Consider the following 72,089-nt stretch of genomic DNA (forward strand, 5'->3'; position numbering starts at 1 on the left):
CATATCATATGACATTGCATCATTCCTGCATGTAAAAATAAAAATTTTCATGCATCTGCATTCATGCATTCAAGCTGTCAATATAAGACTCATTTCGTCTGTTTTCATCCTCAAGTGGTCTGTCTACCGTCAAGTTGATTCCTCAACACATTGAACTGGAGGCATGAATCTGAAGACTATGGAAGAACTTCAACGAGGCCAAGATTTGCTAAGAGTAGAAGTTATCCAATTGAAGAGCCAATATATCAGACAAGGCAGCTCATCCTCGTCACTGATTAGTCACTAGGCCATGTTTCCTTACTGTTTGCAATTTCCTTGTTGGTACTGTGTGCTGCATTGAATGTTGTTTGTTTCAAAATGTTAGCTTTAATGAAATAAGCATTGCATATTTGAATCAATCCATTTACATCCATTGTGTGTTTCTTTATACTTTATCTTTCAAAAAAAACAAAAATATATCTCTTTTTCACTTTCTTTATCAAGCTTTTGTTTATGCAAAGATTGGAGGGAGAATGATGACAACGAAATACCAAAATTGTCGAATTGTATGCTTTCAGATAAAACTTTGCTGATGATGTACAGGCATTGTTTCCATTCCCCAAACACTGAAGAAATAAGGAAGTTAATCCCTAGTCTACCCCTTTGAGCCTAGAAGTTGGTGTTTCCTTCTGTATGAAAATAACCCGCAATTTTAACCTGGGGCAGGGTAGTTCTCAGTTAATTTGTTTGTGCATTCAATTCAAGATAATCATTAAGTACACCTTTCAATAAGGGTTTCAATCAAAAGTGACCAAGATGGTTATCATCAATCATTATCAAGGCAGTCACTATCTTTCCCATATCAAAAAAAAATTCAAAAAAGCCCGCTAAGTCAAAACCTACGAAGGAGACTTAGGCAAAAGTGGGGCATCCCGCTGACTGTAATCCTAAAAAAGAAACAGTTCAGGCAAAATTTAGGGATATAAAGCAAAAAAGAGAAGTCAATAAATTCCTTGAACAACAATAAAACATTGTGACTATCAAAAGGAAGAAGTGATTGCCACCTCAAAGATTCCCTTGGCCTTTAAACCATCATCGTTGTCATAGGTGCAAATCCAAAAGCCTTTTGGAACCTGAATGCATAGTTTGAATTAACTGAGCGTAGGATTGGAGATCATCACGAAGAATGGGGTGGGTACAAATATACTTTGAGCCTATATCCTTTGTTTCATAAACCGTGAACCAAGCCGCGTGACAAGAAGTGTACACCTCTTGAATACCTCGATTCTTTTGGATTAACACTTTTTTTTTAAACCTTTCTTTAATTAAATCGAAAGATCTTGTGACAAGGGGTGAACACCTCTTGAATACCCTGATCTTTTGAAGCTAAAACACATTAATAAAATCAAAGTGATCAAGTGACAAGAAGTGCACACCTCTTGAATACCTTCGATCCTTTGAATCAAACAATAAAAAACTTTCTTAAATAAATCGAGAAATCAAGTGACAAGAAGTGCACACCTCTTGAATACCTTGATTTTCTTGAACCAAAACTCTTTAATTAATCAAAGTGATCCTGTGACAAGAAGTGCACACCTCTTGAATACCTTGATCCTTTGAATCAAAATACATCAATCAAACCAAGAGATTGAGTGACAAGGGGTGCACACCTTTTGAATACCTTGATCTTTTGAATCTAAAACACTTAATCAAACCAAAAGATCTTGTGACAAGGGGTGAACACCTCTTGAATACCTTGATCTTTTGAATTAAAATACATTAATCAAACCGAAAGATCTTGTGACAAGAAGTGCACACCTCTTGAATACCTTGATCTTTTGAAACAAATTAATTAACAAGGACAACAAGTGACAATGGGGCTCGCTCCTGTTCAATACCTTGGGTAAAGACGCGCTAGGTGAACACCTATGCTCAATCCTTTGCTAAATGTCCGTTTAAAACACAACTTCAATTTCATTCAACCCTTTTCTGCCTTATGGCTTTTTAAAATTCTTTTCATAAACGAGACACTTAATCAATTTTCAATACGAACATACTTCCACATGTGAAGATCGAACATCTTCCACTCGAATGCGATGATGGCCAAAATCATGTCTTATCTTGATTTAGTCATCCATTCTTGTAGTGATCTCATATCCATGTGCGCGTAGTATTTCCATTTGAAAGCGATCGAGTACCTCTCGCTAAAATCAATCAACAAAACCTTTCGTGGTTCCTAGCCCGAACTACGATTGCTCTGACTTTCCCATTGCACTAGGGAATACGTAGGCACAAGATACAAACGTCTTGGCGAGCATAATAATAAAAAACCTTTTTCTTTTTCTTCACAATAATAGAAAACCCTAAAAAACATTTCTTTTATCTTTTCTCGATCAATAAGCTAAAGAACGCAAACATTACGCTAACACTCAAACACTAAACTAACTAAATGGGTCCCATCGAGTACGATGGAGGTGAGGGGTGCTAACACCTTCCCCTTGCTTAACCGACTCCCGAACCCTAATTTGGTTACGAACGACCATCTTATCCGTTATCTTTTCATTTCATGGGTTTTATCGATATTTTCCCTTTCCTCTTTGGAATAAATAAAGTTCGGTGGCGACTCTGTTGTACTTCGAACGCGCGAAAACGCTCGAGTCACATTTTTGCCGCTACAATTAGGATCATCATTGTTGTCATAATCATCATGCATTTACCTTTATTAACCCAAAAATACAAAAATTTTGTTGTTTGTTGCTTGTGTCCCAAGACAGGAGACTAATCAGGGAGAGGCTGAGCAAATTAGGGTTTTGAGGCCCACAAAGTAATTCATCATTCTTCCATGATTCAAAGGGTTCTCCAATCAATATCAAAGCCCAAATATGGGTCAATGCAATATCAATCACCTTCAAGTTCATCAGAAGCTCCAAATAGGGTTTTTGACCTAATTTCACTGAAGGGTTGACTTTTAATCAGGAGATGGTTCCAAGACTCAAAATATGATTCAAGGGCATCAAAATCAACATTATAGTCCATCCATATCATTCGTTTGAAAATGAGAGCTTGATTCATTGGAAAATCACAAAACTGCAGTTCATCTAGAAAAAGTCAACTGTGCAAGTCAACCTTTGACTTTTGAGAAAAATAGTCAACTAAAGACTTTTAAGGATCCAAATCATCATCATATGGATATTGAAGACATTTGATAAACGAAAATTCAAAGAATTCAATAAGAATAAAAAAGTCAACAAAAAGTCAAATTAGGGTTTTAAAGTGTATTTTTCCCTAATTCATGGATCTCCAAATTTAGCTTACACACTCAAAAATCTCCCAACATGAAAGTTGTAGATCTTGGAAAAACAAACAACTTATCACGTTGGAACTTTTTGAGAAAAATGATTATTTTGAGAGATAGGAATTAAGAAGATAATTTTCATGGATCTCCAAATTTTCAAGTGTTTTACTTGGATTTTTTCATAACTTTATGGCCATTTTCCTCAATGATCCAAAAAGAATTTGAAGAAACTTGTAACTACTCATTTGAAGTATGTAGCAAGGGATTTCCAAATAGCTAAGTAGCATGGAAATCCATGGCTCCATTCATGAGATATGAGTTTGTCAATATGGCACCATGAACACTTGAAAATGAAGAAAAGTATAAAGAAAGTGAAGAAGTTATGAACCAAACTTGTTCAAATTTGAAAGATTCCTTTCTTTCAGCCCATATAACTTGTTCAAAGCACCATAATCAGAAGATTACACTTGCTTTTGAGATATAATCCAAGTGTTTAAGCCATTATCCAATTGATCATTCCATTAATGGCACAAAGTTAACACTTCCATTCTAGTAAAGTTAGATTTATGCACAAAGTCCACTCCTTGAGTCACTACAATGTCTCTTCTGCCACAAAAGCGAGTTAAAACCCACAAGGAAGCCTCTAAGATCAAATCAAAACCTTGCAAGCATGCTTAAAGCTTTGTACCTCACCATTGAAACCATAACTTTCTCATTTCTTCACAAACAAGCAAGATCGTACACAAGTCACATGTGAACTTAAAAATCAAAAATTTTGCCATCCACAAACCCTAATTCTTGTCTATAAATAGAGGACCTTGCCTCTTGGATCGTTTACACCAGAATTCTCCAAGTCACTACCTCACTTGAGATTCTCTTTTCTTACCTCTTGCATTTTTATAGTGATTTTGAGTTCCATAAGTTCCTTAGCCTCTCAAACACTTCCAAATAAAAAAAATCCATTTTCACTCCATTTTCAAAGCTTTTAAGCTCATCACAAGCTAAAACTCAAATCAAACACTTAGCCACTCAAATAACCTTTCACATAGCTTCTATATCATATATAGAAACTATCCATAACATCCAAACACCTACCAAAGGCCTTGAACCAGAAATCACCATTTCAAAACTCCATTTAAGAACCTTTGAACTCAAACTTGCAAAAATCCATTCCACTCATGCGTTTTGAGGCTTTGTGGTTTAGATAGCTTCTAAACATCATATCGAAGCTATCCAAACATCTGCATTTTATCTGTAACACCATTTTCATAGTGTACTCACCATAACTTTTCCAGGTTTAAGGTGAAATCGAATTTTAAGTTGCAGGGACTTTCAAGCAAATCTAAGCATTGCAATAACTTCCTGGTGGTTTGTTGAAGCTAGCTGAATCCTTAATACATTCCCAGATCATCTCAATCGCTCTACTCGACCCCATTTTCAAAGGTATGTGACTCAACTTTGAGCTCCCTCCAAAGGAGCTCAATTCATGTGCTTCTTGTTACCCAAATGATCTATTTTACATGCTGATAAATAGCCCTAAGGTTTTGATCATTGATTGTTCATATTAGGAGTTTAATTTTAAATTTCAATTTTAGGGTTCATAGCTTAATCCCATAAATTCTCAAGTTTGATCATGTTTTAGTTTATGTTAGTTATGTCGTTAAATTCGTGGTGAAAAATGGATCAGAATGCACTTTTACTTTGTTCAATTTGGTCAAGATTTGAAGGATTTTAATTTGGTCCATGGAGGTTATGTTGTTGTTGTGTCACGAGGAAGAAGATGGAGGCCTTGGCGCCATTCATCAGTTTTAAAAAAACACTTTTAAAATAGAATTTTTTTGAGTGATTTACTAAATGACTTCATCGTAATAGCACACTTGGTTAAAAGTGCACACTTAGTTCTCTTGCCCACAAGGTCTGGGGTTTGAATCCCCCTCGCCCCAGACCTTTTTCCTATTTTTTTTAGTTTTTCAAACAGACTTGTTTTCAAATATGAACTGAGTGCATTCTCTAATCACCATATGCGCGCTGGCCCAGTGGTGTATGTTTTGAGTACTGAGCCTAAGGTCATGAGTTCAAACCTTATTGAACACAAAGTCTTATTTTTTATCACTTGTTTTGTTAATTTTTTTATCTAACTTCAAAAATCCATAAAAAATAGTAGAACTATTATTTTTAATCCCTTCTTTTTTGTGTGAATAATTTATATTGCCTACTTTTATGTTATGTTAAAAGGTCACAAAAATATTTATTTTTTATTATATTTAAAAAATTAATTCAAAATCATGTCTTTTATGTTAAAAATCAAGCAAAAAAATCATTTTCTTTTAATGTTTTCTTCAAGTAAGTTTCATATAACTTTGTGAATATTTGTTTAGGGTTAGGTTAGAGTGTCCTTGCTTCTCTATGTACCCTTGGACCAATTCTCTTAAAGAAATTGGTAAAAAACAATTAAAATTAATTAAGTTTAGGTATTTCTTTAGAATCCCAAATTTCTAAAACCCTAATTTGAAAATCCCTAAGGTTTAAAACCCTTACCAAAAAATTTGCAACATGTTGATCTTTGTTTATCCATGTTTATTTGTGCTTGGACATACTTGTTTATTTTCTAATCCATGCTTTGTACTTAAATGTTAAACCTTGTCTTGTACATATACTTGTTGATTTTATATCCATGTGATTGGTACTTGTTATTATTTTATCTAATCCAATGTTTAATCATCACATTAATCATTCATCATTCATACATGATTTGAATCCAAGGGTTTAGATACATTCAACTCTTGCTTGTTAACACTCACTAGTTTGAGCTTGTGCACAATTGAGGTATTTATTGTCTATTTTTTAAGCTTGATGTTATATCCAAAGGATGGGAATGATATTGACTAAATTGTCAAGCTACTTAAATTCTTTTCCAATATATTTTACTTTTGTGTTAAGTATTTTAAAGCTTTTCACTTGTTTTTATTGTTTAGTATTGTTAAAGCTTAGCCAAAACCCTTTTGTTTTGAAACCTTGGTATTAAGAATAGAATTATTCCAGGTGAAACTATTCTTGATCCATTGATCTTGTTTTTAAACCTTGGTGTTAAGAGATGAATTATTCCCGGTGAAACTTCTCATAACCCATTGACCTTGTATTTTAAAGCTTGGTCTTTCTTTGATTTGTTTTAAAATTTGTTAAGTATTTTAAAGCTTAACCCTTTTAAAACTTATTAGGTATTTTAAAACCTAATTCATTTTCCAAAATTGTTAAGTATTTTAAAGCTTAACCATTTAAACTTATTAGGTATTTTAAAGCCTAGTCTTCTTTTTAAACTTGTTAAGTATTTTAAAGTTTAACCATCTTTTAAAAAATTTGTGATTTTTTTAAAGCTTACACCCAAAAAGATTTTGGCCACTTTGGCCCCCTTTTCCTTTTTTAAAAAAAAAAGGAAGAACAAAAGCTCTGACTTCCCTATTGCACCTAAGGAGTATGTAGGCCTAAGAAAACACTGGTATAGGGTACCTAAGATAGCGCTTTTAAAAAGTGCTGGCGTAGCCTGATTAAAATTAAAATTTAATTTTAAAACAAAACTAACAAAATGCAATAATGAGTCTCAGAATGTTTTTACCCCTAAACCTAATCCCCAAATTCATCTTCGTTTCTCTTCGATTTCTTCATGCATTTCCATCACAAAATCTAATTCATTTGATTTTGGTTCGATTGTTCTGCTCGATTGTTCTGTTCGATTGTCTCTGATTCTATTTGATTGTTCTGTTCCATCACAAAACGCATTAAGGTATTTCTATTTTCTCTGATTTTGTTCGATTGTTCAAGCTCGGTTAAAGACTTGTAGAATTTCTTCATTTTTTCTGCAAAATGCTCTCTCCAACGAAGAAGCTCCAATCGCCATCTTTCTATCATTTTCACTGTGTTAAAGCTCAAGAGGAAGAATCATAAGGGTTTCTTGCAATATTCAGAGGCATTGAGTGAGTTTATTTTTCACTCTCAATAGGTAAGTTCAAATCTGAGTTCTTTCATCTCTAGCATTAAAATATGGTTTTAGGGTTCATTGACGGGATTAGGATTTAATTCTGGCTCTTGTTGGTTTAAATCTCTGATTGTTGGGTGTTTTGATGCTTTTATCCTTCTTCCATGTCGAGAAAACAAGAGAGATTGAGAGAGGGACGAAATAGAACAAGAGTCCGTGAGAAATGCGAGAGACGAGTTTGAGAGAGTCCGTGCTAAATGACTATCTGTTGGTGTACACAATAAACTACATGCTGGCAGCCAAACAAAAGGTTCCACTAAATTATGAAAAATACATGTTTAATATCTTAATATTTGAAAGGATGTTAAGAATTTAGAATAAGATACAGCCAATTCTACATAACTTAAAGTGTACATGAGAATTATAGTATGCCTTGCTAAATAGCTAACCACCAAGCTGTAATGTCTAATCCACACTCAGACTTAGGACTCCTGGCCGGTAGACCGGCATTCGTCTTTCTTGGTATCCTCTTCTTCATCCTCGTCTTCATCATCTGCTTCTTCAGCTAGTTTTGCCAGCTCCTCCTGAATCATGAGCTTGATAGCTGCCTTTTTGGGATTGAGATCCACATCGAATTGTTTAGCTGGAAAATGATAAGCAATTTTGTTAGTTTTCTTCTCAAATCTTATTCAATAACACTTTTTTTCACATCTGCGAAAGGTTTGTGGCACAGCCCAACAGTAACACTAATTGATACATCCCTTCCAACTTAGATTCAAACCTGATTCGTCTTATTGTGGGAGACTAGTCTCAAGCTAGACCTAACCTCGTTTATTCACAAAACGTTTTCACATAAAATAAAAATCCCAAATTGTCCCACCTGTTATAACTATTTAACATCACAAATTCATCATAAACTTTTAAATGTTTGGGTGAAAAAATGTCATTTTGAATATTGTAGATCCAATAGAGGAGACCAAATTCAAAAATTCAAGAGTTCAATAAGTACCAAGGACCAAAATTACATACAAAATTGCATATTGCATACTTATGATATCAAAGAAACTAAAAGTGTGATTCAGTCTAAAACTCAATATCCTAGATTGTTAAGGGAAAGAGCTATTGTAAACTATGCCCCTCCAGGTGCAAGGATAAGCAGACACTAGAAAATGCAAAAAACCAAAAACACATATAAAAGAGTTTTGATCTTAAAGGTATAAATGTGGCACTATTTCATAGTTTTAACTGAAAAAGATATAAATATTAATATTGTGGAAAAAGGAAGTTAAAAGAGAATAGAAAACTTACCAAGTAGATTCAGAATGTCTTTGAATGTGACCTACAAAAGGAAGCTAAATGACTCTCTGTTATAGTGAATCAAATATGTGTTGATTAGTTCCAAAAAGTTGGATATACCAAAACTCTCCCTCTCTCATTTGATTCTAGCATCAATTTTTTCAAATGGGATGTAAAATCGGATTGAAAATTCAATTAAAGTTGTAAAAGTTCAAATGAAGGGTAAATGAGGGTCTTGATATAGACTAATAACATAATTTATTAACACAGGAAAAGTAAAGTAAAAAAAATAAATCAGAACGAGTATAGTTGACATAATCATTAACCAAAGTGCAATTTTTCTTACTTTGAAAAATAATATCACCATTTCTCTGTTTTTGGATTGGGGGGCTATTCTTCTTGAATTTTTATTCTCATTCTGCAGCATGGCTTATGCTTATGAATTTTATTGAATTTTCTTCTTGGGTGGTTTAACGCCACATTGTCAACCTTTTCAATACTTTTAACATTATTCCAGAATTTCATCAGATAAGTCATCTTCTTAGTAAATGTGCTTTCCCAGAGTATGTTAAGAATTATAGAAGATGCTAATTTTTTAATTTACATTATGAATTGCACATTAGTTTATGAGTAAATTAAAATTTTGTTGAAGAGACAATGAAAAGTGAAATGTTGGATTGATATTGATAGTATGATTATTTTACAGGTGCAGAGTGAAAGTCTGATTGTTTACACGAATCTTACATTGTGTGGGTCCAGAAGTTGATTATTTCTCTACAGGTAATTAGTTGTTCTTTTGCTATAGTTACGTGAATAATTAACGTTTTTGTTTAGCTTAATTAGTAAAACCATTTGAATGAACTGCTATGATTCTTAATGTCAATGTTGTTAATCGTTAAGTGATGAACTTACTAACTTTGTGAATTTACTATAAGGGTTACTTGTGAAGAGTGAAAGTTTGATCGTTTTCAAGAATCTTACATTGTGTGGGTCTAGAAGTTGCTTAGTTCTATACAGGTAATTAATTGTTCTCTCTTGCCAAAGTAATTAGTTGTGCTTTGAATGAACTTCTATGATGGATCATTTCCACTTTAATTAGTTGTTTTTGTTTAGCTTAATTAAGACATGGATGCATTCAAATTTATTGTCGAAAGAGTACGAGAAAGGGGTAGTGGAATTCGTTAAGTTTGTGGTTGCTCACGCCGAAGACTCGAATCGAATGACGCGTCCTTGCTTCAGTTGCTGTTATGGGGGTCAGGTTGACGCGGTTCAGTTGGAATCACATTTACTACGGTTTGGAATTGATAGAAGTTATACATGTTTGAATTTTCATGGTGAGAAAAGTAACGGGAATGTTGAATTGAGGTATAATACGACGTATGCTTCAAACGACGATTGCACAGACACGTACGATTATGATCGAGTCGAAGAGATTGCAGAAGCGCTTGACGAAGATCTTGAGGATTGTTCCAAAATGTTCGAGAGGTCGGTAAGCGATGCAGAGAAACCGTTGTATGATGGTTGTACAAAATTCACAAGATTGTCTGTGGTGTTAAAGTTGTACAACTTAAAGGCAGGCAATGGATGGTCGGATTAAAGTTTCACAGAGTTATTAGCCCTTATGAAAGATATGCAACCAGAGGATAATGTTCTTCCAAATCGAACGTACGAGGACAAAAAGATGTTGTCCTCTATTGGCATGAGCTATGATAAGATACATGCCTGTCAAAAAGATTGTGTTTTGTTTCGAAACGAGTATGCAGCGTTGAATGAGTGTCCTAAATATGGTGCCCCTCGATATAAGAAAAAGTTGTCTCCGGCAAATTCTTATGGTATTTTCCTATAATTTCAAGATTTAGACGCATGTATCGTAGTGAAACTGATTCAAGACGCTTGACTTGGCATGCAGATGAAAGAATTATTGATGGAAAGTTGCGACATCCGACAGACTCACCACAGTGGATGAAAGTTAATAATGATTATCCTGAATTTGGAAAAGAAGTAAGAAACCTTTGGTTGTCATTGTCTACTGATGGAATGAACCCGCATAGTATTCAAAGTATCTCGCATAGAACCTGGCCCATGATCCTTATGATTTATAACCTACCTCCGTGGCTATGTATGAAGCGTAAGTACATGATGATATCTATGTTAATTTCTGAGCCTAAACAACTAGGGAATGACATAGACGTATACTTGGCACCCTTATTCGAAGATTTAAAGTTTTTGTGGGAGAACGGTGTGGAGGTTTATGATGGGTATAGGAAAGAAAGTTTCAACTTAAGGGCGATGTTGTTTGGAACAATTAATGATTTTCCAACCAACGAAAATCTATCAGGGTACAGCAATAAAGGTCAAAAAGCGTGTCCTATTTGTGAAGATGGAACCGATATGACACGATTGAATCTTTGTCAGAAGAATGTCTTTCTCGGTCTATAGCAACCGGCCCTAAAAATGAAAGTTTTAGAGTCGCCACCTATTCTGAAGGGCGAATAGGAAACCCTACGCAGTTGAGAGATCGGGGTAAGTTATTATAATCAGGTCGAGGGAAGGTGTTAGGCACCCTCAACCCTTTCCTATTGGCTTTGAATCTAATGGGCAGTTTTATGGCTAAAAGTTAAGGTTAATAGCTAAGGAATTGAATAGGGGAAAATTGAGATTTTAGGGAGGGGGACTCGCCTTGGTTATCCAAGTGCCTACGTATCTCCTTATGGAGAATTAGAGTCAACCTAGTTCGGGCAAAGGGTTGTACGCCTTTGAATTAGTTATGATTGAATTAATTATGAAAGTGTTTGAAGGCTTTTTGAATGGCCTGTCGTAGTTTTGGAAGTTGTGATTTGAAAGGCATTTTGAATTGCCTGATTGAAAAGGATGAAAATTCGTAGTTTGATTTGAAGTGTTTTGAATGTTTGATTTGGGCGTACAACCCTGATTTGATATGTCACCGTTAGATGCGATGATCAATAGATTTGATCAGTATAGCTAACGGATTAATGAGGCATTGCTGGTTACTCAGATCGATAGATTCGATCGTCGCGGGCAGCAAATTGAATGTATTTTAAATTTGTAGTTAAATCTTATGTTTTATTCTTTTATCTCTCGTCTAATACGACTAATAGCTTTAGTCGGGTCGAGGAGAGAATTATTCAAGAATTAATCAAATTAGAATTAATATTTCTGCCAAAAAAGGCAATGGGATTGGGCAAACCCTAATGTACGGATAACCTTTCTAGGGTTTTTATGATTTAATATTAATTAAAACTAATTAAATCAATTAAGTCGAATAATCGACATAATCGAATAATCAGGGAAAATGATATACTCCTAACCCTAATTATATGTGCTAATCCTAATTTAAATAAATTAATTAAATTTAAGTATAACTAATTAAATCTAATCAAGATAATTAAGTAAACCAAAAAATAATATAAGGAACCTGGTTTTGCTTCTATATGGTGAGCCCTTGAAGGAGTATGGTACGGCGCCGCTCCGAGGACCATTGGATCTGAGGCCCTGTTCATCGCATGATGCAGTGTTGAGGGTGTACAATGCATTCATGCAGTACACAGGGATAGAACCCAGGTCTTGCTAGTCACGAGCGCTCCTTTACACCATCTATGCTGCACAAACGAATTTGTTAGGATAATCAACGCAATAAAATATGTATTAAAACATGTGGTTAAAAATCAGAAATTCAGATCCAGCCCAAAGGCGGACCCCACGCATTCAGAATTGACGAGTCATGGATGAGAGAAGAAACACATTCTTATCTTCTCCTTTCACGATTCTTTTCCAACTCAGTAATGTAACAACAGTATTAAACCCATTTCTCCTTTCTTTCTATAAAAACACATCTTCGCTCAGTGAAGGAGATCGCCGGATCCGGCGTCGGCGCTGCGGGAAGGAGGTTGCCGGGGGTTGCGATTTGGCGGGTGTTGACCGGTAGCATTTGGCCTTCGCGACGAGGTGATTGCCGGCGGAGGAGAGGTGGTGACTGGGTTCGCGGTTTACTCTGATTCGTGGCGGAAGCTCCGTGTGGTTTGCGGCACCGGCCATCAAAAAAGATATCGCAACGGGGTGGACGTCGAGCTTCGATGGGGTTGTCGTCGTGCTTGGAAGCTGAACGGTTGCGATCGAGAGGGTCCAGTTCCTTTGTTCTGTATGCGTATCATCGGAGGTAGGGATGCGGCGGCCTAATGATGCCGTGCGGGCGGGCATGATCATGTTGTTCATGGAGAATCCAAGAGTTGTCTCCATCGGGTTTCATCGGTGTACGGCGAAAGATCCAGCGACCCTGTTTCTTTTCTCAGTTGTTTCTCCAACCTATTGTTACAGTTATCAACAAAAAGAATTTTGTTGAATTGGGAAGTTAGCATAAATTGAAAATTATTGGGTTAGATAAGTAACAAATCATAGATATCAAAAGATTAACATGGTCAGTAAATCAAAAAAGTTATCACTGTTAGAACCAATTGTTGATTATTGGATGAATAATATTAGTATGGTTAGTGATGGAACTGGTTTATGAGAAGTAACGCGGAATATGCAAAGGTGAGTATGGATCGGTTTGCTTAAAAACAATTAAGGTAGGAGTCAATAGGTGTTTTCCGGCGTGCTAGAATGTGTGTTTTTTGAAGTACTGTGATGATGGTGATGAATGTTTTTTTTAATGGTTGTCAAAGGTTAGCATAAACAGAGGAAGTGTTATCGTGAGGAAACACAGGTTTTCTACATGTAAGTTAGGTTGGAACAAGGTATATGGGTTGAAATTGTTTTCGTACGTAGGCGCAAGTGTCTGGAGAAAACATGGGTTCTATGTACGTGTAAAGAAATTGTCCATCGGTTGAATTGTGTCCTCCCATAATTATTAGAATTGGTCCTATTTATATTAGTTAAATTAGGTTTTTTTATACCTAATGGGCTTATTACCCAATTAACTTAATAATTACTCTTAATAAACTAATAATAAAAAATACTCCTAATATATATATATATATATATATTAATAATCCTAATAGTACTATAATAATAATCCTAGTAATATTAATAATTCTAATAAAAGAAATTGGCAAAATTACAATAATAATAATTCTAATTATAATAATAATAAGGTAAATGGTAAGTTGAATAAAAGTGAGTAAATAAATTATAATAACTAAAAACCCCAAAGATAAATAGGCCAAATGACTGGGCCAAGTACCTTTTAATTTTAACCCCATTTTAATTTGAGATATTTTTATAAGAGAGTGGGTTTAACAATCGAGATGTTAAACCCCATGACTCCTATTTTGGTATTTCTTTAAAGAAATGATCAGGCAAATTTTGGGGTATGACAGCTGCCCCTGTTCAATCTTCTTAAACCTGAAGAATCAGATAGGCACGTCTGCCTATCTTGTTCTAAAGGTAGAAGATGATTGAACACTAAAACGCCCTGAAATTTGCACTTGTTGGGAATGATGTTCTGGAAGAGATGGGCTTACAGATGCCACCCAAGATAAATGTACCTCTTTTTTTAGAGTGTGAAGCATATGCTTTCGAAGGGAACCCATGTGCTTTGATTGTAGCACGGCCTAAAAAGGCAACCTGAATTTTATGCAATGTTATGATGCATGCGATGTATGATGCAGTGAGCTTCTCAAAATAAATGAGAGCAGTGTATGCATATGCGTTATGAATGAGTGAGGTATGTAATTGAACGATGCATGATTGTTAGCTGTGTTAATTGAAGTATGTTAGTAATTCTGAAAATAAAGATAAAACCTTTGTTTGTTGTTGAAGATGTTTTAGAGAATATCACTGCCGAGGGACTCACGTGATAAACCCAATTGAAGAAACTTTTGTAAAACCTTGTGCTCAAGCGTGAGAGAAAAGAACTGTCTTGATAAAGCCTGAGTCTTACATAGCGAGGACTTGTAAGTGGGATCACTTGTTATGATTCTAACAAGCTCACCTGCACCAATAGGATCATTTTCCATGGTTCGGACAAGTTTCACCTGCACCATTTGGACTCCTTGTCCTGGTTCGGACGAGTTCACCTGCACCAAAGGAATTACCTGCCATGGCCCTGTCAAGCGTACCTGTATAAGAAGAGATCGTTTGCTATAGTTCTAGCAAACTTACCTGTATGAAAAAGATTCACCTGTTTGGAAACTCACGACTCGAGGGTCGGAGAAAATAGCATGTCAAATATTCACGACTCGAGGGTCGGAAAGGAAATGACATGTTTAGAAACTCACGACTCGAGGGGTCAGAAAACACCTAACGCGAGGGTTGGAAGCTTCACGAGACGTGGGTCGGAAAACACACCTATCACAACATGAGGGTTGGAAACTCACAACACGTGGGTCGGGCAATACACCTATCACAACACGAGGGTTGGAAAGTCACGACACGTGGGTCGGAAAATACACCTATCACAACACGAGGGTTGGAAACTGGGCTTTTGTAGTATGTAAATGCACTAGACGATATGCGTATGTTAATGCGTATGCATGTATGTTGATGCTAATGTTGATGTCAACCCCAAGATTTTATCTCCTTGATTTTTTTTAATCCATGCTTGCACCTATGTCTGTGACTATGCTTATGCTTATGTATATGTTGATTGATGTAACGAGTGAAACGAAGTAATGTCTTCTATAAGACTAACTAAAAAGTTTTATGGAATGGATGTGAAAATTTTCCTTGAAGAAGGCTACCTGAAAAGGTTCTTAGCAAAGAATGAGGAATGTCTTTAAAGACGACTACTTGAAAAGGTTCTTAGAAAGTACGGTTAATGTCTTATAAAAGACCACCCAGAAAGGTTCGTAGAATGTTTTAAAGAAGACCTCCTGAAGAGGTTCCTGAAAAGGATGACAAATTGTCTTAAAGAGGGCTACCTAAAAAGGTACTTAGAAAAAGAATGTTCTGAAGAAGACTACCTAAAAAGGTTCTTGGAAATGATCGTAGGATTTGTCTTAAAGAGGACCACCTGGAGAGGCTGAAAGATGTCTTTTAAAAAGGACTACCTACAAAGGTTCTTAGAAAGAGAATGTCTTAAAGAAGACTACCTAAAAAGGTTCTTGAAAATGGCGATGATTGTCTTAGAGCAGACTACCTAGAAAGGTTCTTAGAAAAATAATGTCTTACAGAAGACTACCTAAAAAGGTTCCTGAAAAGGGTGACAATTTGTCTTAAAGAAGACCACCTGAGAAGATTCCTAGAAAGGATCGTGCGATTTGTCTTAAAGAAGACTACCTAGAAAGGTTCTTAGAAAAATAATGTCTTAAAGAAGACTACCTGAAGAGGTTTTTGGAAATGACAATTCGTCTTTAATAAGACTGCTTGAGGAGGCTCCTAGAAAGGATCATGAGATTTGTCTTAAAGAAGACTACCTAAAAAGGTACGGTGTAATGTATCAACCCATGTATGTAATGCATAATTTATATGTTTTTGCATGATGCTCCAATGATAAGCGTATATAGCTTGCTAATGTTGCATGAGGTGGGGTGTGATGCTAGCGCGACTTCCCAATCCCTGTATTTTTTTTTGAATTATGAAGATCGTAGTTGGGAGAAAGATTTGTTTGATGTTTGTAGAGTGTGAGAACGTATTTTCCTTATGATGTGCGCCTTGCCCCATTTTGGCTTTGTCGTATGCTTCAACTCTTAGGTTGAAGGGTATGCCCTTGATCTCCATGATATGGAGGACTATCCATAGTGTTCTATCCTTTTGAATTTGAATTTTTCCCATGTTTGACATGCCCCTGTTTTTTTATTGCTTCGAGGTGTTCCTCAAGTCAATTGAACCTTTAGGATGAATGCCCCTAGTTGATAGGATGTTTGATTGCATGCCCCTGTGATCCTTTAAATTTTTCCCCTGTTTAGGAGAACCCCCTAGATGTGGTTCCCCCATTCTAGAGTCTTTATTAGAAATGGTCGCCTTTGATTAACCAATTTCGAGATCTCCTTGAGTGCTAAGTGTATGTTCGTAGATGATGTTGTACCCTTTGAGAAGTAACTCCAATGCGATGCGTATGCAAGTTTTGAAATCGAAGTCCATTATGAATTAGGACTGGATGTTTTTAGAAATGAATGCTTGAAAAGGCGTAGTGGTTAGAAATAGTTTTAACAAACATAGGAGTCAGTATTACAAAATTCTGCTTGATATGCTTTCGTAGTTAACCTTGCCTCAATTAGGACTTTTGAATGTTGTAACTTGACCTGGTTCACGGTTTTAAGAAACAACGGATATAAGACTCGAAATTTATTTAACCCACCCCTTTCTCCTTGATGTTCTCCAAATCCTAGAAATTCGCCTAATCCAATGAATGTGTTTTGTTTGTAAGAAAATCAGTTCTGATGTTGAGCAGAAGCCTTTAGTAAAGACCCAAGCGTTGATGAAAATATTGCAGAGATCCAAGAATTGATGTTAAGCTTTGATGGTTTAGCAGTCACAAGATTATCCTTTGTATTTTGCCTTTGTTTTTATCCCTTATTTTTGCATGAACCAACTCTTTTGAGTCTGATCCATCGGGATGCCCTAAATTTTGCCTAAGTCATTTTTGTTTTCTTTTATGAAAATTTTCATTTTGACTTAGCAGGCGTTTTTCTTTTTTTCTTTTGAATGCTCCTTTTAATCCTTGGATTTGGAATATTATGACTGCCATGTCAATTTGGATTTGCAAGCTTCGTCTTTGATACGTCCTCGATCTTGAATGATCTATTGAGGAAGAAGATGTTGTAAATGTTACCTCCATTGTTTCCTCAATCTTGGATGAACGTGAGGAAGAAGATATGCTTGGACCTTTGCTTTGCTCGATCCTTTGCTTGGATTGATTGATTCTCTTGACAACCAAAATACACCATTGAATTAATCGAAATCTACCCTGCCTTTGGTTGAAATCAAGGTTTTTTTGAAAAAGTAGAAACAAACTCCAACTCCTGGCTCGAGGGGGTGACGAGGGATTAACATCCTTATATCTCCACTGTTTGGGAATTGAAATAATGCCTGTACATCCACGGCTCGGTCTTACCTTAAAAGCATACGTTTAGCTGGATTAAGTTATTTGTATTCGTCATCCTCCCTTAAGTTTGTTAATCACCATAGATTTGAAATTGAGAGTAGAATAGAAGTGTGTGAGTGAATCGATTCCAAAACCCGTGTATGGTCATCCCCGTAGAATTGCTAATCCGAAGGTACAACTTTTATCCTGAGAAAAGCTTAGCGATCATAGGGGTTGAAATTCTGACATGATAAACACCTATTGATTCTAGGGAAAATCTCCTTTGTTGATCCAAAGACCTTGTTTTACTTCTTAGTTCATGGACTTGTAGAAGTGAACGGTAACCTCGAACGCTCCTTGGGCACGTCAAACCTGTCGGGAATAAATTTGGTTAGCGGTGGGTTTTCGTCGTATCGGAACTTTATGAGTTTCCTTTGACTGAACCCCTTTTGCTTTTCCTAAGGATAGTGTCACACCATTTGCAACCTTCAGGGTTTGTAGATTGATAAAGATAGCCTATGACCCTTTTTCCCCTTGGTATGGAGTTAACACATGTCGCCTTTCTCCCATCATAGTTATGCATCTTTGTTTAGGATTTTGCCCCAACTGGACTAATCCTTGCCCCCAGGTTATCGTATAGCATCCTTGTAAGTTTGATATGTTCTAAGATGAATCCCTTTTTGACTAGATACATCTTGAGTGTATCTATGAGGGAACTCTTTGTTGATCTAATCCTTGCTCGATGACAACCTTTATTGTATTTATAACCCTGTTATGACGAGGCATGGACATGCGGCTGGCATGGTGAAAGACATCCTCATTTTCTTAGTAAGACTAAGCTCATTCTCATTAATTAATCCTCCTTTCTCCGTAGTTTGCGATCCTTTGATTGTCTTCTGTGCGGGTCTCAGGAAATCAGCTAGCACGGAACGGGTGGATGCGGGCGAAGATGTGAATGTAAATGTATGAATGCATGAAAATGCAGATGCATGTGTATGCGAGAGATTCGTTGTATTATGACTCCGTGTATGCAATGCAAACGTGTAACACATGATCCTAGGGATAACCTTAAAGGCGACATCAGACCCTCGTGGAATCTTTGCAGGATAAATGTTATGACACGCTAAGGAAATCCCTTAGATTAGGGAATATGCAGAAGGTAGCGGCTGGTGACCGTTCAAGACAGTCACCAAGTCTCATGGCCATCGAGAGGCCAATCAACGTGTACCAATGATGTTGTCCTTGGTGGGAAGGTCCTCTATGCGGAACACAACCTATCTAAGGACGATATCGGATGAAGAGAAATCCCTACAAGCTAGGGATGAGAGATGTATAGATGGAAATCTAAATCCTACAAGTTACAGGGTGCGCGGGAATAAGCATGGACTGACCGTTCAGGACAGTCATTAGATCTCATAGCCATCGAGAGGCCAATCAAACGCATGCTAATGAAGTTGTCCGTCATATGAGGGATGTGATTTTTTTTAGAAATGGAATCCCTACAGGATAGGGGAAACGTAAATGTAAGCACGGGGTGACCGTTCAAGACAGTCACTGAATCGCATGGCCATCGAGAGGCCAATCGACGTATGCTAACAAAGATGTCCTTCGTATGAAGGATGCATTTTAAGAAATATGATCCCTACAGGCTAGGGAACGCGTAGATGTAAGCACATGGTGACTGTTCAAAGTAGTCATTGGATCGCATGGCCATCGAGAGGTCAATCGACGTGCATAAACGAAAATGTCCTTCGTGGGAAGGACACGTAGTTGTAAAATACAAAGATATAAAAGGAAACTCCCCACAGGTAAGGGAGTGCGTAGATGCGGGCACGGAGTGACCGTTCATGACAGTCACTAGGTCTCATGGCCATCGAGAGGCCAATCGACGTGCATTAATGAGGATGTCCTTCGTACGAAGGATGCGATTTTAGAACTAGAGTCCCTACAGGCTAGGGACTGCGTAGGAATACCTGCAAAAATTAAAATGCAAGGCATTTGTAGTATATAAATTGCACATATATAATAAGCCCGTAAGCACATAAGCCCTAGGTTCATAGGTTCGACGTAACGGCTTAGGGTGCCTACCTTTCCCATTGGTATGTTCTAGAAGGTCTCATGGGATCGTTCGTAGCCGCTGAGACTTTTTGTCTCTTTGGATTTTTGAACAACTCATTGGTCCACGAGGTTCGAATTTTAGGGGTTGGTTCCCAGAGAGATCAGCTAAATACCCAGTCCAGCCCTCAACAAGGTCGAGCCTCGTATCAGACCTTTCCGAATATTTAACCCACTCTGAGTGGAATTATAATAAGACTCGTAGGTGGTGTAATTCCCCTCTGGTCATTATTATAATTCCCACGCTTAGGCTTAACAGCAATTTATATACAACCAAAAAATGCAATAAAAATAACAAATATTCAAATAATCAAATATTTAATTAAAATTGCTATAAACAAATTAAATTGTAAATAGATAAATAAAATTAAACAATTTAAATATTTATATAAAAACTATAAACCATGGAAATTGCAAATAAATATCTAAATAAAAATTTAAATATTAAATATAAAAGCAAAGAAATAAAACCTAAACCCTAATTTTGGAAAATTTGCCAAACCCTAATAGCTAGCCACAAACCTAAATAATTTTCCAAACCTAAACCCTGCCAAAACCTAGGAGCATAATAATTCACCATTTTTGTGTTTCCCCAGCAGAGTCGCCAGCTGTAGCAACCTGCCCTAAAAATGAAAGTTTTAGAGTCGCCACCTATTCTGAAGGGCGAATAGGAAACCCTACGCAGTTGAGAGATCGGGGTAAGTTTTATAATTAGGTCGAGGGAAGGTGTTAGGCACCCTCAACCCTTTCCTATTGGCTTTGAATCTAATGGGCAGTTTTATGGCTAAAAGTTAAGGTTAATAGCTAAGGAATTGAATAGGGGAAAATTGAGATTTTAGGGAGGGGGACTCGCCTTGGTTATCCAAGTGCCTACGTATCTCCTTATGGAGAATCAGAGTCAACGTAGTTTGGCACAGGGTTGTACGCCTTTGAATTAGTTATGATTGACTTAATTATGAAAGTGTTTGAAGGCTTTTTGAATGGCCTGTCGTAGTTTTGGAAGCTATGATTTGAAAGGCATTTTGAATTGCCTGATTGAAATGGATGAAAATCCGTAGTTTGATTTGAAGTGTTTTGAATGTTTGATTTGGGCGTACAACCCTGATTTGATATGTCACCGTTAGATGCGATGATCAATAGATTTGATCAGTATAGCTAACAGATTAATGAGGCATTGCTGGTTACTCAGATCGATTGAATCGATCGTCGCGGGCAGCAAATTGAATGTATTTTAAATTTGTAGTTAAATCTTATGTTTTATTCTTTTATCTCTCATCTAATGCGACTAATAGCTTTATTCAAGTCGAGGAGAGAGTTATTCAATAATTAATCAAATTAGAATTAATATTTTTGCCAAAAAGGCAATGAGATTGAGCAAACCCTAATGTATGGATAACCTTTCTAGTGCTTTTATGATTTAATATTAATTAAAACTAATTAAATCAATTAAGTCGAATAATCGACATAATTGAATAATCGGGGAAAATGTTATACTCCTAACCCTAATTATATGTGCTAATCCTAATTTAAATAAATTAATTAAATTTAAGTATAACTAATTAAATCTAATCAAGATAATTAAGTAAACCAAAAAATAATATAAGGAACCTGGTTTTGCATCTATATGGTGAGCCCTTGAAGGAGTATGGTAGGGCGCCGCTCCGAGGACCATTTGATCTGAGGCCCTGTTCATCGCATGGTGCAGTATTGAGGGTGTACAATGCATTCATGCAGGCCGCGTGTACTAGATCTTTGGACCGAGCATAACTAACAAATTAAACCAAAATAATGCAATACCCAGGGATAGAACCCAGGTCTTGCTAGTCACCAGCACTCCTTTACACAATCTATGCTGCGCAAACGAATTTGTTAGGATAATCAACGCAATAAAATATGTATTGAAACCTGTGGTTAAAAAACAGAAATTCAGATCCAGCCCAAAGGCGGACCCCACGCATTCAGAATTGACGAGTCATGGATGAGAGAAGAAACACATTCTTATCTTCTCCTTTCACGATTCTTTTCCAACTTAGTAATGCAACAACAGTATTAAACCCATTTCTCCTTTCTTTCTGTAAAAACAAAACTTCGCTCTCTGAAGGAGATCGCCGGATCTAGCGTCAGCGCTGCGGGAAGGAGGCTGTCGGGGGTTGCGATTTGGCGGATGTTGACCGGTAGCGTTTGGATCTCGCGACGAGGTGATTGCCGGCGGAGGAGAGGTGGTGACTGGGTTCGCGGTTTGCTCTGATTCGTAGTGGAAGCTCCGTGTGGTTTGCGGCACCGGCCATCGGAAAAGATATCGCAACGGGGTGGACGTCGAGCTTCGATGGGGTTGTCGCCGCGCTTGGAAGCTGAACGGTTGCGATCGAGAGGGTCCAGTTCCTTTGTCTGTATGCGTATCGTCGGAGGTAGGGATGCAGCAGCGTAATGATGCCGTGCGGGCGGGCGTGACGTGATGATGTTGTTCACGGCGAATCCAAGAGTTGTCTCCGTCGGGTTTCATCGGTGTACGGCGAAAGATCCAGCGGCTCTGTCTCTTTTCTCAGTTGTTTCTCCAACCTATTGTTACAGTTATCAACAGAAAGAATTTTTTTGAATTGGGATGTTAGCAAAAATTGAAAATTACTGGGTTAGATACGTAGCGAATCATAGATATCAAAAGATTAACATGGTCAGTAAATCAAAAAAGTTATCACTGTTAGAACCAATTGTTGATTATTGGATGAACAATATTAGCATGGTTAGTGATGGTATGGTTTATGAGAAGTAACGCGGAATATGCAAAGGTGAGTATGGATCGGTTTGCTTAAAAACAAAAAAGGTAGGAGTCAATAGGTGTTTTCCGGCGTGCTAGAATGTGTGTTTTTTGAAGTACTGTGATGATGGTGATGAATTTTTTTTTATGGTTGTCAAAGGTTAGCATAAACTGAGGAAGTGTTATCGTGAGGAAACACAGGTTTTCTACATGTAAGTTAGGTTGGAACAAGGTATATGGGTTGAAATTGTTTTCGTACGTAGGCGCAAGTGTCTAGAGAAAACATGGGTTCTATGTACGTGTAAAGAAATTGTCAATCGCTTGAATTGTGGCCTCCCCTAATTATTAGAATTGGTCCTATTTATATTAGTTAAATTAGGTTTTTTTATAACTAATGGGCTTATTACCCAATTAACTTAATAATTACTCCTAATAAACTAATAATAAAAAATACTCCTAATATATATATATATTAGTAATCCTAATAGTACTATAATAATCCTCCTAGTAATATTAATAATTCTTATAAAAGAAATTGGTAAAATTACAATAATAATAATTCTAATTATATAATAATAAGGTAAATGGTAAGTTGAATAAAAGTGAGTAAATAAATTATAATAACTAAAAACCCCAAAGATAAGTAGGCCAAATGACTGGGCCCAAGTACCTTTTAATTTTAACCCCATTTTAATTCGAGATATTTTTATAAGAGAGTGGGTTTAACAATCGAGATGTTAAACCCCATGACTCCTAATTTGGTATTTCTTTAAAGAAATGATCAGGCAAATTTTGGGGTATGACACGGTCATCTTAGATTCTTAAATTCTAATCATCACTATCGTGGGTGGAGAAAAGCATTAAATGGAGACACCGAACAACGTAGAGCTCCACCTATATTGACAGGTGATCAAATTTTTGAAAAGGTGAAAGATGTGAGTACTCAGTTTGGCAAGCCTTTTGCACATACACTTGTCAAGAGTGGGTGGAAGAAGAGGTCAATTTTTTTTGAACTTCCATATTGGAAGTCGTTGTACGTAAGACATTTCCTCGATGTTATGTATACTGAAAAAAATGTATTTGAAAGTGTTATTGGTACATTAGTCAGTATACAAGGAAAGTCTAAGGATGGCCTTAGCATAAGGAAGGACGTGGTAAACATGGGAATGATAACTAAATTGGGACCCGAGACGAAAGGAAGATGAATATATCTGCCACCTGCTATTTACACTCTATCTAGAAAGGAGAAGAAAATATTGTGTAAGTTCCTCAGTGAAGTTAAAGTTCCAGAAGGCTACTCATCAGATATTAGAATACTTGTGTCCATGAAAGACCTTAAGTTAAAGAGTTTGAAGACGCATGATTACCATGTTATAATGGAACATTTTCTACCAATAGGTATACATTCTATTCTGCCTGAAAAAGTAAGCAGCGCAATAACTAAACTGTTTTTTTCTTCAAGTCAATTTGCAGTAAGGTGATCAATCTTGCGATCTTACCAACATTGCAAAAAGAGATAGTTGTTACTTTATGTGATCTTGAAATGTATTTTCCTCCCTCTTTTTTTGACATAATGGTTCATCTAGTCATTCATCTTGTGAAAGAGACACAATTGTGCGGACCAGCTTATATGAGATGGATGTACCCTGCTGAATGTTATATGAAAATATTAAAAGGGTACGTGAAAAACCGAAGTCGACCAGAGAGTTATATTGTCGAACGATATGTTGTTGAAGAAGCGGTTGAGTTTTGTACTGAATATCTGTCAATTGTTCAATCAATTGGACTTCCAAAATCTCTAATTGTCAAAAAAAAGAAGGAAAAAAGCTAATTAGAAATAAAGTTGTGACAATATCAATGGTCGAACAGGATCAAGTGCATTTTTATGTTCTTCACAATGAGATTTAGGTTGAGCCGTATGTTGAAATGCACAAGGGTGTTCTCCGAGGTTTAAATCTGAATAGAAACGATAACTGGATAGTACGAGAGCACAATCAAAGTTTCATACTGTGGTTTAAGGAACATATTTATTCAAAGTATCATTCAGATCCTGCTTCAGTAACAGAAAGGTTGAGATGTTTAGCATATGGTCCATGTATAGTTGTGTTTTCTTATAGCGCATATGCAATTAATGGATACACATTTTATACCAAAGAATAGGATGATAAAAGTACTATGCAAAATAGTGGTGTTACATTGGTAGCTGAAGCAATGCACATATCAAGTGCGAATGACTTAAACCCGAAATATGCAAATTTTTCATATTTTGGGGTTATCTAGCGCATTTTGGTGTTTGATTACGTGAAGTTTCATATTCCTGTATTTGGTTGTAAGTGGGTTGAAAATAATAATGGCATACGAATGGATAAGTCAGGATTTTTGCAAGTGGATCTCAATAGGGTAGGTTACAAAGATGAGCCTTTCATTCTAGCCTCTCAAGCTAAACAAGTGTTCTATGTCAATGATCCGACAAGTACTAAATGGTCTATAGTGCTTTTATCTAACAAAGTAATCGATGAAAACATTGGAGATCAAGGGGATATTGGTGTTGGCATTGAATCTTGTACAAGAAACGATCAAAATGAGAATGAATATTGTAATAGAAATGATCACAATGAGGGTATTTGGATCAATCCAACCGTCTGCGTTGTTACGAGACGCGTAGAACATATTCCTACCAAGAAAAGAAAGAGATGTTAGTGAAAAAGGTAATAGTATATTCAATTTGTATAGTTATATATTCCTATTCAATTAGTATATATATATATATATATATATATATATATATATATATATATATATATATATATATATATATATTGTATAGATTTTTTCAATTTTGCGCCGATTGTTACAATACTTGTTATTTGAGGTTTGTGTCATGTACCGATGAGTTCAAGATAGTTGTTAAACCATTTCCAAACATCAAAACTCGAGCTAATCGGGAAATGACACAAATATCTGATTTTGGTGCATATTCTCGTTTTGTACATAACTTTTGAACCATGTATCCGTTTGTCGACTTCTTTACATGTAACTAAACTATTTTGACGATTCTGTAGCTGCTCATGCACTTATCTTTGCATTTCGAGACTGTTTTTAATCGGGTTTTCTTTGGTCCATAATCAAGAGTCGGGGTTATGGTCTGAATTTCGGAAAACCGACTTCATTTTTGAGTCCGTGAGGACGTTTTACCATAGCCATGTAAATTTCTTTCAATTTCGACAACTTTCTTTTTTTGACACTTATTCCAATTTCAACGATTTCGATTCCGATTTACTTGTACATAGTTACTTTGACTTCCATTTGACTTGTATACATGTTTAAATAGTAATAGTGTACTAATGTGCTTTGGTTTGTTTGATACAGGTCAAATGGCTAGTAATCAAGAAAACTCACAAGATAGAGATGCTCCAGATACAAATCCTCCAGCTGATACTTCAGCAAGAGAAGTTGCACGAGGCATCACCATTATGTAGGGAATCATTCGAGATAGAGACAAAGGATTAATATATAATTTAGAATGGAATCCTGATAATCAAGAAATTGGTACTAAGGTTGCAAAGATGACAAGCTAGATTGGTACACTTGTTCGTATGCATATTCCAATCTCCGTATCTAAATGGAATATGAAAAGTAAAGCATTGGACGAGAAAAAAGACATGCTTTGGGCTGAGCTTAAGGTATCATATATGATTGTTGTAATTATCTTGATGATAATTTTTTTAAATTACTTATACTAACACACTCTATGCGTATGTTTTTTCGTAGAGGTCTTTTATCATACTAGATAAGCGTAAACGCTACATACGTGGTTTGGCCGGAAAAAGACATAGAGGGTGGGAAATCTTTTTTAACAAACACCTATCTTAAGGATAAAGAAGGAAATTTTGTTGGAGAGGCCCCGGGACGTCCAAAAAAGTATGAGATCTTCATTAAAGTTTGAGATTGGGTTCAGTTGGTAAATCAAAGAGATGAAGATTTCCGGAAAAGGAGTGCCAAAAATAGGGCGAGAGCATCAAAACCCGTGTATCCATACAAAAAAGGGTGTTTGGGATATGCACGCTTAGAGGAAAAAATTGTAAGTAAATAGAAATGCTACGTTCCTATTAATTGTCTAAATGTGTTGTAATTGACGATCTTATCATTTGTGTCAATGCATAGTTAGAGGAGACAAAAAGTAAGGAAACCTCAATTCCAGTACATGAATTATGGAAGGAAGCACGTGTGGGCAAGAATCGAGCTGTTGATCCCGATGTTCAAAAAGTTTATGATGAATGTGTAAGTATAACATTGTGTCTTTAATTAAATCAAATGTTTATTAATATATAATTTATTTTTTTATCTCCACTAATAATTTTCGAAATGTAAATGAATTACTGGAGATCATGTTGCAATCGGTATCCACCGGTGAGGACCAGGATAATAGGAGCGTACTTAGTAGAGCACTAGATGTTCCTGAGTATCCCGGTCGGGTGAGGGGTAAAGGTCTTGGTGTGACTCCAACCTCTTTCTATAAGAATCCTAGGAGAAGAAATCCTATTAATGAATAAGTGTTGCAAAAATTGTAGGATTTACAAGCATAAGTCTCGGAATTGCAAAGAGATAAAGAGATATATATGAGGGAAAAGTCAATACTTCATCGGTGAAAGAAACTAGTGATAAAGCTAGTATCAACTGTCAAAAAATATTTCCTGAGGTTATTATAAATTCTTTTTTCTTATAATTTTTCTATTTCTGTAATGATAATGACTCTATATTGTTCAAGTTTCTCTTTTTTTCCACCTCATTCTATTATTGAATTAACAGTAACATATTTATTATTGCTTTAGGGCATTTCATCTTGCCAACTATACTAATCGTCACTGGATTATCGCCTAGTTGGCAAGGGAAAAGTGAACAAAACTTTGGGAGATTTACTTCACCATAGACCGCTCCCGGATGGACACTTGAAAATATCGGTTGATGTTGTATTAGATCATGATGCGTTGATACCGGTACCTGACATGGTCTCAGAGACAACATTGTTGCGAGATGCAATAGGGTCAGTTGTTGCATGGCCCTCGGAACTCATTTTCATTGATGATGAGTGTAATACGGTGAGAGAACTGACTTTTTGTAAATGTTGCGGATAGCAAGAGTCGCCACCGAATTTTATTTTATCCAATTGGAAAGGCAAAAAGAACAGGAAAGACCTTTTGAAAGACTTTGAGTTCGGGGGGTAAGTTATACAAAGGGAAGGTGTAAGCACCCTTTGTATCTATGGTTATTCATGGGCTCTTAATTGCTTAACTCACTTTTATTTTCAAAAATGTTTGAAGTGTAGTGTGTGAATAAGAAAAGGATTTTTGAATAAGAACTTTAGATTGCAAATAAGCGTAGTCTTTTTGAATTGATTTGAAAGAAGTGGGAAAAGATATTTTTGAATTTGAAAAGAGCAAGCAATTAAAAGTAATTACCCTAAGTTTAATTTTTTTGTTCTTTAAGACTTTTATTTGAAAGGGCTATCCATACCATAAGGAGGGCAGGTAGTCCTTTCATTGGATTTGAAAAGGGTCATCGAGGGTTATCGTTCGCCATCAGACTGTCCCTACCATAAAGAGGGCAGGTAGTCTCAGGGAAGGATATAATACTCATTTAGGAAACCAGTGAGGATACCTTATCATTCTAAGGGACGACCATCATTTTACCGAGGCAACATAGAGGGACTAGATCTCATATGATGATTTTATTCGTAGGCAGCAGGGTACAGGCAGCATAAGAAGGGTTACCATTAAAGGTGTGTGTGCCACAATCAAGTGATTCAGTTCAAATATTTTATCTTGTAAAATTAGTGATTCTAAATTAATTCAAGGTTTATCACTCCCTATTGTTACTAACCACGTAGTTAAAATATCGGCAGAAAATATAAACCCTAGTTATAGTTACGGGGTGCAGAAAGTAAAGGCAGGAAAATAAAAGGCAGAAATTATAAACCTAAACTATTACAAGAAAACTTATTGCGACCTTTACATATTTTCTAGAATTTCAAATAAATAATAAAAAGAAAATTTTAAATAAAATAAACAATTCAAATTAAAGGCATGCGACAATCAAGGGAGTATGAGGTGAGAAGAGAATGGCGTTTGAAGAAATTCAATGTTTGATTACAAAAGGCGAACCTAAACCTTAAAAGGTAAAAAACCTAATAGGGTAAAAAACCCTAGCCTACAGTTAGTTATTATTAAAACTAAAACTAATAGTTATTATTAAAATTAAAACCTAAAAATATATATTAGTCTAAAAACCCTAATTTGATTAACCTAAGTCTATAAATTAAATTATTGATTAGACCTAAAACTAAGTTAATTAATCTAGATTAAAACTTAAGTTAAAGATATTATAAAAACCTAAATTAAAATTATTGACTAAAATTATCACTAATTATTATTAAACCTAATTTAACTAATTAATTAAGATGTTAATCCTAATATTTAAAAGGTTAATTCTAATTTAATATTAAATGGTTATTTTGGTAAAAAATAAAAATAAAAGAAACAATCATTAAATAAAGAAAACAGAAAAAGAAAAGAAGAGGAAAAAGGAAAAGGAGAAAAGAAATATAGTTGGGGCGTTGGATTGCATGTAGGAGAGGCTCCGATGGTGCACCATGGGCAGGCGTTTCTGATCCTTCAGATTGGCCTTCACTGGAGATCCAATGGCCATGATGAGATAGCGCACCCTGCATACATGTGGGTGTGTGTACATGATCTGAAAACAAGCCAAAGTTAAAAATAAGTGACCTGAGCCAAGTTTCGAACCCAGGTCCTGCAAGTCATTGGTGGTCCAGTACGCCTACCAAGTGTGCTGCGTTTTCAACCTGTAATTAAACCAATTATTAAATAATAAATAGAAAAAAATCAAGTGATAGTTTAATTAAAAAAACTGAGTCCAAAGTGGGGTCCAGGTATGTTGACCCACGAATCAGAATTTGCGAACGTGCCAACGTAACATTCAAACGTTTAATGCTGTGGGCCTTCGCCGGAGCTAGGGCTCCGGTCACCCTCTCTGGTTAACCATAAATCCAAAACCTGCGAAAACGCATCATTTAGAGCAAACTAAAAACCCAGATCGCGTGAATCTATCATTGCGAACACGATGGTGGTACTCTTATGTCCGGAAAATGCCTGTTACATGGAGTTCGAAGCTTTACAGTTTTGAACCCTCATCAATGGTGGATCACGTTTTAGGACCTGAAGCTCCAACATGGCATGTTGGACCTGCTCTAGTTGACCTCGGAAGCTTGTTAGAATCGTTAGTTCATAATAAAATATGATTAAATGCAACATATAAAAGTCACAAAGTGAAAGCTTATGAAGAATGTACCCTCCATGTTATGAACGTGATCAAGTTCAGCTTATGGTCTTACCTTACCTTTCATTACCTCAAAGAGTGATTGGGGTAATTAGTTGGCATTGAATCCTCGTGAATTTTTTATTTCTCGTACCCTAGTTTTGGTTTCTTTTTGAAAGAATTTAGAAGTGTGTTTTTGGTGCTAGGGTTTTTCTCCTTGTGGCTGCAACGTTATCTGTATATAAGAAAACATATTAGGGTTCTTTTATGGGCTTGGGCATGAGGTTATTTGATGGCATGGAAGCTTGGTATTTTTTATGTTTAATTCCTTCTAAAATTAACCTTTTTCTTTAATAAACAATCCCCCACGAATTTGGAACTCCATGTGATGGAACTTGGGCCTTTGGATGATTAGAAGTGAACCAACATGGATTAATCCAATTATTTTTATATTTTACTTATTTTATTTATCTTTTAATTAAATAAATTCAAATAAATACAAATAAAATAATAAGAATATGAGCATGGGCTTAGAGGTCATATTTTAGGTCATGAGTATGCTTGGAATCAAAATCCTAGGCCCATTAGCCCAAAAACCAAGTTTTGATCAATTAGGGTTTCATGGTTTCTTTGAAATTTTACCAACTTGCACCAATCATAACTCACTCAATATTTATCCTATGAAGGTGTTCTAGGACTTTTGGGAAAGCCCAATATGTCCTCCACAAGCCACTTTGGAACCTTTTTTGCATTTAGAGATTTTATCCATATGATATTGGTCTGGACAAAAAATAGCTTTTTGCAAGCTTCTAGAAGAACCTGTAATGTTTTGGCTCATATATCTCAAATGAATCATTTTTGGCCTTGGCTTTAGAGGGACAAAGTTGTAGAGAATTCAATTTCCTTCAAAATGAGCTTTGAATGGAAAATTTCTCATATTCCATGTGAATGTTATGGCTGGTCAAAGTTCAGTTGACTTTTAGGTCAAAAACCCTAATTTAGAAACTTTGAGTTTTGTTGATTTCTGAAATTTTCTTGAAGAATCATGATCTACCCTTGATCAAATGATGAATGTTACTTCAAAATATGGATGTTGACCAAAAAATCAGGAATTTTGACTGTATTTTTACCACAGTTGACTTTTAGGTCAAATCAGTCGACTGTTGATTATTTGAGCAGTTGACTGAGCAATCTTGTGAATCAGAGCTTGAAACTTGGTGTGAGGATTCTTTGAGGAATATGAGAAGCCAAGAAGTCCACTTGAGGTATTCAGAACCTGATTTTACCTTGAGAGAAGCAAAACCCTAGTTGTGTGGGTTTTTGGTAAGTGAGCTTATTCCTCAGTGCTTGAGCCAAATTATTTGAAATATGATGGGCAAATTTTGGGGTATGACAATGAGGTATGTTGAAAAGCGTTATGAATCGTTTAGTTTTCAAATGTCAATTTTGAACCATTATGTTAATTATTTTTTACATGCAAATTTTAGATTACTCCTACAAAACCCGCAATTAAGGGTAAAGGGATTTTGCAGCACGACGAGTCTGTTGCATCACTAAAAGAGGTACATTTAAAGTGTTAATTATAATATTTGAATCTAAAAATGCATGATTATATAATTTACCTAAGTTATATGACTTTTGTTAGAACAAGAAATCTTCTGATCAATATTCTTACTTGTTAATTATAAGATTTGAAACAAAAAATGCATGATTTGATAACATTATGTATGAATTTTGTATAAGACAATGTGGTACTCTAATCCTTTACTTGTTCCATTTCAGGAAAAGTATTAAAGAGTATGCACAAATCAGCATTCAGAAGCACTGACCTAGAAGTTCTGGATGGCTTCATCAGAACATGGTCTGGCAAGACATCAGAAGATGGGCCTGCAGAATCAAAACATGAACTAGAAAGCATCAGAAGATGGGAGTCAGAAGTAAAAGCCTTGAAGCTCTGATGGTATCACGCTAAAAGCACTTCAAAGTCTGAAGACAGAAGTTGCGTCTTCACCAAAGCTGAAGACACTGATATTCAAACGTTGTTATCTATAAAATCTGAGTCCAGAAGAAAGTACAAGATGAAAAGACTATAACGTCAAATCTCTTACTGACAAAAGGAACATTAGAAGCTACAAAAGGCAAATTCAGTAAAAGCCGCAAAAGCATGGCTCGAGGTAGTTGACAAAAGTGTGAAACATTAAATGCAACATTGTACTATTCACGCAATGCATTAAATGCACCTATATATAGAAGTTCTGATTCAGAAGTAGAAAACAACGCTCTTGCGCAAATACACTAAAACTCTGTCAAACTGAAAATCAAAGAAGAACTTCATTTTCAACCTCACAACTTTGTAATATCTTAGTGAGTGTTAAGAACTAGAACTTAAGAGAAATATCACTTTGTGATTACAGCTTTCTTAGAAGCAAATATTTATTTTTACATTGATTGTAAAAGGATTTCCTAGAGTGATAAAGTTGTGATCTGTAGACTCTAGAAGACTTAGAGGGTATCTAAGTGGAGAACCATTGTAATCTGTTTGATTAGTGGATTAAATCCTCAGTTGAGGTAAATCACCTTGTCAGGGGTGGAGTGGAGTAGTTTAGTTAACAACAAACCAGGATAAAAATAATTGCGTTCTTTATTTTTATCTACCATTTTTGAGAAGTTACACTTATTCAATCCCCCCATTTCTAAGTGTTTTTCATTCCTTCAATTGGCATCAGAGCACCGGTTCTAGGTGCAAGCACTTAACCGTGTTAGATAAAAAATTCAGGTAGAAAAAAACAAAATCAAAATGATTGAAACAACTTCATCTACTCCTCCTCCTGAGCAAAACAATAGTAACAATGGAAGCAGTAGCTTCAATGGTTACAATAGACCACCTGTCTTTGATGGTGAGAATTTTGAGCATTGGAAGGATAGACTTGAAAATTACTTTCTTTGTCAAGATGGTGACTTATGGGACTTGGTGTTGGATGGTTACAGACATCCTGTAAACATTCGTGGAGTCAAGATTACAAGACAAGCTATGAGTGATGACCAAAAGAAAGAATTCAAGAATCATCACAAGTCAAGGACTATATTGTTAAATATTATCTCTCATGCTAAGTATGAGAAAATAACAAACAGAGATACTGCTCATGACATCTTTGAATCTCTGAATATGACTCATGAAGGAAATGCTCAAGTCAAGGAGACAAAGGCTTTGCCTCTAATCTAGAAATATGAAGCGTTCAGAATGGAAGATGATGAAAACATTGAAGCAATGTTCTCTAGATTCCAAACTATAACTGCTGGATTGAGAGTGCTTGACAAGGGATACACAAAGGTTGATCATGTTATAAATATAATCAGAAGTCTTCCTAGAAGATGGGGACCAATGGTTACAGCATTCAGGATTGCCAAGAATCTGAATGAAGTATCTCTTGAGGAGCTGATAAGTGCCTTGAGGAGCCATGAGATTGAGCTGGATGCAAATGAGCCTCAAAAGAAAGGTAAGTCTATTGCATTAAAATCTAATAATAAAAAAATGCACTAACTCTTTTCAGGCAGAAGAAGAAGAATATGACGAGTCAGAAGAAGAAGATGATGAATTATCTCTCTTATCCAGAAGAGTAAATCAACTCTGGAAAAGCAAGCAGAGAAGATTCAAAAACTTCAAGAGGCCTGAAAAAGGAGAATCTTCTGAACACAGAAGATCTGGAAAGAAGAAAGTGATGTTGTAGCAACCTGCCCTAAAAATTAAATTTAGAGTCGCCACCTATTCTGAAGGGCGAATAGGAAATCCTACGCAGCTAAGAGATCGGGGTAAGATTATTATAAACAGGTCGAGGGATGGTGTTAGGTACCCTCAACCCTATCCTAAGGTTTGTATCTAAGGTTAAGGCTTGTGGCTAAAATATTTAGGATAATAGCTAAAGAAGTGAAAAGGGCAAAATTGAGATTTTAGGGAGGGGGACTCGCCTTGGTTATCCAAGTGCCTACGTATCTCCTTATGGAGAATCAGAGTCAACATAGTTCGGGCACAGGGTTGTACACCTTAGAATTGATTATGGAGGTGTTTGAAGGCTTTTTAAATGGCCTATCGTAGTGTTTTGAAATGCGAAGTTCGAAGGTATTTTGAATTACCTTATCGTAGATTTGAAAATCGCAGTATGAAAATCCGTAATGTCGTGGTTTAGTGTGTTTTGAATGTTTGGGCGTACAACCCTAATTTAATATGTCACCGTTAGTTGCGATGATCAATAGGTTTGATCATGATAGTTAACGGATTGAATTGTGTACCGCTGGTTACTCTAACCAATAGATTTGATCGCCGCGGACAGGGAATGAAATGTATTTTAATCTTGTAATTTAAAATTATATATCGTTTTATTATTTTATCTCTCGTCATTGCGAATAATAGATTTAGTCGGGTCGGGGAGAGAATTAAGCCAGAATTAGTTAAATTAACATTAATTCGATTAAATTAATTTCTCGTCAATGCGACTAGTAGGTATAGTCGGATCAAGGAGAAAATTATATTAATCCTGAATCAATTGAATAAGAATTAAGGTTTTTGCCAAATGGCCGTGGGATTGGGCAAACCCTAATATCTATAATCTTTATAGGATTTTTGTGATTTTTAAAGTAATTAAATTAACTAAAACAATTAAATCGAATAGTCGAGATAATTGAATAAATCGGGAGAAATCCTAAATAATTATAGCCTTAATCCTAATTATATTAATTCTTTTTAAACAAATTAATTGAATTTAACATTTTAATCTAATAATAAAAAAAAAATAAAACAAAAAAAATATATATATATATATAAAAAACAAATAAAACAAGAAAACCTGGGCGTTGATTACGTGTGGGCATCCCTTGGGGGTCCAGGATACGCTTCCAGTCCTGAGTGCGTTGGATTCATCCTTGGAACGATCCTAAGGTGATGATTGAAGGGCCTATGGTGGGGCACATAGAGCCATACACACTGGATCTGAGAACTAAATTTGTTAAAAATAAATAGCTTCACCTGGGTATCGAACCCAGGTTCTTTAACCTGATAATAGCCAGAATGCGCTTCCACTAGGCTATGATACAATTGCTGATGTTGTATCACACATGACGAATTAAATAAAGAATCAATTGATGGACTTCAAATTCGCAGAAGCGCGCGAACAGCTGCGCATCGTCTTCTTCTTCGCGACACTCACCTGCCAAATTCATACTCCATGAAATGCTATTAATAAACGAAAAAACAACATCATGGTTCGACTTAAACCACCCTCTCGAACGCGATGGCACCCTTCACATGGTCTAATTTTGTCTATTTTCCAAAGCCCTATTTCAAAGCTTTGGTGACCTAACAATGGTGAATGAACATACCTGCACTAAAACTTCAAACAAATGATCCAGAAACAACATACACACGTATATGAACACAAATATGTAATTAAAACTGGTTTATGCTACACGAATCATTGCAATCGGAACCGAAAAATATTGAGCAAACCGTGAGTTTATAGGAGTTGATTCCAGGTGTGGTAAGCTTCGATATTGATTGGGAAAAGACCAGCAAACTTCCAGGAACACGTCTGAATATCTAGGGGCCTTTGAATCTCCTTTAAACCTTCAATCCGAATTCAAAATTCTCTTGAATTTTTGCGTTTGGCATCATCGTTTCTGGGCTGCCCACCTCTAAAAACCAATCCGCTTTTTCCTTGAATGAATTCTGTTTTTATAGTATTCTGAATTAGGTTTACAATTCTCATTCAAATCTTGCAGATTATCAAGATTGGCATGTGATTGAAAGGGATCTTTAAAATTACATCAAAACCTCCTATATTTACATCCAATTTTACCAATCAAGTTCCAATATTTTATTTGGCTTTTAAAATCAATATTTGATTGATTTTGATCAAATTAAATGCTTCAGTCCTCTTAATTAACCTCTCATTGATTTTTTCTTGATTTAATTTGAATTTAATCAAATAAAATCTAAAATAAATGATGAAAAAAAGCAAGGATGGATTTGGAGGTCGTGGGCCATAATAGAAACTAGTTTCAAGCATAAAATCTTAGGCCCATTTGGAAAAAAATCCTTTTCGAACCTTGAGCCATTGAAGATGAACATAGGAGGGCAAATTTTGGGGTATGACAGCTGCCCCTGTTCAATCTTCTTAAACCTGAAGAGTCCGATAGCCACGTCTGCCTATCGTAATCTAAAGGTAGAAGATGATTGAACACTGAGAATGCCCTGAAATTTGCTTTTATTGGGTAGAAGTTCCGTGGGAGACGGGCTTACAGATGCCACCTAAGGTAAATACCCGTCTTTTATGAATGTGAAGCAGATTCTTTCGAGAGAACCACTTGCTTTGATTGGAGTACGGCCTGAAAAGGCAACCTTATTTTATGCACTGTTATGATGCATGTGAGCTTCTCAGAATAAATGAGAGCCATGTATGTATATGCACTATGTATGAATGAGGTATGTTAGTTGAATGATGCATGATTGTTAGTTATGTAAGTTGAAGTATGTTAGTAACCTTGGAAAAGAAAAGTAAAACCTTAGTGTGTTATTGATGATGTTTTGGAGAAGATCACTGTCGAGGGACTAACGTGATAAACCCAGTTGAGAAACCTTTGTAAAACCATGTTGTAAAACCCTTTCTGAACCTCTTTTTAGTCTTGAAGAATATCACTGCCGAGGGACTAACGTGATAAACCCCATTGAAGAACCCTTCGTAAAACCCTTTGATCACTGCCGAGGGACTAACGTGATGGGTAAACATAACTATCAATAGCGACGACTCGCAGTTTGTGAACCCCACTTACTATAGTTCTAGTAAGTTTCCGTAGTTTGTGAACCCCACTTTTTATAGTTCTAGTAAGTTTCCGTAGTTTGTGAACCCCACTTACTATAGTTCTAGTAAGTTTCCGTAGTTTGTGAACCCCAAAAGGATCACTTGCTATAGCTCTAGCAAGCTCACCTGCACCAATAGGATTACTTGTCATAGCTCTGACAAGCTCACCTGCACCATTTGGATCATCTGCCCTTGTTCGGACAAATTTCACCTGCACCATTTGGATTATTTGCCCTGGCTCGGAAAAATTTTACCTACACCATTTGGATCATTTGCCCTGGTTCGGACAAATTTCACCTACACCATTTGGATAATTTGCCCTGGTTCGGAAAATTTTCACCTACACCATTTGGATCATTTTCCCTGGTTCAGACAAATTTCACCTACACCAATTGGATCATTTTCCCTGGTTTGGACAAATTTCACCTGCACCATTTGGAATTACCTGCCATGGTTCTGACAAGTGCACCTGTATAATAGGAATTATTTGCTATAGTTCTAGCAAACTTACCTGCACCAATAGGAGTCACTTGCCCTGCTTCGGACAAGCTTACCTGCACCAATAGGAGTCGCTTGTCCTGGTTCGGACATGTTTACCTGCACCAATAGGAATTATTTGCTATAGTTCTAGCAAACTTACCTGCACCAAAGGAATTAACTGCCATGGTTCTGACAAGCGTATCTGCATAAGATGAATCATTTGCTATAGTTCTGGCAAACTTACCTGTCACAACACGAGGGTTGGAAACTCACAACACGTGGGTTGGAAAATACACCTGTCACAATGCGAGGGTTGGAAACTGGACTTTTGTAGTATGTGAATGCACTAGATGATATGTATATGCTAATGCGTACGTATGTTTATGAGTGAAATGAACAACAAGGTTTCTATCATCGGTAAGGTTACCGGGATACGTCGATCAGGCGATTGGAAATACACGAACAGTGAGGTTCTTGTCATCGGTAAGGTTACCGGAAAGCATCAATCAGGTGATTGGGAAGAATATCTCAGCAAGGTTACTGACATCGGTAAGGTTACCAGGAAGCATCAATCAGGTGATTGGGAAGAATATCTCAATAAGGTTACTTGCATCGGTAAGGTTACCGGAAAGCATCAATCAGGTGATTGGGAAGAATATCTCAGTAAGGTTACTGGCATCAGTAAGGTTACCAGAAAGCATCAATCAGGTGATTGGAAATAAATCGACAGTAAGGTTACTGTCATCGGTAAGGTTACCAGGAATCAGGTGGGCAATGTAGCTTAGCACCAAAGTTTTGAATTGGATGTTTTGATGTATGTGATAATGCATATGCTCATGCATATGTTGATTGATGTGATGAGTGGAACAAAATAATGTCTTCTATAAGACTACCTGAAAAGGTTTCTGGAATGGATACGAAAATTCTTCTTAAAGAAGACTACATGAAAAGGTTCTTAGGATAGAAATGTGTCTTAAAGAAGACCACCTGAAAAAGTTCTTAGCAAGGAATGAAGAATGTCTTTAAAGACGACTACCTGAAAAGGCTGAAAGATGTCTTTAAGAAGGACTACCTAAAAAGGTTCTTAGCAAGGATAGAAATTTGTCTTAAAGAAGACCACTTGGAAAGACTGAAAGATGTCTTAAAAAAGACTACCTACAAAGGCCGAAAGATGTCTTAAAAAGGATACCTAAAAAGGTTCTTAGAGAGGACGATGAATGTCTTAGAAAAGACTACCTAAAAAGGTTCTTAGAAAGAGAATGTCTTAAAGAAGACTACCTAAAAAGGTTTTTGGAAATGGCGATGATTGTCTTAGAGAAGGACTACCTAAAAAGGTCCTTAGAATGTCTTAAAGAAGACTACCTGAAAAGGTTCTTGGAAAATGACGGCGATTGTCTTAGAGAAGACTGCCTAGAAAGGTTCTTAAAAAAGAATGTCTTAAAGAAGACTGCCTAAAAAGGTTCTTGGAAAATGAATGTCTTAAAGAAGACTACCTAAAAAAGGTTCTTGGAAAAAGAATGTCTTAAAGAAGACTGCCCAAAAAGGTTCTTAGAAAAATAACGTCTTATAGAAGAATACCTGAAAAGGTTCTTAGAAAAGAAATGCCAATTCGTCTTAAAGAAGCCTACCTAAAAAGGTATGGTGTAATGTATCAACCAATGTATGTAATGCATGATTTATATGTATTTGCATGATACTCCAGTGCTAGGTTGTTGATAACCAAAGCGTATATAGTTTGCTAATGTTGTAAGGTTGTTGGATGCTAGCGCGATTTCCAAATCGCTGTTCTTTTTTTGAAGATCGTAGATAGGAGAAAGATTTGTTCGATGTCGTAAAGTATGAGAACTCCTTTTCCTTTTGTTGTGCGTCTTGCTCCAGTTTGGCTTTTTTTTTTGAAATACTCCACTCCTTTAACCTTTTGAGGTTCTCCACACCTTTATCCCTTTTGAGGTTTTCTTTACGGATTTGATATCCAATGCCCCGGTGTTTAGTGGGAAAAGATGCTTATGATCTCCAAGTCATGAGGGAAGTGCCCCGGGAAATAACCTTGTCATATGCTTTGACGTTTAGATTAAAGGGTATGCCCTTGATCTTCAGGATATGGAGGGCTATCCATAGCGTTCTATCCTTTTGAATTTGAATTCTTCCCATGTTTGACATGCCCTTGATTGTTATTTCTTCGAGATGTGGCCCAGGTCGATTGAACCTTAGGATGAATGCCCCTAGTTAATATGATGTTTGATTGCATGCCCCTGTGATCCTTGAAATTTTGCCCCTGTTTAGGAGAACCCCCTAGATGTGGTTCCCCCATTCCAGAGTCTTTATTAGAAATGATTGCCCTTGGTTAAACCAATTTCAAGATCTCCTTGATGCTAAGTGTATATTCGTAGATGATGTTGTACCCTTCGAGAAGTAACTCCAATGTAATGCGTATGCAAGTTTTGAAATCAAAGTCCGTTATGAATTAAGTCTGGATGATTGGAAATAAATGCTTGAAGAAGCGCAGTGGTTAGAAATAGTTTTAACAAACTTAGGAGTCGGTATAACAAAATCCTGCTTAATATGCTTTCATAGTTAACCTTGCCTCAATTAGGACTTTGGGATGTTGTAATTTGGCCTGGTTCACAGTTTTAAGAAAAATGGATATAAGGCTCAAAATTTTATTTATCCCACCCCTTTCTCCTTGATGTTCTCCAGATCCTAAAAATTCGTCTAATCCAATGAATGTGCTTTGTTTGCAAGAGAATCGCTTCAGTTTTGATGTTGGGCAGAAGCCTTAGTAGAGATCCAAGCACTGATGAAAAGCATTGTAAAGATCCAAGCATTTATGAGAAGCTTTGATGATTTAGCAGTCACAGGTTTATTCTTTGTATTTTTTCCTTTGTTTTTATCCCTTATTTTTGCATGAACCAATTCCTTTGAGTTTGATCCATCGGGATGCCCTAATTTTTTCTTAAGTCATCTTTGTTTTCATGGAATTTTCCATTTTGACTTAGCGGGCGCTTTCCTCCTTTTTTTGTTTTGAATACTCCTTTCGAAATATTGATCCTTGGATTTTGAATGTTGTGACTGCCATGCTGATGTTGATTTGCAAGCTTCGACTTTGATACGTCCTCGATCTTGAACGATGTATTGAGGAAGAATATGTTGTGAATGTTATCTCCATTGCTTCCTCCACCTTGGATGAATGTGAGGAAGAAGATATGCTTGAAACTTTGCTTGATTACTTGCTTGAATCCTTGCTTGGATTGATTGATCCTCTTGACAACCAAAACACACCATTGAATTAACCGAAATCTACCTTGCCCCTGGTTGAAATCAAGGTTTATTTGAAAAGTAGAAACAAACTCCAACTCCTGGATCGAGGGGGTAACGAGGGATTAACATCCTTATATCTCCAATATTTGGGAATTGAAACAATGCATGTACATCCTCGGCTCGGTCTTACCTTGAAAGCATATTGTGGACCTCCGTTTTTTTCGGGCCATACCTCTGAGCGGGAGAGATACGTGAACTGACTCTTTTTTATCGCTTATGTTTTCGCATTTTTGAAAATTCACAGAGTCGCCACCGACCTTTTATTTTATCCAATTAAGGAAAGGTTTATAAAAGAAACAGAAAAAAGACCTTTAAGAAATTCTGGGTAAGGGGGTAGGTTATACAAAGGGAAGGTGTTAGCACCCTTTGTATCCATGGTTATCCATGGGCTCTTAAGTTTGCTTAGCTCGCTTGTTTTTCGATCACTTTTCAATTGCTTTAGAATGCTCATATGTGGTTTCAAATACCTTTGTAAATTGAATTTGTAATGATCCTTGTGCGGATGTATACAAAATGTTTGTTTATCTTTCGAAAGATGTTTTGAAAAGAACGTTAACTTTGTAATGATCCGTGTTTGGATGTATACAAAATATTGTCTTTTTGGAAAGTTTTGTTTTGAAAAACAACAGTGTATGAGAATTTTGTTTGTTTTGATTTGAGCAAGCAAACTAGGAGGTCTACCCTGAGTTGTAAGGTCTTTATCCTATTTCCTTTAAAAATCTATCCTTTCACCGGATACAAACAAAAGGTTCGATTTTGTACTCGAAACAGCAGAATTTTGACTTTGATTTTGAAAAGAATGAGAAGGGATTACCTTAAAAGGTGCAAGTATGATTGTGGTTGGATTCAGATATTTTATCTTTGAAGTGAGTGATCTAACGGTTCAATTTTATCTTTGACATACACGCAGTTTATATTTGCTGGAAATTAAAACGCGGAAATGTAAAGTGCGGAAAGTAAATCTACGCTATTACATCGATTGTGCAGGAAATGTAAACTAAGCCTATTTACATGATTTTGACAACCTATACATTTATCTAGGAATTTAAATTGCAATAAGATAAATAGAGAAATGCATGTTTTTGGTTTTTTTTGATGATTGATTTTAATTTAAAATTAATGCATGATTAATTAAATTAAAATGAAGAAAAAAGATGAAAATAGATTTAAACCTAGAAATTAAGTTTAAAATATGTACAAAATATTTGTCAATTAATTTTAAAACAAAACTAATTTTTTTGGAATTTTTGAAATTGATTTTAAATTGATTTGAAATTGATTAAGCTAATTAATACATAATTATACAAATAATTATACAAATAATTAAAACTTAAAGAGAAAATTATTCAAAATATATACAAAATTAGTCTATAATATATAAACAATATTTTATATAAAGAACAATTTTTTTTATGATTTTTTGATTGGTTAGAATAATTAAAAAGCAAATATATAAATATATACTAATTAATTATGCAAAATATTGAAATTATGAAGAAAAATAAAATATTTTTATTTCAGAAAATAAAATATTATTTTAGAAACTTAAAAATATTTTTTGTGTATTTTTTGGATTTTTAAAACTATTTTTAATTAATTTTGCAAAGAAATTAAAATAAAATAGAAAATAAAAGGATACTAATCAGATGTGATGGTTTATGAGGGAACATGGTGGGCGTGGATGAGAGTGATCACGTGGGATCACAAAGACTTTCAATAAGTCAGTTGGGCCCCACCATGCACGCGTGGATGGGAGATCTGGTTGACTGGCGAATGAGAGGTGCCAGAAGTGCCACGCGTGCTGGTCAAGATTTCCAACATACTATTCATCTTCTTCAACCTTTTACCTATGGATTTAGCTGCGGATTTAGCTGCAACATTACCTGCGGATTTTCTTTGCTTTTTCCATACTTTTAGAAACCTGCAAAAACGTTAGTTTCAAACAACTAAAGCAACCCAGATCCCCTAATTAGGATGCTCTGAGTTCATTGGTGGTGTTAGTTTTGATTAAAACCCACTCTATCTATGAAAACGAAAGCTTTGCATCTTTAGAGTTCAAAAATGGCATACGATGCTCTAGGGTGTATGGCTCACATGTGATACGTTGGATCATCTCTATATCATGTTAGGAACCCATAGAAATGATTAGTTTGTATTATAGTTAAGCGCGCATACGAAAACGAAAGCTATGAGTGTATGTTCATGTAAAACTTTATACACTTATTACGACTCTCATGGGACCAAACAAAGAGCTTATTCTTACTCTATGTTGCTTTAAGAGATGATTGGAAGTGATTGTTTGTATTGATATTGATTGGAATATGGAATTCGAGAATTACAAAGTTTATGGAATTTTGAGAGAATTTATGAAGTTTCTTGCTATGCTTTGGCAATATTTTCGTGCTCTCTTTGCTCCCCCTTGTTGCTGAAATATTCTAGCCTATTTATAAGCCTTGAAGTGCTTAGGAACTAAGCTAATAAGCCTTGATTGTCTTTGTTGGAATCTTGACTTTCAAACTTAAAATCTAAGCAACCATTGCTTGAATCTTCCACACTCTTGCTCTAGGCTTCCTTTGCTGCCTTCCTTGCTGAATAATTAAGTCCCATGTGGAGACTTTAGCTTAGAAAATAAGCTATGCTTTATCCTTCCTTTTTTCCTTTTTAATTTAATCTTAAATGATAAAATTAAATCAAAAAATGGAGAAAAATGTTATGGGCTTGGTCTTGGTCGTGGGAGGCCCATAATAACATGGCAAACATGTTTGAACCATGAAAACTTGGCCCCATTTGGAAAAAATGCATTTTTGAGCAATGTTGGTTTCATGCATTTTCCCAAAATTTAGCCAACTTCAACAAGGTGTAAATCCCTCAATTTTTGTCATATGAAGGAGTTCTTGCACTTTTTGGAAACCTCAAAGAGTCCTTTAACCAATGTCTTTGGTCTCATGTCAAAATGATTTTTGATGCTCCTTGGGTGTCCTTTTGAAAAAAGTTTCTTTTTGTTGACTTTGAAAATGACCTGTAATGTCTTTGGTCATATTTTTCAAATGGTGAATGCAATGACCATGAGATCAATTGCATTTGAAAGATAATTGAATTTCCTTCAAAATGAGCTTTGGTTTGAATTTTTTGGATGAAGGATGAGAGAGTTATGACCAGTCAAAGTTGAGTTGACTTTTCAGGCAAAAACCCTAATTTTGAATCTTAGGGTTTTGTTGATTTTTGATCTTTCCTTGATGAATTATGATCATCCAATGATCAAATGATGAATCCTTTGACAAAATATGGACTTTGACAAAAAATTTCATTTTTGACTGTCTGTTGACTTTTTGGTCAAACGGGTCGTCTGTTGACTGTTTGAGCCGCTGACGGTGCGTCTGAGTGAATTGAAGTTTGAAAATTTGTATGATGGTACTTTGAGATATATGGATGTGCATGAAATCCATTTGAGGTCTCAAAAACTTGTTTCTCCTGTAAAAACAAGAAAACCCTAGTCAGGGACTGTTTGTGTAGGAGATAGTTAAGCGTACCTGATTTTTGTGCAGTGTTGAGTCTCTGCTAATCGCGTGATATTCAGAAGACTTCTAGAACAAAAATCTTGGAATTTTGAATTGTAAAAGATTGATTTGATTGATGGTACAAAACACTGAGAATTGTACTGCCAGCAGTTTGGCTGTCAACTGACTGTTCAGGTATTGACGTAGCAGTTAGAGTGAAAAATCAACAGTCAAAGTTAATTTTCTTTTTTTGTTATTTTTGTTTTTGTTTTATGTGAAAAATGAAAGTTTATTTACATGACTTGTTAAAAAAAACACAGACATAATAAATAACTAATATTTACTGTATGCGGGCAAAATTACCGATAATAACCCTGAAAATCATTTAATGCACAGAAAAATGAATATTTGACTGGCAGAAAACACACAAAATATTATCTGAGTAATTAAGCAATATTATGACAAATAGTACAACATTTAATACTGACAGTACAAATATTACATACTATATTGAACAGTACGACGAATAAACGGCATATTTAAGAAATAAGAAATACGGCAAATTTTAAGAATGACGATTGATAACCCATGCTACAAATAGTAACATGTAGATGATTGGGAGCATAAGCATCCCAGGTCCACAGTGTTCTGGGCTATGTAGACAGAAGAAAGACATGATCACCGTAGCAATGGTGATGACCATAAGAAAACACGTTTCCCACCGCTTCGCCATTTTGTCGGGGAAGAAGAAAGGATGGATTATGAAGTAGCAATTTGAGAGATGAATTAGAATTTGATGTGAGATTTTTATGAAAAAATGAGAGGTATTTATAGAGTGGAAAGAAGGATAGAGACGTTGGGAAATGATGTGATTCCGTACAAAAGGAGAATTTGAGTGGAAGTAATATTTGAAAGAAAGTGTATGATAGTGTTGGGAAAAAGAGAGATGTAGAGAATAAAGTTAGGATTTGATTTTTGAAAAAGAGATTTGAAAAGATTTTTGAAAATAATGGAATATAGTACAAAAATTAGTGGGAAACAAAAGATAATAATAATCTACTTGTTACCAGTATGGTCTGAGTTTCCTGATTTTGCGCCTGCAAAAAGATTTAACTTTGTACCAATTGTGTCAGTACTATTTATCTGTAAATAGCATGTGTGAAGTAATAAACAGTATTTGGCGTTTGCGTAAGAATAAATTCGACTGCAAGCCAAATTACTGTATAAGAAAAATTCTAAAAACTAAGTATTTCATATGTCAGGATATTTGTTGAAATAAAAATCCATGATTATATGAGACTCTTAATTTTCAGATTGGAGTTTTCTTGAAAAAAGATGCGGGCAAATTTTGGGGTATAACAGTTGCCCCTATTCAATCTTCTTAAACCTGAAGAGATTGTCTGAAATTTGAAGGTAGAAGATGATTGAATATTTAGATGCCCTGAAAATTTGCACTTACCTTGATCAGAAGAGATGTTGGAAGTTGCATTTGAATGTCGTCTGCGAAATGTTGTTGGAAGATTGGAACATTACCTGAGATGGGCTTTCAGATGCCACCTGGTAAATGGGTTGAGGGTTTGTTCATCAGAATGAATCCATTGATTATATCTTGATGAAGGATTCGAAAGTCTTTGTGTTGACTGTTTCGAAACCGTCCAAGGTTACCGCTTTAAGTCTAGGAGGATGATTGCTACGGAACTTGTCCAAAGTTTTTCCTGCTTTAGATTTTGAAAGTTGATCATTGTGGAACCGTTTGAGGTATCAGCTTTAGATCTTTGATGTTAGATCATTCTTGAACCGTCTGAGGTATCGACTTTAGATCTTCAATGTTAGATCGTTCTGGAACCGTCTGAGGTATCAACTTTAGATCTGCAATGTTAGATCGTTCTGGAACCGTCTGAGGTATCAACTTTAGATCTTCGATGTTAGATCGTTCTGGAACCGTCTGAGGTATCAGCTTTAGATCTTCGATGTTAGATCGTTCTGGAACCGTCTGAGGTATCAACTTAGATCTACGATGTTAGATCGTTCTGGAACCGTCTGAGGTATCAACTTTTGGATCTGTGATGTTAGATCGTTCTGGAACCGTCTGAGGTATCGACTTAGATCTGTGATGCTTGTTTTTGAGTTGATAAGTGATCAGAATGAATCTTCGGCTTGATTATATCTGAGAGAATCGTTCATGGAACTCAGGTGAATACTGCATGTGATTGAGAATATCTTTGTTGAAGATATCTGTCTACCTGAAAAATCAAGTTAGCGATATGCAATGTTTATGATGCATGTAATGTGAGCTAAAGGAGAATTAGGCATGTTATGTTGTGTATGAATATGCGTATGAATACGCGCATGATGCATGATGTATGATGTATGATGTATGATGTATGAATGTGAATATGAATGTGTGATATATGAATACAAATGTCAAGCTTCTATTTGGGAAAATAAATTTCCATCAGTCATCTGGATATGACTATATTGTGATTGTTGATGATCTTTTGTCTTGTTTGAGTACCCTCGGCTGGGGAAATTCTTTGAGAACCATGGTACTCTGTTGAAGGATCTTTGACTATCCCTTGGGAATGAAAGGTAGCTGGAAGTTCTGATGCCCTTTCAAATGGGAATGAGGAAGATGCATAATCCTCCGATGCACTATCTGACCAAGTCCGGGTGCGGGGATCACACCTTCTGAAGATAGTAATCTGGAACAACCCTGTTGGGGGATAAGACTTCTTTTGAAGAGAAAATCTTTTTGAGGAATTTGCTGAGAAATGCGTTTCTCTTGGGGATTTTCTTCTGATGGGATGATGTCCAGATAATTGGGACATTACCTGAATGCTATTCCTGTTTTTCCTGGTAAACATCAATCATATTCAAATGCACATGTTCATTCAGAATTATCATTGGGACGTTTACGTATTTAAAACAGAAAAAGTGAAAATAGTGATTTTTGAGCCTAAGCTGCATTGATTTTTGAAAAAGAGCCATGATAGGCTGATTAGCACAGAGAGACAACAATCCTAGAAGTAGGAAACTGTCATAAAGTTTTGGAAAATATTTATAAAGATAAATAGCTATGTGAAAACAATCAAGTCAAGTTTCAATTCTGCTATTGCCAATCTGTCTTCGAGCATCTCATCCCTCACTTGTTGGAAGAAAGTGATTGGACTGATCGGTGTCTTTGAGGTGTTGAATCTTGATGGTGAGTAGGCAGCTGAACGGAACATAGTTGTATGCTTCATTCCCTAACTTTTGCCTAGGCTGCCCTTTCAGGTTTTCAGCCTACCGGGATAGTATTTGTTTAGTCTCTAATTTTTGCCTGGACCGCCCTTTCGGGTTTTCAATCCACCGAGACGCTCATTTTTTTGCCTAAGTTGCCCTTTCAGGTTTTCAACTTAGCGAGCTGTTTTTTTCTTTTTAAGCGAAGTATTTTTTGACTACGTCAGCATTCACAGGGTGTGGGAAATCCTCGCCATCCATGGTGGTAAGCAACATGGCGCCGCCGGAGAATATTTTCTTGATTATGAATGGTCCCTCATAGGTGGGAGTCCATTTGCCTCTGGGATCACCTTGTGGTAAGATGATGCATTTGACAACCAAGCCACCAGTTTGGTATGCTTGACTTTTGACTTTTTTGTTGAAGGCTTTGATCATACGCTTTTGGTATAGCTGACCATGACAAATAGCTGCGAGCCTTTTCTCATCAATCAAGTTTATCTGGTCCAACCGTGTTTGAATCCAATCGTCTTCGTCTAGATTGGCTTCTTTCATAATCCTTAGGGAAGGAATCTGAATTTCAATTGGAAGAACTGCCTCCATACCATAGACTAAGGAGAATGGAGTTGCCCCTGTTGAAGTACGCGCAGATGTGCGATAACCATGAAGAGCAAAAGGTAACATCTCATGCCAGTCTTTGTAGGTTACTGTCATTTTTTGTATGATTTTCTTGATGTTCTTGTTGGCAGCTTCCACCGCGCCGTTCATCTTTGGTCGATATGGAGAAGAATTATGATGTTTGATCTTGAACTGTGTGCAAAGTTCAGTAATCATTCTGTTGTTTAGATTTGTGCCATTTTCCGTGATAATCCGTTCAGGGATGCCGTACCGACAAATGAGATTGTATTTGATGAACCGGGCCACCACATTCTTGGTAACAGAAGCAAATGAAGCTGCTTCTACCCACTTTGTGAAGTAGTCAATAGCGACCAGGATAAAGCGATGTCCGTTGGAGGCAGTAGGTTTGATTTCTCCAATCATATCAATACCCCACATTGCAAAAGGCCAAGGAGCCGTCAGGACGCTTAATGGAACTGGAGGTACATGTACTTTGTCAGCGTATATCTGGCATTTGTGACATGTTCGGGAGTGATGATGGCAGTCTGTTTCCATGGTAGACCAGTAATAACCTGCTCTAAGGATCTTTTTAGCCATTGTATGTCCACTGGAATGAGTACCGAAGGCACCATTGTGTATTTCTTTCATGATCTGTTCTGCTTCCTTCTTGTTTACACAGCGAAGTAAAGTCGAGTCATGGTTGCGTTTGTATAAGGTTCCATTGCTTAGAAAGAATTTGGCAGCAAATCTCCTTAGAAAATTTCTGTCGTTAATGGATGCCCCTTCAGGGTACTCCTGAGCTTCGAGATATCTTTTTACTTCATGGAACCATGGTTTTTCTTCTGTTCCCTCGGTATTGATCTCATTGCAATATGATGGTTCATCTTGCCTGTAAATGGTGATCATAGGCGCCTCGTTGTCCCACCTGACTTTGAACATGGATGACATGGTAGCTAAAGCATCAACTAGTTGATTTTCCTCGCGTGGGATGCGTTCGAAAGTGATTTCTTCGAAGTAAGGAATCAAACTCAGCACATATTCTTTGTAAGGAATTAGATTCGGGTGCTTCGTGTCCCATTCCTCTTTGACTTGGTAGATTACCAAGGCAGAGTCTCCGTAGACTTCCAGGAATTTGATTCTTAGATCGATTGCAGCTTTAAGACCCAAAATACATGCTTCGTATTCGGCTATATTGTTAGTGCAATTGAAGCATAACCTGGCAGTGAATGGTGTATGACCTCCTGCAGGGGAAATGATCACAGCTCCGATGCCATTGCCAAGTGCACTAGAAGCTCCGTCAAAAACCATAGTCCACCGGGATCCTGGCTCGGGTCCTTCTTCTGGTCCTGGTTGTTTGTAGTCATTGACTAGCATAATGTCTTCGTCTGGGAAGTCAAAGTTCAATGCTTGATAATCATCCACTGCTTGATGAGCCAGATGATCAGCTACCACACTTCCTTTGATTGCTTTTTGTGAAGTGTATTGAATGTCATATTCTGTTAAGATCATTTGCCATCTCGCTATTCTTCCAGAGAGAGCAGGTTTTTCGAACACGTATTTGATGGGATCCATCTTGGAGATTAGGAAAGTGGTGTGATTTAGCATGTACTGTCTTAGTCGGCGAGCCGCCCAAGCTAAGGCACAACAAGTTTTTTCGAGTAGTGAGTATCTTGTTTCACAATCGGTAAACTTTTTGCTAAGATAGTAGATTGCGTGCTCCTTTCGGCCGGATTCGTCATGTTGTCCTAGTACACACCCCATTGAGTCTTCTAACACAGTTAGGTACATTATCAGAGGTCTGCCTTCCACAGGTGGCAACAAGATTGGAGGTTTTTGGAGATATTCTTTGATTTTGTCAAAGGCTAACTGGCATTTGTCATTCCACCTTTCCACTTGATCTTTCTTCAACAGTTTGAAGATCGGCACACGAGTAGTAGTCATGTGGGCAATAAATCGGGCGATGTAATTTAGACGTCCCAAGAATCCTCTGACTTGTTTCTCGGTACGAGGTATAGGCATTTCTTGAATGGCTTTAACCTTGGCGGGATCAACCTCAATACCTTTGCTGCTGACGATGAAACCTAAGAGTTTGCCGGATCTTACTCCAAAGGTACACTTATTTGGGTTCAGTCGCAACTTGTATTTCTTGAGTCTGTCAAACAACTTGTGTAAATGACCCAGATGTTCTTCCTCGGTGTTGGATTTTGCAATCATGTCATCGACATACACCTCTATTTCTTGATGAATCATATCATGAAATAGCGCTACCATTGCACGTTGATAGGTTGCTCCTGCGTTTTTCAGACCAAAGGGCATTACTTTGTAACAAAAGGTTCCCCAGGGTGTTGTGAAGGTTGTTTTTTCCATGTCTTCGGGTGCCATCTTGATTTGATTGTACCCTGAGAATCCGTCCATAAAGGAGAATACCTTGCATTGTGCGGTATTGTCAACCAGTACATCGATGTGTGGTAAAGGGAAATCATCTTTGGGGCTTGCCTGGTTCAGATCTCTGTAGTCCACGCACATTCTGACTTTCCCGTCTTTTTTAGGTACAGGCACGATGTTAGCTATCCAAGGAGGATAACTTACAACTTTTAGGAATCCGGCATTGAACTGTTTTTCAACCTCGTCTTTGATCTTTTTTGACATATCAGGCCTACTCCTTCGTAGTTTCTGTTTGACTGGAATGCTACCTTCTTTGATTGGCAGGCGATGAACTACAATGTCCGTGTCAAGACCTGGCATATCTTCATAGGACCATGCGAATATCTCGACGTAGTCTCGCAGCATTTGAATCAGTCTTTGCTTGATGCTGTGTTCTAAATCAGCCCCTATTTTGACTTCTTTCTTTTCTTCGTTGCTGCCCAAGTTGATGACCTCAATTGGCTCCTCGTGAGGCTGTATGGCCTTGTCTTCTTGTTCTAGCAGCCTTGCAATTTCTCTTGGCACTTCACAATCTTCCTCACTTTCATCCTCAGTTTGGTAGATCGGACTTTCAAAGTCATGACGGGCAATAGCAGAATCGTTGTTGACTGGATCCAGAGTGTATGTGAATCTGCATGTTAGTTATGTGAGTGTGTGTGAAGAAAAAACATAGCTATTTGAAAGCGAAGAAAGAAAGAAAAAGGATCACAAAATTTTAAATATGCAAGCGTCCCATGATTTTATTGAATGCACATGATCATGATATGATAAGCCCTTATAGAAGGGCCAGTGTGCTTTGGGCAAGGCACACGGCTTTCAGGCTCATGGTTCGATTGTTCAGGAACCATTTTTATCTTTGCACAATATACACAAAGAAAACAGGAAATGGCATTTACTCCTGGTCAAAGGAGATCACATCCTCAGCTTTCCAGTTGTTCAATCCACTGTTGTGAGTAGGGAGTATCCAGCTGTTCCAGTTGCAGTTGTCTTCTTCATCTTCCACAACATTGATTTCATTAGTGGGAAAATGAACCGGTGATCCTTCGGGATAAGTGATATACTCTGCTGGATACGAGAGCCCAGGCTGAGATATCTCTGTTGGCTGAGCAAGGTGCTCGATAAGGCCGTCCCATGCAGTCGGGATGATGTTTTGAATAGAGAATTGTGCATCCTGATGAGGAGTGTATGCTGACAGAAAGCAACCCTCTTTATTTGGTATTTCCCTGGCTTCTTCAAAAGTGAAATTGTCATCGTAATGTTCATCCCATCCAGTTGGGACAATGTCCTTCATAGTAATTTGTGAGCTCGGAGGAGCGGAATATTTCACCCTATAGTCATATTTGCCGCTGGGTTCTCCTAGCGTGTCCCATACTTCTTTGGGTGGATTTTGATATTGCTTAGTGACGGGACTTGTGAAACTTTTGTCATTTTCAATTTGATCACCCCATCCAGTCGGGGTAATGTCTTCCATAGCAACATAAGAATTCTGAGGTGCGGTATACTGATAATTATACCCGTCACTTGGTTCTCCCATAGCATCCCACATTCCCATGGAAATGGGTGGGATCTCATCTGGATATGGCTGAATGATATGGTTCAAGAACACTCCTTCATCTTCAATAGCGTTTACTTCTTGGCTGACGAAGTGTGACATTAATCCTCCAGAACGAGGACCTTGATCATTCTTTTGATCTTCACTATCATAGCCCAGGCCTAGCTTGTCAGACTTGTAGGGTATATCGGGAAGCTGTCCCCATACTGTGCAATCACCCTGTTCAATCATGGCTTTGGCATCTTTGAGAGAAGCCATAGTTGTAGTTGGAGTAGCAGGAATATGCTTGGTGGTAGAGACATCTGGGGAGAACACCTCAAATGATTGGCATGGAGTTTTGATGAATTCGTCCTCTAACTCAACATATTTGGAATTGCTTAGGTGACTAACCACATATTCCTCTTCGCTATAGACTGTGACAATCTTTCCTTTTACTGGATATTTTAACTTCTGATGCAGGGTAGAAGTTACAGCGTTTGCCCCATGTATCCAAGGGCGTCCAAGTAAACAGGAGTAGGCTGGGTGAATTTCCATTACGTAAAAGATAGAATCGAATATTTGAGAACCCACTCTGATTGGGAGATTCACTTTTCCGTATACCGTTCTTGTTGACCCGTCAAAGGCTCTTACCACAACATCACTTGGTTGTAACACAATTCCTTCGAAGTCAAGCTTTTCTAGTACTGTTTTCGGTAACACGTTCAAAGAAGAACCGTTATCTACTAGCACATGAGATAAAATGGTGCCATTGCATTCAATGGAGATATGTAGGGCTTTGTTGTGATTTTTTCCAGCAGGGGTTAGATCCACATCAGAGAAACTGAGACCGTTGTTCACGGTTAGATTGGCAACACAATTCTCAAATTGGTCGACTGAGATCTCTTGAGGCACATGCGCAGCTTTAAGGAACTTCATCAGAGCTTTGGCATGAGCTTCTGAATATTTTAGCAGAGATAGCATTGAGATTTTTGAAGCGGTGTGCCCTAGTTGCTCAACAATATTGTAATCACTCTTGCAGATGATTTTCAATATTTCCTCCATTTCTTGCTTTGATGGATCCTCAGCAGTGATCTCCGCCGGGGTTTGAACTTGTTCAACTTGTGGCTCTTTGCCTCGAGCGTTGTTATCTTGATTAGGAACTGGGACTCGGACTGGACCAGCAGCAACATTTGGAGAAATTTCTGGTGAAAAGATTCTTCCACTTCTCGTGATCTTGCTGGTACCCACAATATTACCCACATTTGGAGTAGTTAACTTTGCGGCCTCTTCAGTCGAGGTACCCTGCTTAACTCCATGGACATAAACATTAGTGTCGTATCCCCATGGGACAGCTTTGTCTGAGGAATATGGAAATGGAGTTGGACTAGCAATGACTACTGATGCTACTTTGAGTGTAGCAGAAATTTTGAATGGAGCCTTGGCAGAGATTTTGAATGGTAAGCTGGAGATCACTGAGGCATCCTCTATTCTCATTCCGTTTGCAAAGACTCCGCACAGCACGTCCATAGAAGGGAGCCTCTCAAACATAATGATACGGCGATCCATCCACTTTTGAATTCCCATTCTTAGATTTTCACAACCATTGGGCAGGTATGAGCAATAAAAGCAGTCAGGGTCACACCCTGGAAAATAACCAGCTTGGATTAGCTTTCCTTTGACTTCGCAGAGTGGAGTTGATAATTCGTTCACATCATAGATGTAAACAGTGTCCAGGATAGCGTTAACAGTTTTGTCATGCTTTGGCATAGGTGCAGTGATGACATTTGGAGTTTCTGGAGGATCGAACTCAATTTCCCCAGCATCTATCATATCTTGTATTTTATTTTTCAAGGCCCAGCAGTGATCTGCGTCATGTCCTGGACAGTTTGAGTGATAGGCACATGTCGCATCAGGGCGATAATTCGGAGAGGAAGTGTTGACATTCTTTGGAGGACCTTTTAATGTGATCAGATCTGCTTTTAGCAAGTGCTGCAATGCCTGAGAGATTGGCATGTTGATTCTGGTGAAATTTCTTCTTGGTGCATCTGGTCGATGCGTATATTTTGGCTGTTGATCTTTTTGAGGTGTAGATGCGGAGATCAGAACTGCCCCTACAGATTGATGCTGCTCACTTTTGCGACTTTTCTGAATTTGTGTTGCATTGACCTCATTTCTCCCGCTGATGGGCCTTTTTGTAGTACCAGAGGAGGAACCTATTTGAATTTTTCCATTTTGAATGCCACTTTCGACACGTTCTCCGGTCAGTATCAGGTCAGTGAAACCTGATGATGAGCTTCCCAACAAATGGCTATAGAAAGGGCCAGTTAAAGTGCCCATGAACATGTCGACTAGTTCGCGATCAGATAAGGGTGGTTGAACCCTTCCAGCCATATCTCTCCACTTTTGTGCATATCCTTTGAAACTTTCTTTTGGTCCCATAGACATGCCCCTTAGTTGAGTACGGGTTGGCGCAAGATCAGCATTGTATTGGTACTGTTTGTAAAAAGCAGCAGCTAATTCTTCCCAAGTATGAACCTTGGTATTTTCCAGCTGGTAGTACCACTCGAGTTGTGTACCCGACAGACTTTCTTGGAAGAAGTGAATCCACAATTTGTTATCTGTTGTATGAGGTTTTATCTTCCTCACATAGGATCTCAGATGTAGTTTCGGGTAAGAAACTCCATCATATTTTGCAAAGACAGGAACTTTGAATTTTGGAGGGATCACAACATCCGAGATGATCCCCAGATCATTGAAATCTAAACCAGGTACTTTTTGTATCTCCATAGCTTTCATACGGTCTTCCAGCTGTTGGTATTTGTCATCATCCGGTTCGTCCCCAAAATGATCATCTTCTTCATTTGAAGAGAGAGAGGGTTTAGCAGAACCCTGGTTGCTTTGGTTGTCTTCTTGTTCACCATCACCGACTGTTTCAGGGATCGGTGGCTTTTTGAACTTTTTGACTGGGATTTTGATCTTCCTTTTCAGGTGACTCACGCCTACAGATCCTTTGGGCTTCTTCTTCTTCTTGATTATCAGGGCTTTCAGTTCTTGTTGCCCCTTTGCCAGTTCCAGAATTGCCACTTGAACTTGGGCATTCTGTTCTTCGAGGTTCTTGATGCTTGTCTCAGATTCCATCTCTTCTGACTGAAATAAACAGCGAGGAGATGAGAAATCCGTCATGAGAACCTGTTATGCAATGTGTATGACTGGATGCAATGTATATGCAAATGTATGAAATGTATATGCAATGTATATGAATGCAATGTATGTGAATGCAGTGTATATGAATGAAATGTGTGTGCAATGTTTTCAAGGATCTTAGAGTTTATATTTGTTAAAGAAGAAACAAACATTAGTTAATCAATTTATTCTTTTTTTCTTTGCCTCATTTGGGCTTACAAGACAGAAATAAAATAAATGATCCTTCAGGTTTCCCATGGACGCTTTCTCTTTGCCCCCAGGAATGTGTTGATCTGCTATTCTTCTTGAAGCTGTCCGGTGAGCTCCAATATCCTTCTCTCATAGTCCTGACAGTGTGCTTTGAAGGTGTCTCTTTCCTCTTTTAGTTGAACCCAAGATTTTTGCAACTCTTCTAGGTCAGTTGGCATATCCGGGTGTAGAATAACTTGGGGTTCGTCTCCTTCGACCTTTGGCTCAATAGTCACAGGTAGAATAGCGGGATATGGCATAATGAGTTTCTGAGCATGAGTGCGGACCCATCTGAGGTAAGGTTCCATAGGGATAGAATTCCATTGCCCCAAAGTTTTGCTTTCTATTCTATAGACACTGTCCCATGCATGTATGAAACTTCGTCGGTGTCTATGAGAATCATTCTCGTAATCAAACACAATGCCACGGATAATCATGTCATGAGGACCGTTGCTCCTTGCATATCCGAATTGGCGTAGAGCTAAAGAGGGATTGTAAGTGATGCCTCCTTTGATGCCAAGGAGTGGCACATTAGGGTACTCTCCACAATGATCAATGATAGTAATGTCTCTTTGAAAGAAGTTGTTCCACCGGATATCTGAATGAGACAAAGACATAATCCTGCGAGAGCATTGCATTCTTTGTTCATTTCTCAACACTGACCGGGGAAGATGAAATGTAAACCACCTAGCCAGTAGTGGTATACAGCACATGAGAGTTCCTCGTTTCTTCATGGTACGAGTGTGTAGAGAATGTAGAATGTCTCCCAGCAATGTTGGTACCGGGTTACGGATTAGGAAAAGGTTGATGATGTGTACACTTATGAACTGGTCGGGATTTGGGAATAAAACCAAACCATAGATCAAAAGGGCCATAACCTCCTCAAAAGCTGGATAACTTTTGTTTTCTAGCAGTAGTCGAGCCTTTTCCAATAAGAATTTAGCAAGCAAACCCTTAACTCCACTCTTTGTTTCCCAATTGGACTCGATTTCTGATTTTCGCAAATGTAAAGCAGCAGCAATGACTTCAGGTTTTGGAATCCTTTCTAAACCAGTGAAAGGTAATTGATTTCGAATAGGTAATCCAATTAGCTCAGAGAACTCTTCCAAAGTGGGTACCAACTGGTAATCAGGAAAGGTAAAGCAATGATGTTCAGGGTCAAAGAACTGGAACAAGACCCGTATCATGTCTTCTTCAAATTTTGAGGTAACCAAATGGAGTAGGTGACCATGCCTTTCGGTGAATTGAACATTCCTGGGGAATTCTGACACTAAGTCTTTTAGTTCAGATGGTACCGTTGAGATGTTGATTCGGATGTAATCTCGGGTGGCGGGAGCCATTACCTGCAAAAACAAAGGTAAACTCTTTGATCCTTGAAGTGTTTTGTGAGAAAATGATATGCTTATGATGCAAACATGTGGCACACAAAAACAAATCAAACAATAGCCTTAGGTTTAAAGGCTTGCATGGAGCTGATAGGTGATACCCTCCCCACTGAAGTTGAGTTGGTTAAAACCTGTCCTAGAATAGTATTCGGGTTCTATGATCCTTGGAAGTAACATCTCAATACGGCGCTCGAGCGGTCGATCAAAATATTCCTCGAGGATAACTAACTTCGATCAATTTCAAAGCTAGCCACTTAATAGGCCATAAGTCAAGTTCAACTAAAAAGGTTCTAAGACAAATTAGTGTTTAATGACATTTCGGAAGCCTAATATACTCCTTGATCGTTTTCAAGGGACATCAGTATAAACCAAAGTATCACACTAACGATGACTACCAGATCAACCGTATCGGTACATGCCGTACAGTTTCCTTGGTCTATTGTCATATACTTAAGGTATCTCGAGATTCGGGTTAGAATCTTTCACACAAGCAAAATACCCAAACAAACCTTTGAAAAATAGAGCAATCAAGTCAAACAATTGAAAACATCGAAGTAATCTATTCTCTTAAGGTAACCCCTTTTGAAAACATTTTTTTTTGAAAGTGATTCCCCAGCAGAGTCGCCAGTTCCGTGGACCTCCGTTTTTTTCGGGCCATACCTCTGAGCGGGAGAGATACGTGAACTGACTCTTTTTTATCGCTTATGCTTTCGCATTTTTGAAAATTCACAGAGTCGCCACCGACCTTTTATTTTATCCAATTAAAGAAAGGTTTATAAAAGAAACAGAAAAAAGACCTTTAAGAAATTCTGGGTAAGGGGGTAGGTTATACAAAGGGAAGGTGTTAGCACCCTTTGTATCCATGGTTATCCATGGGCTCTTAAGTTTGCTTAGCTCACTTGTTTTTCGATCACTTTTCAATTGCTTTAGAATGCTCATATGTGGTTTCAAATACCTTTGTAAATTGAATTTGTAATGATCCTTGTGCGGATGTATACAAAATGTTTGTTTATCTTTCGAAAGATGTTTTGAAAAGAACGTTAACTTTGTAATGATCCGTGTTTGGATGTATACAAAATATTGTCTTTTTGGAAAGTTTTGTTTTGAAAAACAACAGTGTATGAGAATTTTGTTTGTTTTGATTTGAGCAAGCAAACTAGGAGGTCTACCCTGAGTTGTAAGGTCTTTATCCTATTTCCTTTAAAAATCTATCCTTTCACCGGATACAAACAAAAGGTTCGATTTTGTACTCGAAACAGCAGAATTTTGACTTTGATTTTGAAAAGAATGAGAAGGGATTACCTTAAAAGGTGCAAGTGTGATTGTGGTTGGATTCAGATATTTTATCTTTGAAGTGAGTGATCTAACGGTTCAATTTTATCTTTGACATACACGCAGTTTATATTTGCTGGAAATTAAAACGCGGAAATGTAAAGTGCGGAAAGTAAATCTACGCTATTACATCGATTTTGCAGGAAATGTAAACTAAGCCTATTTACATGATTTTGACAACCTATACATTTATCTAGGAATTTAAATTGCAATAAGATAAATAGAGAAATGCATGTTTTTGGTTTTTTTTGATGATTGATTTTAATTTAAAATTAATGCATATTTAATTAAATTAAAATGAAGAAAAAAGATGAAAATAGATTTAAACCTAGAAATTAAGTTTAAAATATGTACAAAATATTTGTCAATTAATTTTAAAATAAAACTAATTTTTTTGGAATTTTTGAAATTGATTTGAAATTGATTTGAAATTGATTAAGCTAATTAATACATAATTATACAAATAATTATACAAATAATTAAAACTTAAAGAAAAATTATTCAAAATATATACAAAATTAGTCTATAATATATAAACAATATTTTATATAAAGAACAATTTTTTTTATGATTTTTTGATTGGTTAGAATAATTAAAAAGCAAATATATAAATATATACTAATTAATTATGCAAAATATTGAAATTATGAAGAAAAATAAAATATTTTTATTTCAGAAAATAAAATATTATTTTAGAAACTTAAAAATATTTTTTGTGTATTTTTTGGATTTTTAAAACTATTTTTAATTAATTTTGCAAAGAAATTAAAATAAAATAGAAAATAAAAGGATACTAATCAGATGTGATGGTTTATGAGGGAACATGGTGGGCGTGGATGAGAGTGATCACGTGGGATCACAAAGACTTTCAATAAGTCAGTTGGGCCCCACCATGCACGCGTGGATGGGAGGACTGGTTGACTGGCGAATGAGAGGTGCGAGAAGTGCCACGCGTGCTGGTCAAGATTTCCAACATACTATTCATCTTCTTCAACCTTTTACCTATGGATTTAGCTGCGGATTTAGCTGCAACATTACCTGCGGATTTTCTTTGCTTTTTCCATACTTTTAGAAACCTGCAAAAACGTTAGTTTCAAACAACAAAAGCAACCCAGATCCCCTAATTAGGATGCTCTGAGTTCATTGGTGGTGTTAGTTTTGATTAAAACCCACTCTATCTATGAAAACGAAAGCTTTGCATCTTTAGAGTTCAAAAATGGCATACGATGCTCTAGGGTGTATGGCTCACATGTGATACGTTGGATCATCTCTATATCATGTTAGGAACCCATAGAAATGATTAGTTTGTATTATAGTTAAGCGCGCATACGAAAACGAAAGCTATGAGTGTATGTTCATGTAAAACTTTATACACTTATTACGACTCTCATGGGACCAAACAAAGAGCTTATTCTTACTCTATGTTGCTTTAAGAGATGATTGGAAGTGATTGTTTGTATTGATATTGATTGGAATATGGAATTCGAGAATTACAAAGTTTATGGAATTTTGAGAGAATTTATGAAGTTTCTTGCTATGCTTTGGCAATATTTTCGTGCTCTCTTTGCTCCCCCTTGTTGCTGAAATATTCTAGCCTATTTATAAGCCTTGAAGTGCTTAGGAACTAAGCTAATAAGCCTTGATTGTCTTTGTTGGAATCTTGACTTTCAAACTTAAAATCTAAGCAACCATTGCTTGAATCTTCCACACTCTTGCTCTAGGCTTCCTTTGCTGCCTTCCTTGCTGAATAATTAAGTCCCATGTGGAGACTTTAGCTTAGAAAATAAGCTATGCTTTATCCTTCCTTTTTTTCCTTTTTAATTTAATCTTAAATGATAAAATTAAATCAAAAAATGGAGAAAAATGTTATGGGCTTGGTCTTGGTCGTGGGAGGCCCATAATAACATGGCAAACATGTTTGAACCATGAAAACTTGGCCCCATTTGGAAAAAATGCATTTTTGAGCAATGTTGGTTTCATGCATTTTCCCAAAATTTAGCCAACTTCAACAAGGTGTAAATCCCTCAATTTTTGTCATATGAAGGAGTTCTTGCACTTTTTGGAAACCTCAGAGAGTCCTCTAACCAATGTCTTTGGTCTCATGTCAAAATGATTTTTGATGCTCCTTGGGTGTCCTTTTGAAAAAAGTGTCTTTTTGTTGACTTTAAAAATGACCTGTAATGTCTTTGGTCATATTTTTCAAATGGTGAATGCAATGACCATGAGATCAATTTCATTTGAAAGATAATTGAATTTCCTTCAAAATGAGCTTTGGTTTGAATTTTTTGGATGAAGGATGAGAGAGTTATGACCAGTCAAAGTTGAGTTGACTTTTCAGGCAAAAACCCTAATTTTGAATCTTAGGGTTTTGTTGATTTTTGATCTTTCCTTGATGAATTATGATCATCCAATGATCAAATGATGAATCCTTTGACAAAATATGGACTTTGACAAAAAATTTCATTTTTGACTGTCTGTTGACTTTTTGGTCAAACGGGTCGTCTGTTGACTATTTGAGCTACTGACGGTGCGTCTGAGTGAATTGAAGTTTGAAAATTTGTATGATGGTACTTTGAGATATATGGATGTGCATTAAATCCATTTGAGGTCTCAAAAACTTGTTTCTCCTGTAAAAACAAGAAAACCCTAGTCAGGGACTGTTTGTGTAGGAGATAGTTAAGCGTACCTGATTTTTGTGCAGTGTTGAGTCTCTGCTAATCGCGTGATATTCAGAAGACTTCTAGAACAAAAATCTTGGAATTTTGAATTGTAAAAGATTGATTTGATTGATGGTACAAAACACTGAGAATTGTACTGCCAGCAGTTTGGCTGTCAACTGACTGTTCAGGTATTGACGTAGCAGTTAGAGTGAAAAATCAACAGTCAAAGTTAATTTTCTTTTTTTGTTGTTTTTGTTTTTGTTTTATGTGAAAAATGAAAGTTTATTTACATGACTTGTTAAAAAAAACACAGACATAATAAATAACTAATATTTACTGTATGCGGGCAAAATTACCGATAATAACCCTGAAAATCATTTAATGCACAGAAAAATGAATATTTCACTGGAAGAAAACACACAAAATATTATCTGAGTAATTAAGCAATATTATGACAAATAGTACAACATTTAATACTGACAGTACAAATATTACATACTATATTGAACAGTACGACGAATAAACGGTACATTTAAGAAATAAGAAATACGGCAAATTTTAAGAATGACGATTGATAACCCATGCTACAAATAGTAACATGTAGATGATTGGGAGCATAAGCATCCCAGGTCCACAGTGTTCCGGGCTATGTAGACAGAAGAAAGACATGATCACCGTAGCAATGGTGATGACCATAAGAAAACACGTTTCCCACCGCTTCGCCATTTTGTCGGGGAAGAAGAAAGGATGGATTATGAATAGCAATTTGAGAGATGAATTAGAATTTGATGTGAGATTTTTATGAAAAAATGAGAGGTATTTATAGAGTGGAAAGAAGGATAGAGACGTTGGGAAATGATGTGATTCCGTACAAAAGGAGAATTTGAGTGGAAGTAAGATTTGAAAGAAAGTGTATGATAGTGTTGGGAAAAAGAGAGATGTAGAGAATAAAGTTAGGATTTGATTTTTGAAAAAGAGATTTGAGAAGATTTTTGAAAATAATGGAATATAGTACAAAAATTAGTGGGAAACAAAAGATAATAATAATCTACTTGTTACCAGTATGGTCTGAGTTTCCTGATTTTGCGCCTGCAAAAAGATTTAACTCTGTACCAATTGTGTCAGTACTATTTATCTGTAAATAGCATGTGTGAAGTAATAAACAGTATTTGGCGTTTGCGTAAGAATAAATTCGACTGCAAGCCAAATTACTGTATAAGAAAAATTCTAAAAACTAAGTATTTCATATGTCAGGATATTTGTTGAAATAAAAATCCATGATTATATGAGACTCTTAATTTTCAGATTGGAGTTTTCTTGAAAAAAGATGCGGGCAAATTTTGGGGTATAACACATATGTTTAGAAAGACTTAGTTAGTTGTATTCGTCATTCTCCCTTAAGTTTGTTAATAACCCTAAAATTAAAAATAGAATAGAATAGAAGCGTGCGAGTGAATCGATTCCAAAACCTGTGTAGTCATCCCATTGGAATTGCTAATCCGAAGGTACCACTTTTATCTTGAGTAACACTTAGCGATTGAAGGGATTGAAATTCTGAGCGTGGCAAACCGATTGATCCTAGGGGTAATCTCCTTTGTAAATCCGTTGACCTTTTTTTACTCCTTAGTTCATGGACTTGTAGAAGTAAGGGTAACCTCGAATTTTCCTTGGGCACGTCAAACCTGTCGGGAATAAATTGTTAGCGGTGGGTTTTCGTCATATTGGAACTTCATGAGTTTCCTTTGACTGAACCTCTCTTGCTTTTCCTAAGGATAGTATCACACCATTCGTAACCTCCAGAGTTTGTAAATTGATGTAGAAAATTTATGACCCTTTTTGCCCCTTGGTGGGGAGTCAACATATGTCGCCTTCCCTCCATCGTATTTATGCATCTTTGTTCAGGATATTGCCCCAGTCGGACTAATCCTTGCACCCAAGTTATCGTAGAGCGTCCTTGTAAGTTTTGCTGTGTTCATAGATGAACCCCTTTATGACTAAATACCCCTTAAGTGTATCTATGAGGGAGCTTCTTTGTTGAACTAATCCTTGCTCGACGATAACCTTTGTTGTATTTACAATCTAGTTATGACAAGGCATGGACATGCGGCTGGCATGGTGAGAGACACCCCTTCTTAGTAAGACTAAGATCATTCTCGATACTTTATCCTCCTTTCTCCATAGCTTGTGATCATTTTGTTTTTCTTCGGGAGTTTCGGGAAACCGGCTAGCATGGTAAGTGTGGGTGCAGGCGAAGATGCAAATGTAAATGTATGAATGCATGAAAATGCAAATGCATGCATATGCGAGAGACTCCTTGTATTGTAATTCCTTGAATGCAATGCAGACGTGTGACATATAATCCTAGGGATAGCCTTAGAGGCGACATTAGACCCTAGTGAAATCCTCGCAAGATAGATGTTATGACACACGAATGGAAATCCCTTAGATTAGGGGGTATGTAGAAGGTAGCGGCTGGTGACCGTTCAAGACAGTCACCAAGTCTCATGGCCATCGAGAGGCCAATTGAACGAATGCTAATGAAGTTGTCCTCCGTATGAAGGATGCGTTTTTGGAATTAGAATCCCCATAGGCTAGGGAATGCGTAGATGTAGGCACGAGGTGACCGTTCAAGACAGTCACTAGATCACATGGCCATCGAGAGGCCAATTGACGTGCGTAAACAAAGATGTCCTTCATGGGAAGGACACATAGTTGTAAGAGTACAAAGATATAAAAGGAAACTCCCTACAGGTTAGGGAATGCGTAGATGCAGGCGCGGGGTGACTGTTCATGACAATCACTAAGTCTCATGGCCATCGTGAGGCCAATCAACGTGCATAAATGGAGGTGTCCTTCGTGGGAATGACATGGTTTTGGAAATAGGGTCCCTGCGGGCCAGGAAACGCGTAGGAATACCTGCAAAATCAAATGCAAGACATTCGCAGTATAAATTGCAACCACATAATAAGCATATAAGCACATAAGCCCTAGGTTCATAGGTTCGACGTAACGGCTTAGGGTGCCTACCCTTCCCATTGGTATGTTCTAGAAGGTCTCATGGGGTCGTTCGTAGCCGCCGAGACTTTTTGTCTCTTTGGATTTTAGAACAACTCATTTATCCATAAGGTTCGAGTTTTAAGGGTAGGTTCCCAGAGAGATCTGCCAAATACCAAGTCCAGCCCTCAACAAGGTCAAGCCTCGTATCAGACCTTTCCGGATATTCAACCCACTCTGAGTGGAATTATAATAAGACTCGTAGGCGATGTAATTCCCCTCAGGTCTTAAATATAATTCCCACGCTTAGGTTTAACGGCAATTTATATACAACCCAAAATGCAATAAAAATAACAAATATACAAATATTTAATTAAAATTGCTATAAATAAATTAAATTGTAAATAAATAAATAAATAAAATTAAACAATTTAAATATTTATATAAAAACCATAAACCCTTGAAATTGCAAATAAATATATAAATAAAAATTTAAATATTTAAATATAAAAGGAAAGAAATAAAACCTAAACCCTAATCCAAAACCCTAATTTTGGAAATTAGCCAAACCCTAAAAAATTTGCCAAAACCCTAATTGATTCGACAAAACCTAAACCCTATCAAAACTAGGAGCCTAATAATTTACCTATAGTGTATCCCCAACAGAGTCGCTAGCTGTAGCAACCTGCCTTAAAAATTAAATTTAGAGTCGCCACCTATTCTGAAGGGCGAATAGAAAATCCTCTGCAGCTAAGAGATCGGGGTAAGATTATTATAATCAGGTCGAGGGAAGGTGTTAGGCACCCTCAACCTTTTCCTAAGGTTTGTATCTAAGGTTAAGGCTTATGTCTAAAATATTTAGGATAATAGCTAAAGAAGTGAAAAGGGCAAAATTGAGATTTTAGGGAGGGGGACTCGCCTTGGTTATCCAAGTGCCTACGTATCTCCTTATGGAGAATTAGAGTCAACATAGTTTGGGCACAGGGTTGTACGCCTTAGAATTGATTATGGAGGTGTTTGAATGCTTTTTGAATGGCCTACCGTAGTTTTTTGAAATGCGAAGTTCGAAGGTATTTTGAATTACCGTATCGTAGATTTGAAAATTGCAGTATAAAAATCCGTAGTGTCGTGGTTTAGTGTGTTTTGAATGTTTGGGCGTACAAACCTGATTTAATATGTCATCGTTAGTTGTGATGATCAATAGGTTTGATCATGATAGTTAACGGATTGAATTGTGTATCGCAGGTTACTCTGACCAATAGATTTGATCGTCGCGAACAGCGAATGAAATGTATTTTAATCTTGTAATTTTATTTTATTTATCGTTTTATTATTTTATCTCTCGTCATTGCGACTAATAGAATTAGTCGGGTCGGGGAGAGAATTAAGCCAGAATTAGTTAAATTAACATTAATTTGATTAAATTTACTTCTCGTCAATGCGACTAATAGGTATAGCCGGACCGAGGAGAAAATTATATTAATCCTGAATCAATTGAATAAGAATTAAGGTTTTTGCCAAATGGCCGTGGGATTGGGCAAACCCTAATATCTATAATCTTTATAGGTTTTTTGTGAATTTTAAAGTAATTAAGTTAACTAAAACAATTAAATCAAATAGCCGAGATAATTGAATAAATTGGGAGAAATCCTAAATAATTATATCCTTAATCCTAATTATATTAATTCTATTTAAACAAATTAATTGAATTTAACATTTTAATCTAATAATAAAAAAACAAAACAACAAAAAAAATAAAAATATATATAAAAAACAAATAAAACAAGAAAACCTGGGCGTTGATTACGTGTGGGCATCCCTTAGGGATCCACGATACGCTTCCAGTCCTGAGTGCGTTGGATTCAGCCTTGGAACGATCCTAAGGTGATGATTGAAGGGCCTATGGTGGGGCGCATAGAGCCATACACACTGGATCTGAGAAAATTTTTTGTTAAAAATAAATAGCTTCACCTTGGTATCGAACCCTGGTTCTTTAACCTGATAATAGCTAGAACGAGCTTCCACTAGGCTATGATACAATTGCTGATGTTATATCACACGTGACGAATTAAATAAAGAATCAATTGATGGAATTCAAATTCGCAGAAGCGCGTGAACAGCTGCGCATCGTCTTCTTCTTCGCGACACTCACCTGCCAAATTCATACTCCATGAAACGCTATTAATAAACGAAAAACAACATCATGGTTCGACTTAAACCACCCTCCCGAACGCGATGGCACCCTTCACATGGTCTAATTTTTCCTATTTTCAAAAGCCCTATTTCAAAGCTTTGGTGACCTAACAATGGTGAATGAACATGAAGGATACAAAAACACTTAGAAAGGGGGGGGGGGGTTTGAATAAGTGTAGCTTTAAAACTTGTAAGATAAAAACTATTTGCACAATGATTTTTATCCTGGTTTGTTGTTAACTAAACTACTCCAGTCCAACCCCTTGGAGTGATTTACCTCACCTGAGGATTTAATCCACTAATCACACAAGATTACAATGGTTTTCCACTTAGACAACTTCTAAGTCTTCTAGAGTATACTAATCACAACCTGATCACTCTAGGAACAAACTGCTTAGATACCCTCTAAGACTTTTTAGAGTATTCTGATCAACAACCTGATCACTCTAGTTCTTACAAATTAATGTAAACAAATTCTTTTAAGAGTTACAATGCTTCTTAATAAGCTATTATCACAACTGTGATTTTCTCTTAAGTTTAAGCTTAATCTCACTAAGATATTACAACAACAATGTAGTGAGGTTGATGATGAAGTTTGAGAGCTTTTGAATTTGACAGCGTTTCTGTAAGTTTGCGCAAGTGTTGTATTCAGCTTCTCATCAGAACTTCTATTTGTAGGCGTTTGAGAAGATGACCGTTGGGAGCATTTAATGCGTTGCGTGATCCGTACAACATTGCATTTAATGTTTCACTCCTTTATCAACTACCTCGAGCCTTGCTTTCACTGTGTCTACTGACGTTGCCTTTAATAGCTTCTAACGTTCCTTTTGTCAGTCAGCGTAGCCTGCCATCTTGTACTTGCTTCTGATCTGATGTTTGTGCAAACAACGTTTGAATATCATCAGAGTCAAACAGCTTGGTGCATAGCATCTTCTTGTCTTCTGAACTTGAAGTGCTTCTTAGCGTGATACCATGAGAACTTCAGTGCTTCTGCTTCTGATCTCAAGTTCTTCTGATGCTTCCATAGACCATGTTCTGATTCTGCTTGACCATGTTCTAATGTTGCATGCTGAACCTTCTGAGTCAGTGCTTCTTGCGCTGATTTTGTGCATACTCTTTATGTGATTCTTGAAATGGAAATTGCGTAGTATTAGAGTACCACATTATCTCATACAAAATTCATATACATTGTTATCATCAAAACTAAGAATATTGATCAGAACAAATCTTGGTCTAACAGAACATACCTGCAATAAAACTTCAAACAAATGATCCAGAAACAACATACACACGTATATAAACACAAATATGTAATTAAAAACGGTTTATGGTACATGAATCATTGCAATCGGAACCGAAAAATATTGAGCAAACCGTGAGTTTATAGGAGTTGATTCTACGTGTGGTAAGCTTAGATATTGATTGGGAAAAGACCAGCAAACTTCCAGGAACACGTCTGAATATCTAGGGGCCTTTGAATCTCCTTCAAACCTTCAATCCGAATTCAAAATTCTCTTGAATTTTTGTGTTTGGCATCATCGTTTCTGGGCTGCCCACCCCTAAAAACCAACCCCCTTTTTCCTTGAATGAATTCTGTTTTTATAGTATTCTGAATTAGGTTTACAATTCTCATTCAAATCTTGCAGATTATCAAGATTGGCATGTGATTGAAAGGGGTCTTTAAAATTACATCAAAACCTCCTATATTTACATCCAATTTTACCAATCATGTTCCAATATTTTATTTGGCTTTTAAAATCAATATTTGATTGATTTTGATCAAATTAAATGCTTTAATCCTCTTAATTAACCTCTCCTTGACTTATTCTTGATTTAATTTGAATTTAATCAAATAAAATATAAAATAAATAAAATAAATGATGAAAAAAAGCAAGGATGGATTTGGAGGTCGTGGGCCATAATAGAAACCAGTTTCAAGCATAAAATCTTAGGCCCATTTGGAAAAAAAATCCTTTTTGAACCTTGAGCCATTGAAGATGAACATAGGAGGGCAAATTTTGAGGTATGACAGACCTGGTATGAATGCAAGGAACCTGGACACGACATGAGTGAATGTCCAAAGCTTTAGAGGGAAAAGCCCAAGAAAAGATTTGAAAAGAAGAAAGGTTTAATGGCTACTTGGGATGACTCAGATTCTTCTGATCAAGAGTCAGACTCTGAAGATGAGCAAGCAAACATAGCACTCATGGCAACAATTGAAGCTGGTGAAGAGTCTACTTCTGATTCAGACTCTGATGGGGTATTTTTTGAACTTAATAGAGATGATCTAGTTTCCAACTTATCTGAACTTCTGGAATTCAAGAGTCAGCTTAGTATCAAATACAAAAAGCTTAAAAAGCTCTTTGAATCTGAAACTAAGAAACTTGAAATAGAAAATTCTGAACTTAAGGAAAAAGTTTTAAAATTCACTAAAGATGTTGAATCATCTTCAAGATCAGAAAAGTCTATTCCAAGCACTAATGATATTCTGAAAGAATATGACTTGAGCTTCAAAAAGTTCTTATCTAGAGGTATAGGCAGAAGTCAACTAGCCTCTACGATATATGATGTAAGCAGAAACAAGAGAATAGGCATAGGCTTTGAGGGTGAAACCCCATATAAACTTGAACCTATTGATGAAATGATTATCAAATACAAACCTTTGTATGAACAGTTCAAGTATGGTCATTCTCATGATATCAAACACACATCACACTCTCAAAGTTTCCACATAACACAGACAAAACAATATGTTGTTGCACACTCTAGAAAATCTTATGTTAAACCTCATGCTAAATCTCAGTTCAATCAGAACTTGAGAAGGACTAACCCCAAAGGACCCAAAAGAATGTGGGTACCTAAGGATAAGATAATTCCTGTTGCAGATCTCCTTCAAATCTCAAAAGACAAAGACAAACATGTCATGGTACCTGGACTCTGGGTGCTCACGACACATGACGGGAAGAAGGTCTATGTTCCAAGATCTGGAACTTAAATCTGCCAGAGAAGTAAAGTTTGGAGGGAACCAGAAGGGAAAAATCATTGGCTCAGAAACCATATGTATTGGTAACTCTCCCTCTATAACTAATGTTCTTTTAGTAGATGGATTAGCTCCTAACTTATTTTCCATAAGTCAATTAAGTGATAATGGTTATGACATAATCTTTAATCAAAATTCTTGTAAATCTATTAGTCTCTAGAATCTTATTGGAATCTTGCACACAGACAAACACTGAATAAAATATCAGGTCTAGAAGCAGTAAGATATAGAAGAGATCCAATCATACCTCTGTAGAGCTTCTGATCTACCTTCCTACTTACCTCATCCTTACCTAGGACACACGTTCGATGGATAAGAGTTTTTGCTTCTTTGCTTTTAGAAAGATCAAACTTCTTCAGAAGTTCTTTCACGTACTTGGTTTGATGAACATAGGTGCCATCAGAAGTTTGATTGATCTGGATCCCAAGAAAGTACTTGAGTTCTCCCATCATGCTCATTTCAAACTCAGCCTGCATAGACTTAGCAAACTCCTTTCCAATTGTAGCATTAGAGGTTCCAAAGATAATATCATCAACATAAATTTGGCAAATTAAAATATCCTTTTTAAAGGTTTTACAAAAGAGAGTAGTATCCACTTTTCCTCTAGTGAAACCATTATCCAGAAGGAAAGAACTTAATCTTTCATACCAAGCTCTAGGAGCTTGCTTCAGGCCATATAATGATTTCTTTAATTTGAAAACATGTTCTGGAGACTTAGAGTCTTCAAAACCAAGAGGTTGGTGGACATACACTTCCTCATCTATATAACCATTTAAGAAGGCACTTTTAACATCCATCTGATACAAAGTGATGTTATGTTGAGTGGCCAAAGAAATTAGTCTAATCCTTCTTGCTGACTATAGCCCTGAGCAACCAGTCTGGCTTTGTTTCTTACAACTTCTCCTTTTTCACTTAGATTGTTTCTGAAGACCCACTTGGTTCCAATAATGTTGAATCCTTTTGGTCTAGGAACAAGATCCCATACGTCATTCCTTGTAAATTGATTAAGTACTTCTTGCATGGCAATTATCCAGTCAGCATCCTCTAGAGCTTGATCAACAGAAGTTGGCTCAATAAGAGATACTAGACCAAATTGACATTTTGCATTGTTCTTAAGGAATGATCTGGTTTTGATAGGATCTTATTTCTTCCCAATCATAACATCTTCTGAGTGAGCAGATTTGAGTCTAGAAGATCTTATGATAGTTGGCTCTTCAGAAATTCTGAGATTCTCTAATGAAGCAGCAACTTGATCTTCTGACACCTTGCTTCTGGGTTCTTCAGCTTCTGAGTTAGAGATTTTAATATCTGCAAAATTCTCAAACTGCTTTGGCTTTTCAAGACCAAGCTTATCATCAAATCTGATATTGATTGATTCTTTAATAATCAATGTTTCAGTATTGTATACTCTGTATCCTTTTGAGCGTTCAGAATATCCAAGAAGGAAACACTTTTGTACCTTAGAATATTGATTGTTGAAGATCTTTAGTGTTCAGAATATAACATACACATCCAAATGGATGAAAATAAGAAATGTTGGGCTTTCTGTTCTTCCACAATTCATAAGGAGTATTATTAAGAATAGGTCTTATGGAGATTCTATTATGAATATAACATGCAGTATTTATTGCTTCTGCCCACAAATGCTTAGCCATATTGGTCTCGTTGATCATGGTTCTGGCCATTTCGTGTAGAGTCCTATTCTTTCGCTCTACAACTCCATTTTGTTGTGGAGTTCTAGGGCAAGAGAAATCATGGGCAATACCATTTTCTTTAAAATAAATCTCAAAGAATCTGTTCTCAAATTCGCCACCAGGATCACTTCTGACCTTTATGATTTTACACTCTTTCTCAAATTGGATCTGAGTGTAGAAGTCAAAGAACACTATATGAGACTCATCCTTGTGTTTCAAGAACTTTACCCATGTCCATCTGCTATAATCATCTATGATGACTAATCCATATTTCTTCCCTCTGGCAGATGTTGTTTTGACTGGGCCAAACAGATCAATGTGCAGAAGTTCTAGCGGCCTAGAGGAAGAAACAACATTCTTAGTCTTGAACGCAGGTTTGGAAAATTCCCTTTCTGACATGCTTCGCAAAGAGCATCTGATTTATATTTCAGATTAGGGAGTCCTCTGACCATATTAAGTTTGTTAATCTGAGAAATCTTTCTCAAACTAGCATGGCCTAATCTTCTGTGCCAGACCCACCGCTCTTTGCTAACAGACATAAGACAAGTTACCTTCTGATTCTTAAGAACTTGAAGATCAATCTTGTAAATGTTGTTCTTTCTCTTGCCTGTAAATAGGATTGAGCCATCCTTCTGACTTACAGCTTTGCAAGACTTTTGATTGAAGATTATGTCATAACCATTGTCACTTAATTGACTTATGGATAATAAGTTATGAGTTAATCCATCTACAAGAAGTACATTAGTTATGGAAGGAGAGTTACCAATACTTATGGTTCCTGAGCCAATTATCTTGCCCTTCTGATCTCCTCCAAACTTGACTTCTCCAGCGGACTTAAGCACCATGTCTTAGAACATAGACCTTTTTCCCGTCATGTGCCGCGAGCACCCAGAGTCCAGGTACCATGACATGTTTTGCTTTGTCTTCTTTGCTGCCAAGGATATCTGTAACAGAAATTATCTTCTCCTTAGGTACCCACATTTTCTTGGATCCTTTCTTGTTAGTTCTACTCAATTTCTAATTGAACTTGGGTTTAGCATGATAATTAACAGGAGGTACAACATGATATTCCTTAATTTGAGCTACATGATATTTTCTATTTTGTGTCACATGCTTCTTAGTGTGTGTAATGTGAAAGCTTTTAGCATGTGATGTGATCCTAATATCATGGGAGTGGCCATACTTGAATTGATCATACAAAGGCTTGTATGAAATTTTCATATCATCATAAATCATAGAGGCAAGTTGACTTCTTCCAATACCTCTAGATAGAAGTTTCCTGAAACTCAAGTCATATTCTTTAAGAATATTGTTCAAGCTTGGAATAGACTTTTCTGAACCAGAAGATGACTCAGCATCTTAGGATAGTTTTAAAACTTTTTCTTTGAGTTCATAATTTTCTAATTCAAGCTTCTTAGTCTAAGATGCAAAGAGCTTTCCCAGCTTTTTGTATTTGATACTAAGCTTAGCCTTGATTTCCAAAATTTCAGCTAAATTGGAAGCTATCTCATCTCTGATTCCAGAGTCAGAGTCTGATTCTGATGTAGATTCTGATTCAGCATCCACAGTTGCCATCAGCGCTATGTTGGCTTGCTCATCTTCAGAGTCTGATTCTGATTCTGATGAATCTGAATCATCCCAAGTTGCCATAAGACATTTCTTCTTCTGGAACTTCTTATTGGGCTTTTCCCTCTGA

At 36.7% G+C, this 72,089-nt stretch overlaps 1 long non-coding RNA gene across 1 annotated transcript; it reads right to left on the bottom strand.

Moving 5' to 3' along the window:
- Positions 1 to 7,568: 7,568 nt before the first annotated feature.
- Positions 7,569 to 22,719, bottom strand: LOC131662470 (uncharacterized). The gene is made up of 2 exons (XR_009301596.1): positions 8,556 to 22,719; positions 7,569 to 7,890 (listed from the first exon to the last, which is right to left on the bottom strand). It is a non-coding gene; the product is annotated as an uncharacterized LOC131662470 (long non-coding RNA).
- Between the last annotated feature and the right edge of the window lie 49,370 nt (positions 22,720 to 72,089).

The sequence above is a fragment of the Vicia villosa genome, linkage group LG3 (assembly GCF_029867415.1).
Source record: "Vicia villosa cultivar HV-30 ecotype Madison, WI linkage group LG3, Vvil1.0, whole genome shotgun sequence".
Taxonomy (NCBI): domain Eukaryota; kingdom Viridiplantae; phylum Streptophyta; class Magnoliopsida; order Fabales; family Fabaceae; genus Vicia; species Vicia villosa.